Source organism: Carassius auratus, chromosome 5, assembly GCF_003368295.1.
Source record: "Carassius auratus strain Wakin chromosome 5, ASM336829v1, whole genome shotgun sequence".
NCBI lineage: Eukaryota > Metazoa > Chordata > Actinopteri > Cypriniformes > Cyprinidae > Carassius > Carassius auratus.
This window is the reverse complement of record NC_039247.1, coordinates 26,699,637-26,771,725: the sequence shown is the minus strand read 5'-3', so window position 1 is coordinate 26,771,725 and position 72,089 is coordinate 26,699,637. Positions and strand designations below refer to the sequence as shown.

General features: G+C 38.7%; 1 protein-coding gene and 2 long non-coding RNA genes across 3 annotated transcripts; 1 reads left to right on the top strand and 2 right to left on the bottom strand.

Moving 5' to 3' along the window:
- The first annotated feature begins 27,469 nt into the window (after positions 1-27,469).
- LOC113084141 (uncharacterized) lies at positions 27,470-41,699 on the top strand. The gene is made up of 7 exons (XM_026254792.1): positions 27,470-28,134; positions 38,620-39,539; positions 39,684-39,780; positions 39,902-40,003; positions 40,117-40,284; positions 40,566-40,667; positions 40,898-41,699. Exons 1-5 carry the CDS (start codon positions 28,063-28,065, stop codon positions 40,246-40,248), a joined length of 1,323 nt encoding a protein of 440 aa, XP_026110577.1. The 5' UTR covers positions 27,470-28,062; the 3' UTR covers positions 40,249-40,284; positions 40,566-40,667; positions 40,898-41,699.
- Positions 41,700-41,756: 57 nt separating this feature from the next.
- Positions 41,757-43,824, bottom strand: LOC113084257 (uncharacterized). Its single transcript, XR_003283656.1, has 4 exons — positions 43,728-43,824; positions 43,004-43,058; positions 42,093-42,207; positions 41,757-41,943 (listed from the first exon to the last, which is right to left on the bottom strand). It is a non-coding gene; the product is annotated as an uncharacterized LOC113084257 (long non-coding RNA).
- Positions 43,825-46,209: 2,385 nt separating this feature from the next.
- LOC113084289 (uncharacterized) lies at positions 46,210-47,232 on the bottom strand. Its single transcript, XR_003283667.1, has 4 exons — positions 47,204-47,232; positions 46,997-47,086; positions 46,817-46,888; positions 46,210-46,243 (listed from the first exon to the last, which is right to left on the bottom strand). It is a non-coding gene; the product is annotated as an uncharacterized LOC113084289 (long non-coding RNA).
- Positions 47,233-72,089: the final 24,857 nt, after the last annotated feature.

Genomic DNA, 72,089 nt, shown 5'->3' with positions numbered 1-72,089 from the left:
CTTGGCAAAAAAATTGCCTGTCATCCTCTCTGTCAAAATCTTCAGAAATGTTTCCAAAGACTGTTTTATGTACGTGTCTTTGCTTGTAAACAAGGCATAGAGCAGGGCTATTCAATTAATTTAATCTGAGGGCCGGATTATAGAATTTGGGGGGCAAAGGGGTTAGGGGCCATCCCAATCTCTTTATGGGGGGAGGGGGGATCTATACTAATTATTAACTAATTATTCACGCATTTTCTGTTATTAATCATTACTAAATTATTATTCATATATTTTCATAATTTTACACTGCACCTTCAAATGAATGTTGAAACAGCATTAAGATTTTTTTAAATATGCATTTAATTACATCTCTTAAACAAGTCTCTTTATTACTAACACATTTTTGATAATACTGCTGATGATGTCTCTATTAAATGCATCTTCCTCTCAATTTTAGCCATTACAGTATAATTAAAAAAAAAAGTTATTTTTTAAACTTTTATCTAGGCTCTGAAAAATATAACTTAATTTAAGTAAATGTAAAACAATCTTCACATAAACTTTAAATTGTATATACATACACCATATATATTAATCTTTATTCAAGCTACAAAAGTTAATCAGCGACTAGAACAGTCGAGAGATTTCTCTTTTTCATTTCCGTGATTTCACAGACTTCAGCAAGTTTCACTTTAAAAGCAGTGCTGCCTCTTTAAAATCTGATGGGCATATCTGAAAATTATATCCGGTTTTCTCTCAACTCTTTACGATTACTCATTTAACGTCGTGTTTACAAAATCAGTCACCAAAACCATGCATTTTTACATAATTGCATGTGTTTTTGTCGTTTGAAGTGCTACTGGTGCATTTGTCCTAAGCGGATAGCAGGCATATGCATTCAGCCGAACGCACAGACATTTAAACTACCGGTATAACGTTACTGCATTTGATAATCACCTTCATCCAGTCTGTGTTATTTCTCGAAATACGTTATGACCGATATTTTTATATTAGTTTAAACTAGAGTTAACTACCATAACTCTCTTACACATCTGCTTGTCAACGCTGTATCTGCCGTCTGTTGATGTTGCGGTCTGGTAGATGGTTCGTGTTACGTCTCCATCAGGGTTGCCAGGTTTTCACAAGAAAACGTTTAATAAAGTAATTATGTTTTTTGTTTTTGTTTTTTGTGTATGAACCTATGAGACAATGTATTCTCATAGCTTCATAAAATTAAGGTTGAACCACTGATCTCACAAAAACTATTTTAACAGTGTCCTCACTACCTTTCTGGGCCTTGAACTTGGTACTTGCATTGCTGTCTATGGAGGGTCAGAAAGCTCTATGATTTCATCAAAAATGTCTTAATTTGTGTTTGAAGATGATCAAAGGTCATACGGGTGTGGAATGACAACAGAGTGTGTAATTAATTAAGTAATAAGACAGAATTTATTTTTTAGTGTATTAGCCCTTAAATAGTTAGTTTATAGTGAGAATTAAAATAAAGTGTGACCACAATCACATAAAATTTTGGTAAAAAAACATTATTAGTAAATAATTATTCCCTATTTTAAACTAATCTAAGCTATTTTAAGTCATATGAACTACTTTTATGATGCTGATTTGAAGCTCCAAAAAAAGGTTTTTCTTTTTTTTTTTTTAAGAGTAGCATGAACATTGTTTAGAATTTGTACTTTTGTCCAAGATAAAATGTCATACAGATTTAGAGAGACATGATGATGATGACAATTAAAATTTTTGGCTGATTATTTCTTTGAGTTAAAAAATGTCTTGTTAGGTACAATGTAATTTTTTCAGAAAGCCAAAGTTATGTTGAAAAGAGGGAAGCTGAAAAACAATATTTTCTCTCCCCCAGTGGTGATGTACATATTGGAGTTTATCATTCAAAGCTTTCATTTGAAGATAAACAGAATACCACACCTGAACATTTCCATATTTGAAAACCAACGATATGTTAATGTAATTCAATGGATGATAGCAAAATGCATAATTTCTCAATTACATCACAAGTGATCTCTGCAAGTATTGTGATATTTGTTGATTATCTCTACGACAGACAAAAACCTGGCCTAATGAAATGGCCCAGACAAACCCTTTGACTATATATATATTTCCATTGTTCTAATTTCCACTGAATATTCTAGAACTATTTGTGTCTCCAGTTAATTTGTAACCTTCCATTGTGCCTTTTTAAAACCATCCTTTATGAAAAAAGTAAAAAACACAAAAAAACTTTAAAAAAAAAAAAGAAAAAACTCATGTCACTTGTTACATGTATCTTTTTGCATTGTTTGATATGAAGTGGGGCTCAAACATTAACTATAGCTACACACTGTAACCTGTTTCGCTAGTAGTTTATCAGGGTAATTATTTAGACATGGTACAGATGCTCTCTCCTGTAGTACTGTAAACACAATTGATTGTGAATGGATATTGTTGGGCTCGGGGACATAAAAAAAACATTCAGACTTCCTCTCTGACTGTCAATGTACTTCCTGCTGTATAATTGTGACTTGTTTTGGTGACGTCATTCTGTCTATTAAACTTCTCTCTTTACTATTAAAATGAGATTCTCTTCCTCTCCTATTTTGACTGCAATAATGCTAATAGATGTCTTTGTGGTGGTTTTGTTTTTTCTTTTCTGTTGAACATTTTGTTTCTTCACTTAGCTCTAAGCACATCATGGTAACCGAACTAGGGTTACCACCTGTCCTGCATTTTGTGGCACAATCCTTAATTTAGGAGCTTTGTCCCATGCCCTGCAAGAAGTAAACAGTGTCCTGCATTTCAGTTTTGTCTGTATTATTTGTTTTACCACAATAAGAAATATAGTTGAAAAATATATAAATTTTATTTGCAGGAGCTATCATATTCTAGCTATAGCATGAAAATAGACAAACAGCACATTCATAGAGAGGATTTTTTTCTGCTGATGACAACTGCATAAACGTATTGAAGGAATCAATGTGGACCTCATCAAAAGTTGTTAAATAGAGCTACACCAGCCAGGACTTCATCTAGATTGGATAAAAATATCCTGATCAAACTTACCAGATCCAAAAATAAATAAATAAATACACGTTAAAGTTGAATCCAGTAAAATGCATTTAATGTTTGTATAGTTTTATAAAGGAAAATAAACTAGTCACTATTTAAATAAATTTATTTTGGTATAAAATTATATTTTTACCTACTAGCCTGTTACTCCGTTCATTATATTTAGAAGACTGTATAGAGTAAATTACATTACATCAGTTGAACCTGGAATTGAATGTTGGTCACAGAACCACTCACAATTAATAAAGCTTACATGCGATTTAAAACATGTTATTATGTAAAGTAATGGCAAATAGGTTTTCCAACTAATGTAACGAAATATTTCCATATTATAATAGTTGTAAAATTAATTTCTTTCACAAGTCCTGCATTGTCCTTCAAAAGAACAATAATAAGGTGGTCACCATATCATAAGCTGAGTACTTCAATGTTTCTTTATCTTTTGAAGCACAGTATAGAAGGTATCTGCTTATAAGTATCAGAGACCAAAACTTTGTTAGCTAAAAAAATAAAAATAAAACCAAGGAAACAATGCTCCAGAAGGAAACAAGATGCATTAAGAGCACGATGAAGATGGCCAAATTTTTCTTATTTTGTTGAAATATAATTGTTTTCCATTTAGTTCTGCCCTTCGTAAGCAACAGAAGATACTTGTATGTTTCCCGGTATACAAAGTAAGTACAATTGATCTTCAATTTCCAAAAGTTTTCACCCCCCAGCTCTTAATGCATCTTGTTTCCTTCTGGAGCATCAGTGAATGTTTGAATCTTTTTAAATAGTTGTGTTTGAGTCCCTCAAATGTCCTCAGTCTGAAAAGATGTATCTCAAAATCATACAGTCACTGCTTGAAAGGGTTCAAATATGCAAAGATGCTGGAAAACTGAAGAATCTGCAGGACCTTAAAAATTGTTCTGAAGAGCACTGCTCAGTTTAACTGTTCAGAACAAACAAGGGACTCATGCACAACCATCACAAAACAGAAATACAGTCGAGGATCATCAGTTGACCACACACAGTACTAAGAACCAAGGGTTCCCAAACTTTTGAGTGGGGTTATTTTAATAATTTCAGCAATTCTTTTGTCTTGTGGACTAAATGTTAATATATTTTATGTACAATATCTTACTCAGGACAGTAATAAATAAAAAATAACATGCATTTAGTATGATCTCTCTTATTTTTTTAAAATTACTCATATTTTCACAGATTCTGCAAGGGGTGCCCAAACTTTCGATCCCCACTGTACAATCCAATCCAATCCACCTTTATTTATAAAGCACCTTAAAAACAACAGTGTTGACCAAAGTGCTGAAAACTGTCTAAAAATAAACAATAACATACAACAGAAGCACAACAAAAATAATAAAACAATAAATAAACATAACAATAAATGCAACAGTAATACAAAACTAGAAGTCAACCCTCAAACTGAGGTAAAAGCTAAAGAAAATAAATGAGTCTTAAAATGGGATTTAAAAACAGGAAGAGACTCAATCAATCTGATGTGCAAAGGCAGCTCATTCCAGAGTCTCGGAGCTGCCACAGCAAACGCACGGTCACCTCTGGATTTTCTTTTATTCTTGGGGACGACCAGCAGTGCCTGGCCAGCTGACCGGAGCGAACGAAGGGGGGTGTAAGGCATGAGCAGATCTGACAGGTACTGGGGGCCAGGCCATGCAGACATTTAAAAACAAATAAAATAATTTTAAAATCAGTGCGAAAGTGCACAAGGAGCCAGTGGAGGGATTGGAGGATGGGTGAGATATGGTCAAATTTTCAAGTTCCAGTTAAAAGAAGAGCAGCTGCATTTTGGACTAGTTGTAATCATGACATAAGTGATCTGCTAATACCAGTGTAAAGTGCATTACAGTAATCTAAACGAGTGGTGATAAAAGCATGGATTAAAATTTCAAAATCATGTCGAGATAAAACCGGTTTTACTTTGACTATTTGCCTCAGCTGGAAAAAGCTGGTCTTCACCACTGCAATAATCTGGGCATCAAGTTTTAACCGACCATCTAACTTGACTCCCAGGTTTGTAAACACAGGGCTAATTTCTCGGTTTAGACAACCCAAGTCAACAGGAACCACAGCAGCTGAGTTGCTAGGAGCAAATAACACAAACTCAGTTTTGCTCTCATTTAAATACAAAAAAATTCATAGCCATCCATGCTTTCACTTCATTCAGACACTCTAAAAGGATTTTTGACTGACTTAGCGGCACATATATTTGGCAGTCGTCAGCATAAAAATGGAACGAAACATTGTGACTTCTAAGAACTGACCCAAGAGGCAGCAGGTACATTGAAAAAAGTAGCGGCCCAAGGACAGACCCTTGAGGAACACCGCACGATAGAGGAGCCGAAGAGGACACAGCATCACTGACCTGAACTGAAAAACTTCTGCCTTCCAAATAGGACATAATCCAGGCTAACCCCTTAACAGTTCTCCAGTCGCGACAATAAAATTTGGTGGTCGACTGTATCAAACGCAGTCGTAAGGTCCAATAGCAGCAGAGCAACAGTATCACCAGAGTCTGAAGCCAGAAGAATGTCATTGAAAACCCTCAGCAGAGCTGTCTCAGTGCTGTGGGCTGACTTAAACCCAGACTGAAAAATTTCAGTTATACAATTGTCATTCAAAAATGTGCTCAGCTGCAGATAAACAACTTTCTCCATAATTTTGGAAAGCAGAGGGAGCTTAGAAATAGGCCGATAGTTAGAGAGCTCAAGTCTGTCTAGACCAGGTTTCTTTAACAAGCGTTGAACAACTGCATCTTTAAAACTCATAGGTACGACTCCAGTAATTAAACTGACATTAACAATATCAAGTGTGCAGGGCGCCACTGTAGAAAAAAACCTCTTTAAAAAGACGAGGGGGAATCACGTCATTGGGGGAGCCAGTGAACTTCATTTGACCAATAATCTTTTCTAAAAGAGGCAAACTAACAGGCTCAAACTGGTTCAAAACAGCAGAACAGGTTACAGAAATGCCAGGGTCATACAAAGGTGGACCAATAATGGCCCTAATGCTCTCCACCCTGTGGATAAGAAAGTGAAGAAACTCCTCACACACTTTTAATGGGTTCATAAAGCACTGGCGTTGTGGGACATTGATGGTATTAAAAAGAACTCGAGGATTGTGACCATTAGAATAAATAATGTTAGAAACATGCTTGGTCTTTTCAGCTTTTACAATTTTTGGATAAGAACACCAACTCTCTCTGAGTATCTAAAATGAAACTTGGAGTTTATCCCTCTTCCGCTTTCTTTCCGCCCTTCTGCACTCACGCCTGGCAGCGCGGGTGACATCGTTCAGCAAAGGGTCAGATCTCGGTTTAGACACCCTGATTTTTACAGGGGCAACCATGTCTAATGCTGCTAGGCAAGCAGTATTAAAAGCAGCGCACAGATCTTCAACAGTTGTATTAGGACAAAGAGAGACACAATTTAGATTAAAAACAGAGGAAAACTGAGCAGCAGTGGAAGGGTTAACTATTCGACCACGGCGCACAGGGGCACACGGTTTAACTATGACACAGGAGAGGGAAATTTCAAATACAACAGGCATATGATCAGAGAAGAAAGCATCACAGACTTCAAGACTAGAAACAGTTAAACCATGAGTTAAAACCAAGTCAAGAGTGTGCCCACATTCCTGCGTGGGGCCAGATACACACTGTACAAGATTAAAACAGTCAATGACATTTAAAAAGGCTCTTGCCGTTGGCTTTTCAGGACAGCACACGTGAATGTTAAAGTCCCCTACAATAAGGAGGCAGTCATACATTGGTACAAACTCAGCCAAAAATTGAGAAAAGTCAGTGATGAAATCCTTGTTGTATTTGGGTGGCCTATATACGAGTGCGCACAGCACTGGAGATGCACCGCTCAGTTCAAACAAATATATAGCGAGTGCAAGCTGTTTACACTTAAAATTTGTTTTATAGACTGTTGCCAGTCCTCCTCCACGACCTGACGTTCTCGGGGAGTTAAAGTACAAACAGTCAAGTGGTAAAAGTTCACAAAAAGCACTTGACTCACCCACTGGAATCCACTTTTCAGTTACACAGAGAAAATCCAGATCGCGTGACTCGAAGTCCTTCAAGATGAAAGTTTTGTTTGCTAGCGATCTAGCATTCACCAGGGCAAACCTAGCTGGATCCGGGGCTTTTGCAGCCAGTGTAGTTCGAGCAAGCGGCCGGAGATTCTGCTGATTCATGCGAGGAGCCTGAACATGGCAAACAGGGAGCCCCATGTCCAAGCCAGCCACTGGAATCAAATAGGAGTCAATCGGATCCGCAGAACGCCACAGCCCGAGGCGATGAAAATCCGAACGGATTCCAGGCAAAGTCATAGAGGAAGACGCCAGCCTAGTCCTTAATTTCACCAGCCAACCACTGCGTTTTCCCCGGTGTCTACAGCGCAAAAGTGGAGCTGACACACGGTGAAGGTGAGCTGGTATTCCCGTAAGAAACGGAGGACAGAAAGTTTTTTGGCCATCATGCTCAAATGGCACCAAGTTTTTAATCAAGGGTCAAAGGTCTAAAAGTATTTGGCAGTCATAGACCAGTAGAGAGCTGACATTTGCAATAATAATTGACAAAAATAACGTAAATACAAACAAAGTGCGCAGAGACAGACGGCAGGCCATAGACACAGGCGCAATCTTGTTCCACCACCTGATACAGTAACGAACTAGTTCAAGGGTTTAAGCTGAAGATCAATAAAACCACTGCAGTACAATTCTCTAGCCTGTCTAGGTCAATCATTATCATAAAGTTGTTAAACATTTGCTTTTGGACAACTATAAACTTATATACACATTTTATGATGTGTTATTTAAGTAGTGTACCCAAAGACCTATTAATACAAACAGAAAGCCGACAATTTCTCAAGACTGTGTAAAATATTGCATAATTTCATTCAAAACAAGCATGCAAAATTTAAGAGAGATTGGGCAAAAAATAACCATCTAATAGTTATAAAGGTTAAAACACAGTGTTGCATTAGAAAATTAAATTTATAACCACTAGATGGCAGCGGAAGACCACTAATGGGCTAATACAGCTGTTCAAAGGTTTTATGGATTCATGCCAAACTGTTACAGCATTTTAAATATCAATGAGTCAAAGTGTTCCATTTTGTTCATACAAACATATCAGTTTTTACAATTTGGGCAGATTATGATTACTGTGAAACCTGTAAATGACATCTAAACTCTTAAAAAGAGAAGACTTGCAATAAGTTTTGTGGCACCTATTTCTTTTTATCACCTCTTGCCACATGTACAGTTTATCTATCTCTGTCGCTGATGAGGGATTCACATGTGATAAATGTAGGGAAATAGTTAGGCTGAAAGAGAAGATTTCAGAATTAGAGACACACATCCAAACATTAATTGAGGACAGTAAGAATGTTAGGGCTCTAGATACGGCTTTGGATGCGTCTAGCTCAGGGATTCCAGTACATTGTTCGGTTCCGGCAACAGAGCCCCTGCAGCAGGGCAACTGGGTGACAGTGAGGCATCATACTCGTGGGTCAAAACACAGCTCTTCTGTTCTGATTAAAACATTAAACAGGTTCTCCCCACTCAGTGATGCACCCACTGAGAAACATGATGACAGTGCTCTAGTTATTGGCGATTCTAATGTACGGAACATGAATATATAGACACCAGCCACCATAGTCAAATGTTAAATGGGAGCCAGAACACCTGACATTTTGGCAAATTTAAAAGTGCTGGCTAATGCTAAAAGTAAATACAGTAAGATAGTTATTCATGCCGGCGCCAATGATGTTCGAATTCGCCAGTTGGAGATCACTAAAAATAACATTAAAAAGGTGTGTGAACTTGCAAGCATGATGTCAGACACTGTAATAGGCTCTGGTCCCCTCCGGGCTTACCATGGTGACGAGATGCATAGCAGATTCTTAGCACATAGAGACTCTTTCACCTAGATATCACACTACTGGCTGCGTCCAAATCGCATACTTAACGAGTAGGTACTACATTTCAATAAGTACTTACTTAACGAGCGCTAAAAGAGTACGTACTCTACAGCCAAATCTCGTTGAGTATGAATGAATTCCGCCATGTTTACATTATCATGTGACCTATGATGTTATAACAAGTGCAACAACTTCAAATATATGACTGACTGCTACAGGTTTAATATTTACTAGCTAAATATTTTGATGTTGATGCAATTTGCTCCTTTTTGTGGTCTTGTTGAATACACAAATGCCCTTTTATTGTTATTGTAGTTTAACCAATATATTTGTGTTGTTTTTATGTTTTAACTCTATTGAAATGACCCACAGTTTAATCCTTGAAGATTAAACCCTACATAGCATCAGTAACTTCAGAACCCTACCTCGTACGGTTTTCCTCAGCTTTTGCAGTATTTGTAATATCTGCACAAATAAGACGTTGAGCTTGAAGATCTTGCCTTTGGAGAAGAATGTTGATTTTACACTTGAAAACTGTAAGTATTACTACTTAAAAATTAAGATTACCTCAGAAAGCATTTCTAGCCCACCCCAACACTTATCAACAATAATAATGATAAATGGTGAATAATAATGCATAACTTCACATTAGACAAATGCAGCCAAGATGAATACATCTAAATATTCAGTCAAGTAATGAATTAATAATGTATGTGTTAATGAAACAATTAGGCTATATTTTTTTTACTGACAACAACAGGAGACATGAATAAACAAGTCAAAAAATAAATAAAAGTAACCGTCACAATAAATAAAATACAAGTCAACAACACATGAGACAAAACTTTATTCAGATATTGTTCTGTTCTTGAATGTTTACAGCAGTGGTGGACAGTAACGGAGTAGCTTTACTTCGTTACTGTACTTAAGTACATTTTTCAACTATCTGTACTTTACTGGAGTAGTTTTATTTTGAGTAACTTTTACTTTTACTTCACTAGTACATTCCAAAGCATAAAATCTTACTTTTAACTTCACTACATTTCATAAAACATATCGTTACTCCCTATCAGCGCGCGTGCGTCTGATGTTGCTAAAAGTAAGATATTAATGTCGAAATTTTGGATTAATTATTGTAAGTGAAAATCATATTTAGGTCAAAATTGTCAGTTGTTTAGGAACTAAATCCGTTGTAAAGAGTGATCTATTTAAGCCCACTGTTCAAATGTTCGAGTGCAGATGATGCAGACACATCAATTTTAGGTTAAAAAAAAAAAAAAAAACATAAAAAAACACAGATTAAATACAGTAACTCATGCATGTTCAAATTCCCCGCTGCCATAATGTTAACAGTTTTTACTAAAATGCTACCATCCATGTCCTATGTGACGTCTGTTTTTATATTGTTTATCAACAGTAACGTTATACATGTATATTGTTTGGATTAACTAGACGAGTAGACATGAATGTTTATTCATAACCGTACTGAAAATAAGTAAATATTGTTAGCTGATGCTAACTGTCTAGCTAACAAGCTTGCTGGTGCTAACTTGAGGTAATTTGTATAAATAATGTCCAAATATTTTTATTCAACCACCTATCTAGGGACAAAAGTAAGGATGTGATGTTCAGAACATGGTAACAGTAATTATCAAAGTAGGAAGAGATGCACCCCGTTTGGCCAGGGGTGTTTTTAAACCACAGACAAGGTTTGAGAAGGAAGAAATCATTATGAAAATCTAATTATATTTTCTTTAAAATGTCCTTCCTAACTTCAGGCCTTATTATCATGTCATATATAACTGTGATGTTCTGTAAAACAACAAATTTTAAAATACTTTGTTCTTACTGGTGAAAATCAGATGGTCATCTCTGTTTTCTCTCAGGAACATCATAGTGTAAGCTTCACAGTGAACATTACTCTCATCAACGTAGTCCATATCAACAACAAAAATATATCTTGACTCCATATAGTGGTTATTTTGGAAAAAATCCCAGGTATTTTGAGCAGTAGGATTATAAAAAAATATGTGCTAATATAAAATTAAATTAAGTAGCCTATATAAAATTGCAAACATCTATCTTTCAGTACTTTTTTACTTAACTACATAAAAAAAATCGAGTACTTTTGTACTTTCACTTGAGTAAAATTGAAAAAGGAGTACTTTTACTCTTATTGGAGTAATATTTTATTATATGTATCTGTACTTTTACTCAAGTACTTGATTTGTGTACTTCGTCCACCACTGGTTTACAGACGGTGAACTCACATCCGTCCATCACATCCCTCACTGCTGCAGTCAGACTGAATCTGATCATGATGAGATAGGGACATCGAGGCTGTCCTTGTCTGAGTGCACAGAGAGGATGAGAAAGACCATGATGAAGACCCTGAACAACACAACCCTGAACAAGAGCAGGAGAACATGTGCAGGACGATCTGACTGCTGCTGTGTCTGCTCACCATGAGCACCACTACCTGGAAAACATTTACACAGAGTAAAACACTTTATATGATGTTGTCAGCATTCTATTTATTGCTGAATTTAATTTTATATTTTTACAATTGCATGTTAATTTGATATAGCTTCATTATTTCTGTGGTGTAGTGAACTGGACTGGTCAGCAGAAGGTTGCTGGATCAATCTCCAGCGGTGTGTCTTTACTCCCGGTGACTCCAGAGGGATTGAGAGCCTGTAATAAGAGCACTGTAAGTCACTTCAGATAAAAGTGTCTGGCAAATTAATACATGTAAATTTGAATTTTGTGAATGTTTTATTGTGTCTTGGGCAGAAAAATGCTTAATAAAGCTGCTTATTTCTTAAAGCTTTTTTCTTTAACGTTCTACTATAATATTAATGCATGCATACATTTAATACAGTTTCTATTTGGGGTTTTAAAGGGTCAGGTCATCTAAACATATAAATTCAGTCATTAATGACTTGTCTTCATTCTGTTCAATCCTTTGTCCAAACACAAAAGGTGATTTTTGTCAAGTTTCTCATGCTGGTTTGTGTTCATACAGTATCAGTCAATGGAGTCTGACTTTCAGATTCTTCATTAAATTATTTGATGATACTTTAGAAACTTCTGAAACTCAGGTTTTATTGACTGATGTTGTATGAACAGAAACCAGCAGAACATACTTGACCAAAATCACATCCTCAGTGTCTTTTGGTCTTTCTCTAGATGCTCTCGGTGGCTCTGGGGTCACTGAAGATGAAGAGTCCACAGCAACACCTGGTCCTGATGAGAAAACAAGGGGAGATGCAGTGATGGAGCATTTCACCCACTGCACTCCATCTTCTCCATCCTCAGAGCACACAGCCGTCAGCAGACATTTCAGATCCTGCAAAGATGCACAAACACAAAACAAAAGCAGTCATTTTAACAGCACAGTGTCATTTCATTTCTGTATTAGAAGTAACAGAATGATCTAACTTTATATTTTTCTTTCAGGTTTTTTCCACAGATGCTGCTGTCACCTGCTCCACCACAAAAGATCTGCATCAAATGTACAGCAAACCAGAATCAGAAAAGTGCTGTAATAACTGTTTATTAATAAACTACAACTTAAAATGTATAAGATGTTTTATTGAAGACTGTAGTGTCCTCGCTCTGAGAGTCTTTGAGGGCAGGATTTCTTCATCAGTCTCTCTTCAGCAGATAAACACACGTCTCATCTGTCCCTGTAACATCCAGACAAGAGTCCGTCTCTGTGATTTATCTGTGATATACTGCATTTGCATGTTGAGATAGATGCTGATGTGTTCACTCACTTTATCCAACACAAGAGCTCCACAATTTGTCAACAATACTAATGGTCAAATGAAATAGATAACTTATGTTTACTTAATGTAGATTTATTTATTTACATTACTTACATTCATCTAAAGCAATGTAGACAGTTGATTCTAAATAAAAACACACAAATCTCTCACTCAAATGTCTGTTCATGTGATTTGCTCTTTTGCAACTCTCTTAGAACATTTCTCTGTCTCATATTAAACCGACAATTAATCGTCTTTAAGATGTATATGGTTCATGCAAATCCACTTTGGAGATGTACAGGTGCTTACTGGAGATCCGCTGTTCGCTTTACATAATAAAACATGCTTTGATGTTGTTTTTTTATTACAAATATACTACGATGTTACTGGCTAGCGTCTTTACACCTTAACAAATCAACAGTTTACTCAGTAGCTCAACAAATATGATTTTACCACATGAGAACTGTGTTTTGTTTTCACCTTTTTATAAAAACCCTCTATGCTGCTCTCCTTCACGTTCGATGACGATTTATCCCTTTCTCGTGGCATTCTGGGATTGAAAAGCATCCATCGATGAACCCTTCAGAATCTTGGCTGAAGCAGTAGGACATCCGGGGATTTCTCGCCTACTGTTTTATGGTTCAAGGTTTCGAACGTACTTCTTTCTTCACATACTCTTTTTCCCTACTATATAGTAGGTGAGTAGGCATATTAGAAAGCAAATTAAGTATACGTACAACTGGATCTCGCGAGAGTTATTGCAATTCTCGCCTACTCTTTTATGAACGCAAAAGATTCAAACATACTAATTTGTCGCATACTGCTTTTTCCATACTATATAGTAGAGAAATATTCTATTTCGGACGCAGACTAAAGAGACTGTGTCTGTTCCCCGAACTAGAAAATACAAAAAAAAACAAAAAACGTCCAAACCAAGTTAAGATTAACAATTTAATTGAGGTTCAATAAATAAAAAAACAGATGCAATACGGATAAACAAATGATAAAGCTTGGCTTATTGAATATCAGATCCCTTTCTACGAAAACACTTTTTGTAAATAATATGATCACTGATCATAATCTAGATGTGCTCTATTTGACAGAAACCTGGCTAAAACCTGATGAATATATTCTTTTAAATGAGTTCAACCCCCAAGATTACTGTTATAAACATGAGCCACATCTAAAAGGCAAAGGGGGAGGTGTTGCTTCAATTTATGAAAACGTTTTCAGGATTTCTCAGAGGGCAGTCTTCAAGTATAACTCATTTAAAGTAATGGTGCTTCATATAACATTATCCAGAGAAACAAATGTTAATAATAAATCCCCTGTGATGTTTGTACTGGCTAATGTATACAGGCCACCAGGGCATCATACAGACTTTATTAAAGAGTTTGGTGATTTTACATTAGAGTTAGTTCTGGCTGCAGATCAAGTTTAGTTGGTGATTTTAATATCCATGTTGATAATGAAAAAGATGCATTCGGATCAGCATTAATAGACATTCTGAAATTCCTTAGCATACCCAAAACCTCAGAACAACTTGATGATGTAACAGAAACTACGGACTCTCTCTTTTCTAGCATTTTAAATACAGTTGCTCCTTTACGCTTAAGGAAGGTTAAGGAAACCAGTATGACACCATGGTATAATGAGCATACTCGCACCCTAAAGAGAGCAGCCCGAAAAATGGAGTGCAGCTGGAGGAAAACAAAACTAGAGGTATTTCATATTGCTTGGTGGGAAAGTAACCGATCCTACAGAAAAGCATTAAAAACGGCTAGATCCGATTACTTTTCTTCTCTTTAGAATAAAACAAACATAACCCCAGGTATTTATTCAATACAGTGTCTCATGATCCTGGCTCTCTTTTTCTTTCCCCCTCCCTTTTTCACTTAAACTCTCTCCCTCCCGTGGCTGGAATGAGCCGGCGCTGCTCGCTCGCTTTCTGGAGGGCCTCAACGGCGATGTAAAGGATGAGATTTTGTCCAGGGAGGTTCCTACTCGTCTGGATTCACTGATTGACTTATCATTACGTATCAAGAATCATTTCAACCAGCACCACCGCGCTCGAGATCTGGAGTCTGCTCTACTGGCTTTGCTACCCGCCGATCCCCTTCCACTCTCCTCCTCCGACCCTGAGGCCATGCAACTGGGCGGCATCCGCATATCCTCTACGGAGCGAGAGCGAAGAGTTATCAATCGCCTCTGCATGTATTGTGCTTCACCTGCGCATTTTGTCACCGTGTGTCTGTTAAAAGCCAGAGCTCATCAGTAAGGGGAGGGCTACTGGCGAGCGCAACCACTCTGGTCTCTCCTCCTAACTCCTGCACAACCTTCACAATCCATCTTCATTGGCCTGGTTCCTCTACCTCCTGCAGGGCCCTGATTGACTCCGAGGGCAATTTCATGGATGAGTCATGGGCTCGCGCACAAGGTATTCCCCTGAAGGAGTTAGATGCACCCTCTCCCCTATTTGCTCTAGACGGAAGATCTCTCCCGAGGGTTAACCATGAAACTCCACCCTTAACACTCACTATATCCGGTAACCACTGTGAGACCATTTCCTTTTTAACTTTTCATTCCCCATATTTCACGGTAGTTTTAGGACATCCCCGGCTTATACAGCACAATCCCCAGATTAACTGGATAAAGTGTACCATTCTCTCTTGGAATGTTTCTTGTCTCTGTTTTTCAGGAGGACCCAGGTGATTTGTCTGGGGTGCCGGAGGAGTATCACGATCTGCGGATGGTTTTCAGCTGTTCTTGGGCCGCTTCTCTCCCCTCTCACCGTCCCTATGACTGTAGCATCGACCTTCTCCCGGGCACTACGCCACCTCATGGTAGATTGTATTCCCTGTCGAGCCCCGAACGCGAAGCTCTTGAGAAATATCTGTCGGAGTCCCTGGACGCAGGTACCATAGTTCCCTCATCCTCTCCCGCGGGCGCTGGGTTGTTCTTCGTGAAGAAGAAGGATGGTTCTTTGCGCCCCTGCATAGACTATCGGGGCATTAATGAAATAACTATTAAAAACCGTTATCCATTACCCCTCATGTCATCGGCCTTTGAGGTCTTGCAGGGCACCAAATTCTTCACGAAGTTGGACCTTCGCAACACCTATCATTTGATTCGCATAAGGGAGGGGGATGAATGGAAGACCGCGTTTAACACGCCCCTTGGGCACTTTGAATATCGCGTTCTCCCGTTCGGTCTTGTAAATGCGCCCGCTGTCTTTCAGGCGTTGGTCAATGACGTCCTTAGAGACATGCTCAATATTTTTGTTTTAGTTTATCTCAATGATATTCTTATTTTCTCGCCCTTCCTCCAGGTGCACGTCCAGCAGGTTCGCCGCGTTCTTCAAAGGCTTCTCGAGAATAGACTGTTCGTCAAGGCTGAGAAATGCTGCTTCCACGCGCGCTCGGTCACCTTTTTGGGGTCAGTCATTTCAGGGGAGGGCATTAGCATGAATCCCGCTAAGGATAAGGCGGTTATTAATTGGCCAGTCCCTGATTCTTGTGTCGCCTTGCAGCGTTTCTTGGGGTTCGCTAATTTTTACCGACGCTTTATTTGCAACATCAGTCAGGTCGTCACGCCTCTAACCGCCCTTACTTCTGTCAAGTCCAGTTTTGAATGGACCGAGTCCGCCCAGAGTGCTTTTGACCGTCTTAAAACCCTTTTCACGTCCGCTTCCATCCTTATGACCCCCGACCCCTCCAAGACAGTTCATTGTCAAGGTTGACGCATCCGAGGTAAGCGTTGGAGCCATACTCTCCCAGCGATCCGCCTCCGATGGTCAGATCCACCCCTGTGCTTATTTCTCACATCGGTTATCTCCCTCTGAGTGTAATTATGACGTGGGCAATCGTAAATTACTCGCCATCCGCCTGGCGCTAGGTGAATGGTGTCAGTGGCTGGAGGGTTCCTGTGTTCCTTTCATAGTATGGACGGATCACAGGAACCTCAAATATATTCGTTCCGCCAGGAGGATGAGTGCCCGCCAGGCTCGTAGGGCGTTGTTTTTTACCCATTTCATCTTTTCCAATTCCTACCGACCCAGCTCGAAGAACGTCAAGCCTGATGCTTTGTCCCGCCTCTTTGATTCCTCAGAGGGCTCTGAGTCACACGTTCCCATTATCCCTAAGGGGCGCGTGATTGGTGCGGCCATCTGGGGAATCGAGAGATTAGTCAATCGGGCTCTTTCTCACTCCGCCACTCCCCGATGTCCCACCGATCTTCTTTTTTTCGTCCCCGCATCCGCCCCCCCGGCAGTCCTCCAGTGGGCTCACTCGTCTAAATTAGCTGCCCATCCCGGCGTTAGGGACACCCTGGCTTCCATAGGCCAACGGTTCTGGTGGCCCTCCCACGAACGGGATACTCGTCGTTTTGTGGCCACCTGCACCGTGTGCCCACAGACTAAGTCTGGGGACTCCCCTCCGGCCGGCCTCCTCAGACCCCTCCCCATTCCCTCATGCCCTTGGTCCCATATCGCTCTAGATTTCATTTCGGGTCTCCCCCCGTCGGCCGGTAACACCGTTATCCTCACTGTCATCGACCGTTTCTCTAAGGCAGCCCATTTTATTCCATTATCCAAACTCCCCTCCGCCAAAGAGACCGCCCAGATTGTCGTTGAAAATGTTTTTAAGCTACATGGTCTTCCTTCTGATGTTGTCTCTGATAGAGGTCCCCAATTCGCGTTGCAGTTTTGGAAGGAATTCTGCCATTTAGTCGGAGCGTTCGCTAGTCTCTCGTCCGGTTTCCATCCTCAGACTAATGGTCAGGCCGAACGAGCCAATCAAACCATCGGCCGCATGTTACGTAGCCTTGCGTTTCGCCACCCGGCATTGTGGTCTGAACAACTCCCCTGGGCTGAATATGCTCATAATTCGCTCCCGTCCTCTGCCACCGGGCTATCTCCTTTTCAAGCGAGTCTCGGTTATCAGTCACCCTTGTTCTCGTGCAAGGACTCTGAGTCCAACGTTCCGTCGGCTCAGGCGTTCGTTCAGCGCTGTAAGCGTACCTGGAGGAGAGTCAGATCCTTGTTTGACGTTCTAGAGACCGGACCCTACGAGTCGCTAATCGCCACCGAGTCAAGAGCCCTAGATATATTTGCGGTCAGAGGGTTTGGCTTTCTACTCTTAACCTGCCCCTCCAGTCGGTCTCACGCAAGTTGGCCCCCCGTTTCGTTGGTCCGTTTTGAATTTCTAAAATTATCAGTCCTGTTGGGGTCCGCCTCCAACTCCCTCCCAATCTCTGTGTCCATCCTGTTTTTCATGTGTCTTGCATTAAGCCGGTTATCCGCGCCCCACCCCGGTCTTCCTCCCCCCGTGCAGATTGAGGGATCCCCTGTCTATAGGGTTCATAGGTTATTGGACGTCCGCCGCCGGGGTCGGGGTCAGCAGTACTTAGTGGACTGGGAGGGTTATGGTCCCGAGGAGAGAAGTTGGATCCCCTCCCGGGACATTCTGGACCGTTCGCTTATTGATGATTTCCTCCACTCCCGCCAGGCTTCGCCCTCGGGAGTGCCAGGAGGCGCTCGTTGAGGCGGGGGCACTGTCATGATCCTGGCTCACTTTTTCTTTCCCCCTCCCTTTTTCACTTAGACTCTTTCCCTCCTCCTCTCCTATTTTGCACTCACCTTTCCTCTGCTGTTAATTTCCTTCAGCTGCTCCTCATTGTGCTACTCTTTGCGCTTGGCTTCCCGCACCTGTTTCCCCTTCTCCTTTGATTAACACTCTTACTTCTTCTCCTCTCCTCTCTACCTGCCTCGCCAGATTATTCCTCTAAAACTTGCTAACGCTGTATGTCTTGTCCCCTGTCGTTGTCTTAGTTCTAGCCCTGTCTGTTTGGGGTTGCCGAGAGTGTGAGCCTAGAACTATTGCTGCTGCTCATCTCCTGACCTGCCGATCTCTCCCTACTGTGCTGTTGCGGAGCTGTTCACCGTACTGATTCTGCCTGGGCGGCCGGTGGTTTTTGCTTTCTCCTTTTTGATCGAGACAAGTTTTTGGTTCCAGTTTTGTTCCCTTTGGGACTCTTTTTGTTTTTTTACAAGTATTTTCAAGCTCCTGTGTTTCCTTCATTAAAGACTATATCTGCTCCACAAATTGCTCTCTCTGGTCCTCTTTCCTCATAACACAGTGGCTAAATTAACTAAATTAAGTGTTGACATGTCCCAACATCACAGCAGTAATGACTTTATGAACTACTTTACTTCTAAAATCGATACTATTAGAGATAAAATTGTAACCATTCAGCCGTCAGCTACATTTTCACATCATACAGTGCACTATAGACCCCCTGAGGAACAGTTCCACTCATTTTCTACTATAGGAGAGGAAGAATTGTATAAACTTGTTAAATCATCTAAACCAATAACATGTATGTTAGACCCTATACCATCTAAGCTCCTAAAAGAGGTGCTTCCAGAAGTCATAGATCCTCTTCTGACTATTATTAATTACTCATTGTCATTAGGGTTTATGTCCCCATAACCTTCACACTGGCTGTTATTAAGCCTCTCATCAAAAAACCACAACTTGACCCCAAAGAACTAGTTAATTATATTCCAATCTCAATTCTCCCTTTTCTGTCCAAGATACTAGAAAAGGCAGTATCCTCACAATTATATTCCCTCTTAGAGAAAAAATGCTATATGTGAGGATTTCCAGTCAGGTTTTAGACCATATCATAGTACTGAGACTGCTCTCCTTGAGTTACAAATGACCTGCTCTTATCATCTAAACGTGGTTGTATTTCTCTATTAGTTCTATTGGATCTTAGTGCTGCATTTGACACAATTGACCACAACATTCTTTTGCATAGACTTGAACACGTTGTTGGCATTAATGGAAGTGCATTACCATGGCTTAAATAATACTTATATGACCGCCATCAATTCATAATAGTGAATGAAGAGGTATCATATCCATCACAAATGCAGTATGGAGTACCTCAAGGCTCAGTACTAGGGCTGCTACTCTTCACGCTCTATATGTTACCCTTGGGAAATATCATCAGGATAGCTTTCACTGTTTTGCTGATGATACTCAGCTCTATATTTCTTCGTGGTCCGGTGAAACACACCAATTTGAAAAATTAATGGAATGCATAGTTGATATAAAAAAACTGGATGAGGAGTAATTTCTTACTGCTAAATTCTGAAAAAAACAGAGGTGTTAATTATAGGACCTAAAAACTCTGCTTGTAATAACCTAGAACACTGTCTAAGACTTGATGGCTGCTCTGTCAATTCTTCGTCATCAGTTTGGAACCTAGGTGTGCTATTTGGTCGCAATCTTTCCTTAGAAAGCCACATTTCGAGCATATGTAAAACTGCATTTTTCCATCTCAAAAATATATCTAAATTACGGCCTATGCTCTCAATGTGAAATGCAGAAATGTTAATCCATGCATTTATGACCTCAAGGTTAGATTAATGTAATGCTTTATTGGGTGGTTGTTCTGCATGCTTGGTAAACAAACTACAGCTAGTACAAAATGCAGCAGCAAGAGTTCTTACTAGAACCAGGAAGTATGACCATATTAGCCCGGTCCTGTCAACACTGCACTGGCTCCCTATCAAACATCATATAGATTTTAAAATATTGCTTATTACTTATAAAGTATTTGAGTGAGCTCCTTTTACATTATAATCCTCTATGACACTACGTTCTCAAAACGTAATTTGATAATACCTAGAATATCAAAATCAACTGCGGGCGGCAGATCCTTTTCCTATTTGGCCCCTAAACTCTGGAATAACCTACCTAACATTGTCGGGAGGCAGACACACACTTGCAGTTTAAATCTAGATTAAAGACCCATCTCTTTAACCTTGCTTATACATAACATACTAATATGCTTTTAATATCCAAATCCGTTTTTAGGTTTTTAGATTTTTAGGCTGCAGTAATTAGGTAAACCGGAACCGAGAACACTTCCCATAACACCCAATGTACTTGCTACATCTTTAGAAGAATGGTATCTACGCTAATATTAGTCTGTTTCTCTCTTATTCCAAGGTCACCGTAGCCACCAGATCCAGTCTGTATCCAGATCAGAGGGTCACTGCAGTCACCCGGATCCAGTACGTATCCAGACCAGATGGTGGATTGGCACCTAGAAAGGATCGCTACATCCCTGAAAGACAGCTGAGACCCGGACAACTAGAGACCCAGATCCCCTGTAAAGACCTTGTCTCAGATGACCACCAGGACAAGACCACAGGAAACAGATGATTCTTCTGCACACTCTGACTTTGCTGCAGCCTGGAATTGAACTGCTGGTTTTCACCTGGTCAGAGGAGAACTGACCCCCCAACTGAGCCTGGTTTCTCCCAAGGTTTTTTTTCTCCATTCTGTCACCGATGGAGTTTCGGTTCCCTGCCGCTGTCGCCTCTGGCTTGCTTAGTTGGGGTCACTTCATCTACAGCGATATCATTGATTTGATTGCAAATAAATGCACAGACACTATTTAAACTGAACAGAGATGACATCACTGAATTCAATGATGAACTGTCTTTAACTGTCATTTGCATTATTGACACACTGTTTTCCTAATGAATGTTGTTCAGTTGCTTTGACGCAATGTATTTTGTTTAAAGCGCTATATAAATAAAGGTGACTTGACTTGTCTTATTTCAAATATTTATTTTTATCTGTAACAAAATATGTGTGCATGTGTGTCTCTGTGTGAATATGCTTAGAGCAGTGGTCTCAAACTCAATTCCTGGAGGGCCACTCCAAAATCACACCTGCTTGGAAGTTTCTAGTAATCCTGAAGACCTTGATTAGCTGGATCAGGTATATTTGATTAGGGTTGGGGCAAAACTGTGCAGAGCTGTGACCCTCCAGGAATTGAGTTTGAGACCAATGGCTTAGAGAGTATTAATATACTAGTTTAATCATATAATTTCAGTGTGTATGTGACTTGTGTCTGTGAGCCTATTCTCCATTTTGGATGTGTTTATACTACAATTGTATACTAAATATAGGTCGTAATAAGGTGCTTGCACAAACAACCTATATGGTCGTTTTTTTCTTGGAGGACAGGCTCCTATTAGCCTGACTACGTCAGACTTCCTACTTCCGCTCAATTTTATTTCGCTTCTGTACTCAGTCTGATACAGCGTCAGAGCTTTCTGTTTGCCACCGGTCTGGAAACAGCTGGGCCAATCAACGAACAGAGGGCGGGATGAGAGCCGTGACGTAACCGAAACGACCGCGGAAATGGGAAACGAGACACGGGATGCAATTCGCTCTGTTATGGAGAACATTCAACTCTTTTTCAAACTGAAGCCAGAACAAGAAGAGTGTTTGATAAACATTTTAAATGGAGGTGATGTTGTGGCCCTACTCCCGACTGGTTTTGGGAAAAGTTTAATTTATCAATTGTTACCGTTAGTTAGCGAGAAACTGGGGATTAACTTCACATAATCTGCAAAAGTCGTTTACAACCATGTTCACTCCGGTATTTCGCTCGCATCATCATATGTTTACAACAGGTTTACAGTGGAAGTTCAATCATAGAATTGAGTTTGATGCATGATGTCTGTGCTTCGATGCGGCTGTACAGGCGCATAACATACGTCATAACTAAACGTATCTGATTGGCTTACGGATAAGCAATGATTTTAAACTTCAGACAAGCGCCCCCTAGCGAGAGAGAAAACACTTCTCTATTATGCCATTCCAGACTCTGTCTACAAAGCAAAGTGAAGTAGCAGAGTCTGGTATTACTAGGCTAGGCTCTTATAATTCCAAGGGGACAAACGGTCTATGTCAGTGATGCACGGGTCAATGTATAAACAACCCGGACCCGACCGATGTTTTCAACTAAACCGCCCGCAACTTGGACCGCAAAAAAAGAAAAATAAAGTATTGTACCCAACCCGCTTCCTGACCCGCATTTTTCAAAAGCAGTAAATGCTCATCGTAGCGTCATTGGGCCATAGACATAGGAACTAGGCAAATAAATAAATAAATAAAATATTATAATTTTGTCAAGAAAAAATAAGAGAAGAAAAAGTGCCAATAAGCTCAAAATTTGTACTAAAATAGTCTAGTCTGGCTATGTCTATTATGATGTTTCTGCAAGTTCAGCAGACAGTGAGGTTCGGATTTGTTCCGATCAGAGTTCGTGAGTGGAGAGCTCATTTCTGAATATTCCACTCTGGTCAACTCAGCCTGCTGAATTGAAAATATGTGGAATAAGTGCGGCCGCAGTCGACAAGTCGATCTTGGAAGCATTTTAAGTCGATCGCAAAGATTTTTCAAAATCTGAGAAAAAAAAAAACAATATTTTTATTCATTATTATTTATCCAATCAAATAGCCTATAGTTTACATGTAATGTCCGTAAAACAACCGCTTTCTTTATACTTGACGCAACTGTTTTAGACTGAAAACCAGACCATACAACTGATTTAGACGCAGGTGCCGGTGTGATGAGATGTACTTATAACCGTCTGCTCGGGCATGATTGTTTTAGGCCTGTAATTGATTGATTGATTATTGAGGTAAAAGGGGTGGCACGGTTCGTAAAAAAAAACGAACCGTTCGGTTCACCACACACGGTTCGGCACACGCTTCAACTTAAATCTGACAAAGCATCTGTAATATGGCTTGCTATAAATGGCATGTAAAAAACAGGGCTCAGCTAATAAATGTTTCTGTTGATGCATGCACATTCTGGCTTCCCAGACATTAAAAAACATGAGAGAAAAAAAAAACCCTGGACAAATCATTCACTCTTGTTCAACGCGAATGCTGTATATGAGCAGTAATTTATTTCATCATCACCTGGTTGCTGATATCTGTGTTTAAACTAAACTCATTTAAGCTTTGTCAGTTTAAACCTTTAAGAGCCAGAGGACACGAGCTCACGCATGCAGTGTGTAGATTTGTGCATGCGCTCATCTGAAGCGCGCAAACCCGCACCTCGGCACGCGCAGAAATATAAGCTCTCTCTGAAGTAATGAATTTAAAGAGACAAATTCACACAAAATCATGTCAAAATGCCTGTTTTGGTAAGTATCCTACAACAGACATAAACCCAGCTGAACGTAGGCCACTGTATCAGTACATTCTCTTAAACAGTCTTTGTGACAGTCTGACAGTGACAGTCTTTATATTAATCGAACAGCAACTACAAAGAAATCACTCACCGCTCCTTATTAAAAAGCTTTTGTAACTTTAATAAAGAACAATATTTATATTGTATATACAGTAAAATATGCGATACTGTTTTATATTTGATTAAATTATTCAATTTCTGTAGCTACAAATGATTGTAGGTCTGTAATTTGTGTGAAAATATTTTTGAAGAATTGAAGGGTGACTGTTGTCATAATATTTTGTATGCTAGTTGCAATAACCTGAGTATTTCCATTTTGAAGTGTTTGAAATATGTTTTAAAAGGGAAAGTGAAACAGTACATAATTGGCTTAGGCCTGTAATTGACTGATTATTGTGTTTATATATGATATATATATAGCTTTCTGTAATATATAGTCTATGTAGCACAAGCTGAGTTTCTGCACCCTCCAGTTCACATGCAATGTAAGTGATTGTGTCCTTGATTTTCTCTAGTCTTGAGGCAGGATCATGACAGGCCCTTGTTTTGTGTGCAAGCACATGGCCTTGTCTTTGGGTCATGTGCTTGTGTTGTCTCGTTTCCTTGCCCCGCCCTCTTGTTATCCTCGTTTTGTCATTATTGCTTTTCCTGTGTCACCTGTTATGTTATCATTAGTCTCCCTATTTCAATCTCCTTGGGTTCGCTCTCTAGTGCTGTTCATTGTTACATTTTGTCAAAACTTTGTGAGACCTGTTGATTGTATTTCTGTCATGTACCAGAGAGTATTTTGTTTTATTGTTTGTTTCTAGTCTAAGTCTTGTTAAGTTATATGTCTATGCCCTAGTTGTTGTTTCCCCCTCATGGGTTTTGTTTTCCCCTTTTTGTCATTAATAAACCTTGTGTGTAGTGGATTCTGTCTACGCTTGAGTTCATCCCCGCACCCACCTGACCGGTGCCTTATTACATTGTCTGCTACATATTTGCTTTCTATTTATTAAATACAGGAAATTTATTGATTAAAACATTGATCAAAATTAAGATACAATTTATACAAAACAAATTAAAAAAAAAAAAGTTTTCTATAAAACAAAATTAAGTTGTCAAAATCCTGTTTTACCAAAAAAGGTGCCGTTGCTCCCCAATCTTCACCTATTCTCTTGCCGCCTCCATCTGTACCTGCAGACTGAGCTTGTGCACTAGTTATTCAGGGAATAAAGTGTAGGACTATGTATTTAAAAACTGTGTCTAGTACTATATCAATTACAAGGGTTTTATTGGCATCTTTATTTCAAACGACCCGACCGTGACCCGAATATCAATACAAATATTTTTGGATGACTCGTAATGTTTAAGTACAAGCTTGGAGAGTTCTGAGCTCTTGCCAAAACATTATATAGCATTTGTGAGAGTACAAAAATCATGATATAATGGTTAGATTGTTGCAACTGCACGGCTACAATAATGCAAATTTATTTAACTATAATGCTGCAATCAACACTTATCACAGTTATTTAATGTTGACAGCTATAATAGCAAAACTTTAGTAATATTTCCAGTAATATTAGGGAACACTATTCACTATTACCTAGTTGATTACTAGCCTTTATGTGTATTACTTGCATTCTGACAGTTTATTAGTACTAATAAAGCACACTAATGCCTTATTCTGCATCACCATATTCTAGAACCCTTATCTCTACCCCACACCTAAACATAACTACTACAGCAACTACCTTATTTGCTATCAAAAAGCAGTATATTAGAGGTTTACTGAGGGAAATTCATCTTTGCAAGATCACCGCCTACTGGCCAAAAGCCTGCAGTGAAGTTGAGAGATTCATAAGTACCCTCAAGAAGGCAACACTGACTGCCACTCTTAAGGAAAATAATGGAAACAAGAACTCCAGTAATTTCTCAAAACAATTAGAGAAATCCCTCATCAAGCTAATGGCACAACCCCTGCTACTAACAACACAATTTGATGCATGGAGTCCTGCACGTGTTCGGGTAACGTTACCCGACGGGTGACCCGCAAATTTGTCTGAAACGAGTGAAAAATATCCAACTGTGTCGAATAGGGGGTGCGGGTCGGGTCGGACACAGGGAAACACGGGTTCAAAACAGTCAGTGCAAACGTAAAAATAGGCCTACGTTCCACTTCAAAAAAAAAAAAAAAATCACCATGGCGCGAACGGCTGCATGAGTCATAGTTAACAGACGTTAAGATCAGCCAACCGGTTTTTTTCCCGTTGTTTTTGTTTTCAGTTCATATATATATATATATATACATACAGAATCTGAATTAAAATGTGTTTGATTTAAGCCTATTTTAAAATTTGTGTCATAAAATTATATTGCGCATAACGCGATCGTTATAAAGGTGTTTAAACAACAATACACTTCCACTTGCATGTATTTGACAATCGGAATATCAGATATTTCATTCCATAGCTAACACATTTGTGAATATGGGCCTAATCCAGGCTATCCAGGGTTGTTGTTTTTTTTGACTTTGTGCAGCTCATTTACATGCGCGCTCTGGCGCAGATCCGCCTCTCGCGATGCTCAGCTGTGAAGGATTAATAAATGGGTGCGTTCGACTTGAAGCACAACCTCAGACGGTGGTATGATTCGCTCTTTTGTTGTTCTGTTTTCTGTCAGGATCAAAAATACAACAAATCAAAGCGTTTATCTGTATTTGAGAACTATCAGTCAATTTTGTATTTTATTATGAGATATTTTAGTCTAATGTGATCAGTGACTGATGGACCAAAGAGCACGTATTTCGACATTTGCAGTAAAAAAGTGAAATATAAATTCTCATAAAATGCATTTAATACCAGCATATTGAAACGTCTGTTTATATAGCCTACTCCATTAATAAAGGAGTCCAGACATTGGTAAATATCAGTCCACATGCGTTTTATATTTAATATGAGGGAAATAGACATGCATGCATGCGTGATACAAAAACAATATTTACATTTTAGGTAGCAAAATATTTTTTAGTAATTCTGTCAATTACACTAAGGTTATTTCATTGTCTGCTATATATTTGCTTCTTATTTATTAAAATATGGGCAATTGATAGGCCTAGATAAAACATTGATCAAAATTAAGATACAATGTATAAAAACGAATATCTTTTAAAAAGAGTTTTCCATTAATAACTTCTGTATGGCAATAAAATTCGAAAAAAGTGTGTCTAATGTGATTTGCTTAACTGATTTGATTTCGGGTGCGGGTTAATGTAGGTTCTATTTTAAGCGGCTCGGGTCGGGTGCGGATTTTAATTAGTGCTGCTGTCGGAAAACGGGTCGGATGGGGTTTTAAACACTGCGGGTACGGGCGGGTGCGGATTCACAATCGGACCCGTGCAGCTCTCTGGCATGGATAGCTCTATGAACAATAAAGATAAAACATGATTCTGACAACAGGGAGAATGTATTACATTCAGAGCCCAGTGTGGGTGATATTGTACTTTTTTTTTGTGAAAGGAAAATGAATTAAACCAAACATTCATTGAAAAAAGGAACAATGATCAAATTTCATCTTTCTTCTGAAATAACACACATCAGTTTCACTTACCATCTCCAGCACTGACGATGAGACAGATGATCCTCGTGATATACAGTAAGTTGACATCAGCATCACAGGCTTTAACCTAATTCTTCTCAATGTAAAATGGAGAGGAAATATCCAAAAAAAGGAGAAAAAAGTCCTCAAGACTAAATGATTACTGTACTTTGACTTAGAAACCACTTCAAAGAAACTATCATTTGAGTTTAGTAAATGGCTATTGTGCTTAAGGTCCAAGTGTCTTAGTTTTTTTTTTTTTTTTTGACATTTTCACCATGAAGATTTTATTTTAGTTTCTATTAGGGATGCACCTATAACACTTTTACCTGAGATCGTAGACAAAGGCAGGGGAAGTGCAGAGATATAAGCACTAAGCTAAAGCTAACACCGCTGGCTCTCTTTAGCCAACATTTTCCTCGCTAATGTACGGTGAACAAATGGATGAGAACGACTTTGCATATCCCACAGTAAGAGACTTTTGGATTGCAATATCATGGTTTCACAGAAACATGGCTACACAGCAACGTCCTCAATAGCAGCTTAGACTTTTAGTTATTGAAATATGTTCTCAGGGCAGCATTGCATCTTATTGGTTCTCTCAGTCATCCAATCAGCGACAGCAGGAGGCGGGACATGGATTATTTGAATTTTTTTTCTCAGGACGCGGGAGACAGACATCACACTAAGGAGATCGTTGCAGTTAAGGTAATGTTATGTTTTCTGTTTAACTATATTTGATTATTACATTAAAATGTCAAAATATTGAATTATTTGGATTTTACGTTAAGGTAATGTTGTGCTTTATATTATATTATATTATATTATATTATAATATATTATATTATATTATAATCTATATTATTTAAATTATTACATTAATATGTCTAGATAATGAAGTATATATAACAAGTAAGGTTAAGTATATATAACAAGTAAGGTTAAAGGTTATTATTTAGATTATTAAATTAAAATGTCTAGATAATGAAGTATATATAACAAGTAAGGTTAAGTATATATAACAAGTAAGGTTAAAGCTTAATTTTTCTATCAAGCTGTTATTTAACTAGCTAGCTAACTAATGAAAGTAAGCTAACTCAGAACATTAGCTAGCTAGCTCTGAGAAAGGATAATAGCTAATGTTAGCTTATATTCTAATATAACTTTTACTGGCTATAATAGCAAGTTACGCTGCTGTGGTATTGTTGCTGTTCCCAGAGCATTTTGTCATATAGCTACATACAACAAAATGCTTGGCTGCATTTTTTATGCATATATTCTAATACTGGTTTTAGAGCACATTGTCGTATTTAAGTGCAACATTAATTTGCTGCTCTAAGGGTATTTTTGCAGCATAGATTCTAATACTGCCCTCAGGGTACCTTACCGTATCTCCATGCAACATTCATTTGCAGAGGTGGGTAGTAACGAGTTACATTTACTTCGTTACATTTACTTGAGTAATTTTTCGGGGGTAACGAATACTTTTCGGAGTATATTTAAAGATGGGTACTTTATACTCTTACTTGAGTACATTTTTTGGGAAAAATCTGTACTTTTACTTCGTTACTGTGGGCGACGCCCCTCTCGTTACTTTATCTTAATGCAATAAATGCTTCAGTTTATTCCAAACGCGCCGTCTACTTTTCTCTCGACAATGAGCGATGCCCATTCGCGAATGATTCATTCTTTTGAGTCAACTTTGTTCAAAGGCTTGATCAAACCAATTGGCAAACGAGTGAATTGGTTCATGAATCAGTTTGATTGAGTCGTTCAGTTCCATGCTGCACGCGCTGAGCTCTGAAGCGGTTCACTCAGAGTTGTAATGTTTAAGAATATTAGCCGCGTTGAAAACGGGGCTATGGAACTGCACTGAATAGAGGTCGGGATCGTTGCGTCACGTCGCAATGCATTGTGGGAATCGCGGTACAGAAGTAGATGTACTGTATAGTAGGCATTAGGTAACGTTGGTCATTTGGTCATTAATTTTGATTATTTTTTGGAAAATGGTTCAGTATTGCTGTATTGTGAACTGCTGTAATCGGTTTCATGATCGACAGGGCAAACGCCTCGTGAATCATATTAGTTTTCAACATTTTCCTACTTGGAAAAAAAACACAAGGTGTCTGAAATCACCAAGAGGCGTCAGATGGCTTGGGTCGCCACTGTACGGAGGGAAACCATCACCTTCGATAATATTATAATACATAGTTATGGTGAGACATGTTGTGTATGGTCTCTCTCTTTCTCTCACATACACACACACAAACTCAGACACAAACACATTACGTTTTCTCTAGTTTTTGGCCAGTAAGGGAGTCAGTTTAGTGTCTGTATTTTTTGTTTAAACATTTTCTTTTGACCCAATCCTGAACTTAATTTGCTTTTTGATATTTTTGTGCTGACTGTATTTAACAAATTTGAACAACTTGTTTAAAAAAAAAAAAAACTGGAACGAACTTCAAAATAGGAAGTTAAGCGTCTTGTTTTGGTGAATGGTGGGTTGTGTCTGAGGTGAATGTTCGTCAATATTATACCGGATTACAGAACTACCGGAGGAAAACAGTGGATTTTTGCAAGTATGATAGGTGAGTAATTACTCCGGAAGTGTAACAAACCCGCATAGACAAGCTTCATAGCTCGCAGAATCTGATAAGTGTGTGTGTGTGTGTCACCACTGATGCTTGGTTAATGTTAACATTTCCTTAGTGAAAAAGATTGTTTTCTCCACGTTTAATTTGCAGATCCATTTATGATCTGCAGGTGAGCCTCCAGTGACTTTTTAAAAAGTGAAAGTGACATTTTTAAATTGATCGGAGGTGTAAGCGCTCACTCCACAGACCCGGTAGGATAAATTATCAGGGAAACTGAGGCTTGGTAAACTTTCATGTGTTCATAGGGATCGATTCCGCCTACAACCTCTTTTTTTTTTAATTAGCGTTGTTTGGCTTCATTATTAAGTTTGTCCGTATAGGTATAGGCAACTTTTTTTGTCACGTTCTTTAACTTTTTCTGGAGACTGGCTATTATCTTACTACAAACCTGCTTTGCGATGCCTCTAAAATGGCCGCCGTTACCCACAATGCACCATTCCATGACGTCTACGCCCGAGCTCTAATAGAGCTAATCTGCAAAGGCTATTCTTTGCTTGCGATGGAGATCCTTATTAGATGAACGCGTGTGCTGTCTACTGTTTAACAGGTAATAACTTGGGCTACATTCGATTACAGTACACGATACCACTGTGACATTAGTTTGTTGTACGTGTGTGGCTTATAACAGGTTGAAAGCAGCTTCCAAAAGACAAAGAATAGCCGATTAAGATTTTATTAATTTTAATACAATCACACCTGAATACATTCAGCAAGTCATATCATCAGCTGCTAAATTCAGATCTGTGATCGCTTGCTGGCGCTGAGCCAGAGACAGATGCGTTTTTACAGCGCTGCGCATTAACCAATCACACACGGTTCTGTTGAGCTTTTGAATGCAATGGCCAATCAGAGGCGTTCCGATGAGTCATCGCTGAAATGCCGGTGCTTCCTTCACTCGCTCACTTACTGAATACCTCTTTCTGCCGAATTCTCTCGTCAGAAACAACAAAGTGCAGATGTGTGTACGAATCTATAATTAAGATATTGATTTCACAGTATTAACAGTTTCAGTGATTTTAATGGTAGTTTCTGAGAGTGAATGAAATCTAGACTGTCAGTGAAAATTATGTTTAATAATGTAAATGTTATTTGCTCTCTTTCTGAACAATGAAAGATTAGTAGCAATATTTATATCACATTAACTTTCAATGTTAAATTCACATTTAAAATAAAGTCAGTCGTATTAAAAATATGTTATGGCATGACACCTATATTTGTTACTTAAATAAACAGACAGGGTTTTATAATAAATTACATAAATTGGATTAAAGGCTGATGAAATATATACATTTATACACACACACATACATTACATACATTTTTTGTCTATATATCTATATAAAAAAAGGCTCCGTATATATGACCCAAAGTAACTAGTAACTAACTACTTGAGTAGATTTTTTATCCGATACTCTTTTACTCTTACTCAAGTAACTATTCAAGACTAGTACTTTTACTTTTACTTGAGTAAATATTTCTAGAATTACTTTTACTTTTACTTGAGTAAAGTTTTTGGGTACTCTACCCACCTCTGTTCATTTGCTGCTCTTAGCTCATTTTTGTTGCAGATATTCTAATGCCACCCTCAGGGCACCTTACTATATCTCCGTGCAATAATTTGCTGCTCTCAGCGCATTTTTGTTGCAGATATTATAGTGCTGCTCTCAGGGCACCTTACCGTAACTCCATGCAATCATTTGCTGCTCTTAGCGTGTTTTTGTTGAAGATATTCTAATGCCACCCTCAGGGCACCTTACTGTATCTCCGTTAGGGATGCACCGAAATTTCGGCCACCGAAAATTTTCGGCCGAAAATGGCCTTTTCGGTTTTCGGCCGATAGACTTTTATCACCGAAACAACACGGCCGAAATGTTGTGATGACGCAAACAGAAACCGCGACCTGCACGTGCACCTGCAAAGCGCAGACCACGAGCTCCACGCGACATTCACTTAACACCAGTGAGAACATTCTCTCTCTTCGTATTCCTTTATTCGCAGCACTAAAACGTCTCCTAACAAAGAGATTAAGACGGACCACGAAGTTAAAACAAAGAAAAGTACAGTCTTAAAGAGTCTGTTAGCACACGTCTCACTGAGATCTTGTCGGATCCTCTGCACTTCATCGCGAATGTGCTTGATCCGCGTTATAAAGACCATTACTTGTATGCGGAAATAAGGCAGCGCGCACGAGAAATGATCCAGGCGCCGCTGGATGCGGAGAACCAGCGTGGAGACGGAGAAACGCCAAGCGCAGGAGACAGATCAGAGCGCAGAAAAAAGACTGGTCTCTGCACCAGACGAGTGGCATGCACCATCGTTGTCTGATATGTTCATTGGAATTCTGCAAGAAAGTGCCTCAAATAATAATAATACGTTGGCTATTTTGTTCTTAGGCTACTACTACACACACACACAAACATATATACATACATAATATCAGATTGTAGCCATATTTATGCTAGATTTTCTGCTAGATTTCTGCTTTAATTTGATAAAAATGTTTATTTATGCCCTGGCCCTATTTAAACACACTCTCTCAAATATTTCTTAAATGTCAGGCAGATGACAAGCTCAACTGCTCAACAGCTAGATGGTTAACTGTCTGAAGTCCCCATCCCCAGAAGTGATAACAGTCTTGCCAACTGGAGAAGTAATGCACTTTCTAGTCCTACATAGAAAAATTTCAAATGCACTTCACCTAAATGCACTTTGTTTTTATGAGAGAACTGTTCATTTTAAAACCTTTCTGCAGGCCAGTAGGCCTGTACATTATTATTAAATATACACATGAGTGGGATACATTTTTTGTTTGAATTTTATTTTATACTGTGCATTGTTACAATGTGCTTAATAAATATTTGCATCATTTGTAATTAAGTTTTTTTTATGTTTTTTTTTTTTTATAAGTTATGTAATTGTAATTATCTTTGAAACTTTAATATTAATTTATGCAATTGCAATGTCTTAATTTTAGTAAAGTTAGTACACTGTCATAGCAATAAATGCAATGGTACTAATAATTGGCATAATTTCTTTCGGTGTTTTCGGTTTCGGTTTTCGGCCTTGGTTTTCTCTTTTTCGGTTTTTCGGTTTCGGCCAAGAATTTTCATTTCGGTGCATCCCTAATCTCCGTGCAATCATTTGCTGCTCTCAGCGCATTTTTGTTGCAGATATTCTAATGCTGCTCTCAGGGCACCTTACCGTAACTCCATGCAATCATTTGATGCTCTAAGCGCATTTTTGTTGCAGATATTCTAATGCTGCTCTGATGGCACCTTACCGTAACTCCATGCAATCATTTGCTGCTCTTAGCGCATTTTTGTTGCAAATATTCTATTGCTGCTCTCAGGGCACCTTACCGTATCTCCATGCAACGTTCATTTGCTGCTCTTAGTGCGTTTATGTTGCAGAAATTCTAATGGTGCTCTCAGGACACCTTTCTGTAACTCCATGCAATCATTAACTGCTCTTAGCGCATTTTTGTTGCAAATATTCTATTGCCGCTCTCAGGCCACCTTACCGTATCTCCATGCAACATTCATTTGTTGCTCTCAGCATGTTTTTGTTGCAGATATTCTAATACTGCTCTCAGAGCACCTTACCGTATCTCCATGTAATCATTTGCTGCTCTTAGTGCATTTTTGTTGCAGATATTCTAATGCCACCCTCAGGGCACCATACCATATCTCCATGCAATTATTTGATGCTCTTAGTGCTTTTATGTTGCAGATATTCTAATGCTGCTCTGAGGGCACCTTATGATATTAGATCTATAATTGGCAGCTCTAAGGGTATTTTTGCAGCATAAATTCTAATACTGCACTCAGGGCACCTTACTATATCTCCTAGCAATCATTTGTTGCGCTTTTATGTTGCAGATAATCTAATGCTGCTCTGAGGGCACCTTACCATAACTCCATGCAATCATTTGCTGCTCTAAGTGCATTTTTGTTGCAGATATTCTAATGCAACCCTCCGGGCACCATACCATATCTCCATGCAATCATTTGCTGCTCTCAGCTAGTCTTTGTTGCAGATATTTTGATGCTGCTCTCGGGGCACCTTACCGTATCTCCATGCAGTCATTTGCTGATCTTAGCGCATTTTTGTTGCAGATATTCTAATGCTGCTCTGAGGGCACCTTATAATATTAGATCTACTATTGGCAGCTCTAACGGTATTTTTGCAGCATAAATTCTAATACTGCACTCAGGGCACCTTACCGTATCTCCGTGCAATCATTTGCTGCTCTTAGCGCGTTTTTGTTGCAGATATTCTAATGCCACCCTCAGAGCACCTTACTGTAACTCCATGCAATTATTTGCTGCTCTAAGCGCGTTTTTGTTGCAGATATTCTAATGCTGCTCTCAGGGCACCTTACCGTAACTCCATACAATCATTTGCTGCTCTTAGCGCGTTTTTGTTGCAGATATTCTAATGGTGCTTTCAGGGCACCTTTCCGTATCTCCGTGCAATCATTTGTTGCTCTTAGCACGTTTATTTTGCAGATATTTTAATGCTGCTCTCAGGGCACCTTACCGTATCTCCATGCAGTCATTTGCTGCTCTTAGCGCATTTTTGTTGCAGATATTCTAATGATGCTCTGAGGGCACCTTATGATATTAGATCTATAATTGGCAGCTGTAAGGGTATTTTTGCAGCATAAATTCTAATACTGCACTCAGGGCACCTTACTATATCTCCTAGCAATCATTTGTTGCTCTTAGCGCTTTTATGTTGCAGATATTCTAATGCTGCTCTGAAAGCACCTTACCGTAACTCCATGCAATCATTTGCTGCTCTAAATGCATTTTTGTTGCAGATATTCTAATGCTGCTCTCAGGGCACCATACCGTATCTCCATGCAACCTTCATTTGCTGCTCTTAGCGTGTTTTTGTTGCAGATATTCTAATGGTGCTCTGAAAGCACCTTACCGTAACTCTATGCAATCATTTGCTGCTCTAAGTGCATTTTTGTTGCAGATATTCTAATGCTGCTCTCAGGGCACCATACCGTATCTCCATGCAACCTTCATTTGCTGTTCTTAGCGTGTTTTTGTTGCAGATATTCTAATGGTTCTCTGATGGCACCTTACCGTAACTCCATGCAATCATTTGCTGCTCTTAGCGCATTTTTGTTGCAAATATTCTATTGCTGCTCTCAGGGCACCTTACCGTATCTCCATGCAACGTTCATTTGCTGCTCTTCGTGCGTTTATGTTGCAGAAATTCTAATGCTGCTCTCAGGACACCTTTCTGTAACTCCATGCAATCATTAACTGCTCTTAGCGCATTTTTGTTGCAAATATTCTATTGCCGCTCTCAGGCCACCTTACCGTATCTCCATGCAACATTCATTTATTGCTCTCAGCGTGTTTTTGTTGCAGATATTCTAATGCTGCTCTCAGAGCACCTTACCGTATCTCCATGTAATCATTTGCTGCTCTTAGTGCATTTTTGTTGCAGATATTCTAATGCCACCCTCAGGGCACCATACCATATCTCCATGCAATTATTTGATGCTCTTAGCGCTTTTATGTTGCAGATATTCTAATGCTGCTCTGAGGGCACCTTACAGTATCTCCATGCAGTCATTTGCTGCTCTTAGCGCATTTTTGTTGCAGATATTCTAATGATGCTCTGAGGGCACCTTATGATATTAGATCTATAATTGGCAGCTGTAAGGGTATTTTTGCAGCATAAATTCTAATACTGCACTCAGGGCACCTTACTATATCTCCTAGCAATCATTTGTTGCTCTTAGCGCTTTTATGTTGCAGATAATCTAATGCTGCTCTGAGGGCACCTTACCATAACTCCATGCAATAATTTGCTGCTCTAAGTGCATTTTTGTTGCAGATATTCTAATGCAACCCTCAGGGCACCATACCATATCTCCATGCAATCATTTGCTGCTCTCAGCTAGTCTTTGTTGCAGATATTTTGATGCTGCTCTCGGGGCACCTTACCGTATCTCCATGCAGTCATTTGCTGCTCTTAGCGCATTTTTGTTGCAGATATTCTAATGCTGCTCTGAGGGCACCTTATAATATTAGATCTACTATTGGCAGCTCTAACGGTATTTTTGCAGCATAAATTCTAATACTGCACTCAGGGCACCTTACCGTATCTCCGTGCAATCATTTGCTGCTCTTAGCGCGTTTTTGTTGCAGATATTCTAATGCCACCCTCAGGGCACCTTACTGTAACTCCATGCAATTATTTGCTGCTCTAAGCGCGTTTTTGTTGCAGATATTCTAATGCTGCTCTCAGGGCACCTTACCGTAACTCCATACAATCATTTGCTGCTCTTAGCGCGTTTTTGTTGCAGATATTCTAATGGTGCTTTCAGGGCACCTTTCCGTATCTCCGTGCAATCATTTGTTGCTCTTAGCACGTTTATTTTGCAGATATTTTAATGCTGCTCTCAGGGCACCTTACCGTATATCTCCATGCAGTCATTTGCTGCTCTTAGCGCATTTTTGTTGCAGATATTCTAATGATGCTCTGAGGGCACCTTATGATATTAGATCTATAATTGGCAGCTCTAAGGGTATTTTTGCAGCATAAATTCTAATACTGCACTCAGGGCACCTTACTATATCTCCTAGCAATCATTTGTTGCTCTTAGCGCTTTTATGTTGCAGATATTCTAATGCTGCTCTGAAAGCACCTTACCGTAACTCCATGCAATCATTTGCTGCTCTAAGTGCATTTTTGTTGCAGATATTCTAATGCCGCCCTCAGGGCACCTTACTGTATCTCCGTGCAATCATTTGCTGCTCTCAGCGCGTTTTTGTTGCAGATATTCTAATGCTGCTCTCAGGGCACCTTACCGTAACTCCATACAATCATTTGCTGCTCTTAGCGCGTTTTTGTTGCAGATATTCTAATGGTGCTCTCAGGGCACCTTACCGTATCTCCGTGCAATCATTTGTTGCTCTTAGCGTGTTTATTTTGCAGATATTCTAATGATGCTCTCAGGGCACCTTACCGTATCTCCATGTTATCATTTGCTGCTCTTAGCGCATTTTTGTTGCAGATATTCTAATGCTACCCTCAGGGCACCTTACCATATCTCCATGCAATCATTTGCTGCTCTCAGCGCGTCTTTGTTGCAGATATTTTAATGCTGCTCTCAGGGCACCTTACTGTATCTCCATGCAGTCTTTGCTGCTCTTAGCGCGTTTTTGTTGCAGATATTCTAATGCTACCCTCAGGGCACCTTACCATATCTCCATGCAATCATTTGCTGCTCTCAGCGCGTCTTTGTTGCAGATATTTTAATGCTGCTCTCAGGGCACCTTACTGTATCTCCATGCAGTCTTTGCTGCTCTCAGCGCGTCTTTGTTGCAGATATTCTAATGCCACCCTCAGGGCACCTTACTGTATCTCCATGCAATCATTTGCTGCTCTCAGCGCGTCTTTGTTGCAGATATTCTAATGCTGCTCTCTGGGCACCATACCGTATCTCCATGCAGTCATTTGCTGCTCTTAGCGCATTTTTTTTGCAGATATTCTAATGCTGCTCTGAGGGCACCTTATGATATTAGATCTACAATTGGCAGCTCTAAGGGTATTTTTGCAGCATAAATTCTAATACTGCACTCAGGGCACCTTACTGTATCTCCATGCAACATTCATTTGCTGCTCTTAGTGCATTTTTGTTGCAGATATTCTAATGCTGCTCTCAGGGCACCTTACTGTATCTCCATGCAACATTCATTTGCTGCTCTTAGTGCATTTTTGTTGCAGATATTCTAATGCTGCTCTCAGGGCACCATACCATATCTCCATGCAACCTTCATTTGTTGCCCTCAGTACATTTTTTTTTTTTTTGCAGATATTCTAATGCTGCTCTGAGGGCACCTTACTGTATCTCCGTGCAATCATTTGCTAATCTTAGCGCATTTTTGATGCAAATATTCTATTGCTGCTCTCAAGGCACCTTACCGTATCTCCATGCAACATTCACTTGCTGCTCTTAGCGCATTAATGTTGCAAATATTCTATTGCTGCTCTCAGGGCACCTTACCGTATCTCCATGCAATAATTTGCACCGTATGACATTCGATCTGCAATTGGCTGCTCTAAGGACATTTTTCTGCATCCTTACATTTTAATACTGTTCTCAGGACACTTTGTAGTATCTGCATGAAACATGAATTGGCTGCTCTAAGGACATTTTCGCTCAAAGCATTCTAGTACTGCTCTCAGGGCACCAAATTAGATTTACATCCAACATTAATTGGCTGCTCTATGGGCATTAGTTGCACACTTTCTTATACTACTGCATCCCTACTCGTATACATTCTAATACTGCTCTTAGAGCACCTTATCTAAATGTAGTATCCAAATGTAATAACACAAATCTCAGGACACTTCTTATGCTACTTTCTGTGTAGTACTGAAATGTGCAAACATACAACTAGTTTTCTTCTAATCTAGTAACATTCAGGTATGCTGTGTCTATTTCTGAAGTGTTTTGTAAAATTATTGTTTTCTTAAAGCTGTTTTTTTTTTTTTATATCAACTGCAGATTATGGAGCAGCTATGGATCGAGGGCATCCGAAGGAAACTGAGAATAGAAAAAGATTCACGTGTTTCCACAGATATCAAAATTGTTTGTGGGGAAAAGAAAACGGAGTTTATGGTAAACTATATAGAAGAACTACAGAAGAAAACAAAGACCTTTTTCTTGGCAGCAAAACAGAGCAGCAAAAATTATTATTTCCATGCCTGTGAAAGTGGCAACAAACCAACAGGAAAAAGCATGGGCAAGGCATGTGAAACAAGGGCCAATTCCTGTGAAGCCTATGTGTCGTTTAAATTTATAGAGGAGACCGGTTTCACAGCAGTAGTAGTTCGGCAGCAATTAACACACACAGGACATGATTTGTCAAACCCTGAAGAGAGGAAGAAAAATGCAATTAATCCAGAATTGTTAGGATTTGTCGAAATATGGCTCACACAAGGTCTATCCATATCACAGATTGTCATAAAAAGTTGTGATTGGGCATGTAGTCGGGGTTACACCGATAAGCATGAAAGACGTTTCTTCCTAACTCCAGAAGATGTAAGGTTGGTAAAACGCCATCTCCGAATCTTCACTTTGCCGGACATTAATGATGCTGTTAGTGTGAAAAAGCTGGTGACAGGTGAACTGAAAGAAAATATTTGCTTTTTTCAACCTTTGACAAAAGACCAGCCACTGGTTATTGTTGTCCAGACACCACAACAGAAGGCTCTACTCCAAGAGAACCCCCACCCCATGTTTTTTATGGACGCATCCTACAAAGGTTTGACATCATATGGGTATGCACTGTATGACCTTGTACTTGTCAATCAAACTGGAAGAGGAGTGCCATTTGCGTACCTAATAATGAGCCAGGAATCCTCAGCAATAGTTGCGCTTTGCTTGAACATGCTTTGTTCAAGAAATCCAAAATTTTACCCAAGGTGAGAACAGTTCTTTTCAAAAGTCCAATACCCATACAAGCACAAAAGAGTTGTAATACTGAGAGATAACTGAATACCTTTTGTAACTTAAACAATGTTCTTACAATGTTCTTGCAATATTATTATTGGACTTATTTTTCCTAGGTCAGTTATGATCGACAGAGACTTAAAAGAGCTCAATGCCATAAGAGAAGTTTTCCCCAAAACCAAAGTTCTCCTCTGTTGGTTTCATGTTCTCCAGGTACTGATTGCATTTAAGAAATGCACAAGAAGGTCCTTTGAACATTCTCTTTGGTTGTAAATAAACAATGAAGAAAAAACAATGGAACCTCATTTGAAGTGCCATATATTGTCTATTAAAGGCTGTACATCGCTGGGTTACATCAAGAGATGGTGGGAACCTGTCACCTGACCAAAGACATGTCGTCATTCATGCCATGACCTTAATGAAAGCTTGCATAACGGTAACTACAATAGATATATAAAATTGTATCTCAATATCTGCTATTACCCTTGTTTCTTCTTTGTTGGGTACTCTAAACTGGCAACCATAATATATGGTATGGTTTGATTTCAGGAGGAAGATTTTGTGACAGTTTCCACTAGCGTGTGCAATGACCTTGGCAGCAATCGAGTGACAACATACCTGAAGGTGCTCTGGCTTCCACTGGCTTCCCGCACTATGGGCCAATTTTGGACGACTATTTGAGCACAACAACAGCGACACCAACAACAAGGCAGAGAGGTAGTCAAAGATTAATAATCATGTTTTTTTCAAACATTACAATGCATGATATAAAACTAAAAGTAACTCATGATCGGGAACATTTGGTTCCCTAGATGGCATATTTCTCTTCTAGTCTGCCACTGAACACAATTTTTCTGGTCACATTTTCATATTTACATATTAAGTTATCATTTCCAAAGTTTCCAATATCAGAATCTTAGCTCCCCAAGACTGAGTGAGTATTGTTTTCTCAATCTGTGAATTACTCATAACAGTATATTATTGTTTTCCCCTTTTAGGTTTTTTCTTGCGCTTAAATACCAGTTCCTAAGGGGAGAGGCAAACAGAAGAGTTGATCAACTTCTTCACTTGCTATGTGGTGATATTCAAAAATATTATTGGTAAGGCCATTACCAAATATTATTTGGTAATGTTATCTTTCAGATACTTGAAACGACTAATTCTATGCTCACAATACTGTCCTCTGTTACATGTCCTGCATGAATGGAATTAAATGAGAATTGAATTAAAAATTATCAATTTCTGTGATTTAAAAATGTCAATACTATATTTAATTTTATACACAATAATGCCTGTTATCCTCAGACTAAATGCTCTTTTGTTAATGTAGCTACCTGGACGACTTGGCAGACGCAGGAAGACTGAGTATCTCCTCGTCAGCATCAACATCTTCAGCAGCCAAGAACACAGTGGGACAGCAGATCCTGACAAATGAGCAAGGAATGTGCTCTGTGCAAACAAGGGCAGGGCCCAACTCAGATTCAACTTGGAATACTGTGGATCTAGTCAAGATGCAGTGTGACTGTGGATTGTATGATAAGGGAAATGTATGCACACATATTGTCTCCGCATACACTGAAGCACAGAAATGTATTGATATTGCACAGCTACGTGCTGACATGGCTAGAGATATTGTTGCCAAAAACCAGTACCACATTGATGGTGATTTCATTACTGTTCACCCCACTGATGTAAGTGCCACATTTGTATTTACTGGTGATCCTGCCTTTTGTACCTGTACTGTCAACAGTTACGGTCAAAAGTGTGTGTGCTTACATGTTGCTGACTGCCTGCAAACTACCAACAATTCACATGTCCCACTGATGGAAACGAAAATCTGTTTGTGCCAACAAATGTAACTGCAGAAGTTCAACTTCAGTCTATGTTGACAGATGTACTGGAGTGGAGCAAATCAGAAAATTACATGTATAGTAGTGACCTGTACACTACAGTGAAGAGGGCACACACAGTGGCCTTCAATCGTTTTGGCATTGTGTCAAGAAAACGAAAAATACATGCACTTCATGCTTATCGCCAGCGGATAGAGCAAGCCAAACGAGAGCTTTTCAAAAAGCGCAAAACAAGAAGATACAAGCGCTAAATAATAATAATAAACAGATTTAACCAAAAAATATTGTTTAATTGCATTTTTGCATTGATTTAACAATGTACAGTACAGTGAACAGTTTCCTGCAGTGTAATTGTGTCAGAAATAGTGTCATTATTCAATTTTCTAGAGCCCTTGCTTTTGCAACAAGGCACTCTCTGATGATCTGAAACACAACCTGGCATACTTGGGGTCCAAGTGTGTGTGTGACCTTTGAATTCATGTCCATGTTGTCACTCAACACTTTTTCGATTATATCGAGTTCAGCACTGTAAACAAAATAAATCTGAGACAAGTTACATTATAAACAGTACAATTACAAATTGAATGAAAGCACTGGCATAACAATATTATGCCAATTCAGAAGGAGAACGACTTAAAAAGTGGAAGGAAAAAGATATATGTATGCATATTTTACCTCAAGTCATGATCCTCTCTTCTGCAGCCTCGCTCGGCCAGCTGCTTGCCTATGATTTTGAAGGGTATTTCCTTGGTCAAATATCCTAGGTCTTTAGCAAGACCTTGGCACTCCTCTGTGACATAAAAGGAGCAAATGAGTAAATGAGACATTAACATGTTACTAACATAGTTTATATTTTGGTGACTAAACAGTTTACATTTTGTATTGTATTACATTTAAACTGTATGGTCATTGGAATTTGTTTGCCTATGCCTCATTCATTCACCTAGGCTACATATGCCTCCATCATGGCTGACATTCTAAAACTTGCAGTTCTACAACCTTTAGTGGGAACACCTAGTTCAATAATAAGGGGATCTGTTTGAATGTACACCTTTAAGAAATCGCCTAATTCTGACTGCATATCCTTTACCTTCAACTAGTTTGTTGCACATTGTAGTGTTTGAGCCATACGGACTCAGATGCACCCCTGCCTCTTTCAATTCCCTCACAAGCTCCGACCCCCCCCCCCCCCCCCCTTTGCTTTCCTCAAATAAGTCACCATGAGGTGACCAGAGAATTTCTCTGGTGCAGAGCATCTCCTCTGCAGCTCCTCTACTGAAACAAAGTGCCTGTGCAATCATAACACATCATTTTTTGTGAACATCAAAAACCAACATATCTGTAGACAAAGATCATCTATAAAACCATGAGTCTTAAGTGAACAACATCATATTGTTTGACAAATAAGCCATTACTCATTACTCTACTCTACATAGTTTGTAGTTTTACCTGTTTTTTGCATTAGTTGCATTAGGCACATAACACACGTTTTACTGATTTTATCTGCACTTTTGCCTCTATCAAGTCAATTTGTCATATAAAAAGGAACACCCACCCAACCCAACTCTAGTTGTAGCATTACCAACCTTTTAGCTTTCTTTGAAGACGCCACCTTCAACAGGCTATCCACATAGAATCCATCTTCAATAAAGAATACATACACATGTTGTTAAATGTTATTTCAGCTCAGTGTCATTCCAATGTTAATAATGAAATATTTATTGGCACCCCTATTCAAATTAGAGAGTAGAGTGGTGTGCAACATCCAAAAAAAATAAATGGTATCAAATATAGTAGAAGAGGTATTCTGCCCCCTGTTTATGCTCCTAAAGGATATTTATTTACTTGAAAACAATGCAAGGATTCAATCCCATCGGATCTTCCTTAGGCATTGAAAACAGAAACGGCCTGTATTACATGACTGCACACTCTCGTTCAAGTAGTCTTTGTACATCTGTATGTGTGCATGAGAAGAGGTGCACAGCTGCTTTGTGTGTACACAAGCTTTGTACATAAGTCCCATGCTCTTTTTAAATCCAGATACTAGAGATGTTTAATACTACAGGAATGAGATGTGGAATCGTGCATTTACATAATAATAAAGCTTCATTGCAGACACAGGTCCATATAACACCACATAAAGTATAAATAGTATAGTGTGTTCTACTCCTTCTATACTCACTCGGATTACAAAATATCTTATTTGAGCCAAACATTGTATATGTGTGCCAGCAAGTTAACAATCAGTCCATCCTATCCACCTTACATGTATAGATAGAATATAAAGTACAGTATCATAATATTATATACCCTTTTTTTCCGATGCCTCCTCCTTCTCCTCTTCCTCTGCACCTGATGTATCTGCATCATTTGCACATAGCAGACATTTGAATTTACATTCAAATTTTATAAATAAAAAGGATGATCCTGAATAACTAAACAAAACTAATTAATTGTTTACCTGCAACAACCTCCACCTTCGTTTTTGCTACTATTGTGACGTGAAAAAAAATGTTACTCTGAGGAAACAAAGGGTGTGTGAGTAACTGAATAAAATCTCAGAAATACATGTTTTACCTTCAGCTGCCTCTGCAGTCTCCATCTCAGCTGTATCTGCCTCTGTTAATACATGAAAATAATCTACATTGGAAATATATGACATTCTCAAATTGTGATTTTCAATAAGTTTTTCAGTCACCTTCAACATGGGTGCCTACAAATTTGTTGGGGGCTAAATGGAACATTACATTTCTTGTGTAATGTAACGTGCATGAAAAGAATATAAAATACTGTATGTAAAGTACAGTATTTAATATAAAGTACAGTATCATAATATTATATACCGGTACCCATTTTCTCCGATGCTGTCTCCTCCTCTTTATCTGCATCTGATGTATCTGCATCATTTGCACATAGCAGACAGGAAGTCAAATTGACATTCACATTTTATAAATAAAAATGATGATCCTGTATAACTCAAAAAACTAATTAATTGTTTACCTGCAACAACCTCAACCTTCGTTTTTGCTACTATTGAGAGGTGAAAAAAAAATGTTACTCCGAGGAAAAAAAGGGTGTGTGAGTAACCGAATAAAATCTCTGAAACACATGTTTTACCTTCAACTGCCTCTGCAGTCTCCGTCTCAGCTGTTTCTGCCTCTGTTAAAACATGAAAAGAATCTATATTGGAAATTGCGATTTTCAATAAGTTTTTCACTCACCTTCAACAGGGGTGCCTACAAATTTGTTGGGCACTGTATGAATCGTTACATTGCTTGTTTAATGTAACGTGCATAAATAGAATATGAAATACAGTATGTCTAGCCACTGCAATCCAACTAACATCAGTAACAACACTGGGGCCAACTAAGAGTAGCCTTCGTAAACAAACCTGTCTGTTTGTGTGTGTGTCGTCCTACCTGGTTTTGGACTCTTTTCTTTAGAGCAGAATGAGCATGTCTCTTGCAAAAGATTTAGCATGATAAATAGTTATGCCAAGTACATATCAAATTATTCTTTTGTCACAGACCAGTCATGGGAGTCATTCAAATTAAGTCCCAGTCCCTGATGAGGTGGAGTTTGGCTTATCAACACATCATGACACTTCACATGTGACCCCTAGTTATCACAGATTTAACTGCCAATTCACTCTTCACCCACGGATTACATTTTACTTACATTTTTACTTACATTTTTACTTACATTTATTCATTTAGCAGACGCTTTTATCCAAAGCGACTTACAATTGCTAATTATGTCAGAGGTCGCACACCTCTGGAGCAACTAGGGGTTAAGTGTCTTGCTCAGGGACACATTGGTGTCTCACAGTGGATTCGAACCCGGGTCTCTCACACCAAAGGCATGTGTCTTATCCACTGTGCAAACTTCACCCCATTATGTTATGTTAATGACTCCCTGGATCTGTGACAAAAGAATCGTCTGATGTGTACTTGTCTTTAATCTGACAGCGGAATGTTGCTTTAGATAAAATATCATTAGAACTTGCCTTTTTCTTCCCTGACATCTTCTTGTAGCAGACTGTACAAATGCCTGAACTATCTGAAAAAAAAAAAAAATGCTTTGGATAACACAAACACATTAAAAGCAACCATAACCTTCACATATTTCAATAGCCATAACTAGTCCAAAGTATGACATCCTCCGAATTTACTAGTTAAAGCTATCACTCCAAATCATCAGTGACTTGAACTTAATGCAGGGAGCGACAGTTAGCCAGCAGAGCTCAATAAGTACAAATGTATACTACTTACCAAGGGATTTCTCTCCCGCTCTTGGGAGATGGGGAAGCATTGGAGGTGACCTTGTTGTCCCTGGAGGATCATTTCTGCAAACTAAAAGTGCAACAGAAAGTCTATTTTAATTAAATAACATCACTTATAATAACTGAACATTATAGAGCAGGCAAGATCCATTAATATTTGATCTGCAACTTCCATTCAAAATTGCTCTAGTTAAAGTGAAAACTAAAAATATCTATATTTTCAAAAGACAACAGAAACATTATGCAGAAAATGATCAAATTGTACCATTATTGAGAACACTCCACATGACACAGAGTCATTTTGCAAGTCATGTTCCCTGTTTATGAACTTCCAGGGCCCTTGGCAGCCTCTGCTAGCAGCAAATAAGCTGAAAGATTAGAGAATATAATTATGAAGGAGATCTCTACTGAGTTTTCATTACCTCATTTTATAGTGCAATACAAAAACCGTGTACCTCCAATTTTCGATGATTTGGGAGCAACGCTGAGGATGCTCCCCCAATGAGTCAATGTATGTAATAGTTCCCTCTTTCAAGTTGCAATGCTATATAGAAGATGGGAAAGCATATGAGAAAGGTCTGAAGGGCAGTTTCAACCAATCTTGAAATTACTGTATTGAAAATCATTGAAATTTTAAAATGTCAACCACAAACAGCTCAAACAACACAAATGAGAATGGCACGATAGCATCAATAATGATAACTAATGTGTGATGCTATTTTGCGCATAAGACCCATTTCACACCGGGAACATGGCATGAACGACGCGTGTCTGTTGCTTGGCAGCTGCATGCCGTTTTCTATGTCTTTGCTTACCAGAAGTGTCTCTGATGCAGCGTTTCGGCGGCCTCGTTTTTTTTTTTCTCACTTAATTTTTTTCTTCACTGTTTTGTATGGAAACACTTCCAACATGCTTGCGTGTGGCGTGAAAAATAGTAGTGAGTCCTATTCCTAGCATGCGTTTGAGATGTGCTTGTCACGCAGGCGGTGTGCAAGTTCTAACCTGTTAAGCTGGGAGTTTAAATAAAAACGGTCACACCACGTAGTTGACACGCTTACACCACACACCCGGTGTGAAATGGGCCTAACAGTCTCTACATAACTTAACAGCAACCTACAAAGAGGGTCCAGTGGCACTCTCCCACCAAGTAGGGCCCAAAGATGGCACTGGCTCCTTTAAGAATGTTTTTCTGACAGGGAATGAAGAAAACATTAATGAACAAACAAATACACAAACTTGACACCCAATATATTCTGTACCACTGAACAATAACCTTAAACAGGCACATAACTCTTACTTTTAGAAAATTAGTGCTCCTGGCCCTGGAGCTGCCTTCCAAAATCAGGCGCATAGCCTGGCTATTTATGGGCTCTGTCCCAGGCTGGCTCTAAGCGAGGGAGAGAAATGGTTTAAGTCATTAAATTATGATATATCTATATTTGATGTATGTATATGTGTGTGTGTGTGTGTGAGAGAGAGAGAGTATTATAAAGGTATGGGTTACCCTGCTGATTATGTAAAATAGGGCATCCATTACCTGAGGAAGTAATACATAAACAAATATATAAACTACAATAAGTCACAATAGAGTCAAGTTGAAGTGAAAAGTTGATACAGATATACAACCTATAATTTTTTAAAAGAAATAGAAAATTACCTCATCCTGAAGTTCAGATGGGCCTACAAGGGCCTCCAAACTGCCCAGAAAGATTTTAAAAGGCCCAACTGTCCCAAGGACATCTTTGGGACTTCAGTGTTTCTAAGACTGCATGGATAAAGAAATTAAGTCCCAAAATAGGTAATCTTACTTAGGCTAATGGCACAAATTTAATTCAGTCAACTAGTACACGTAGCATACAAAACTACTGTAAAGTATTGTTGGCAATACTTTCTTTTCTTTTTTTCCTCTGGTGACTAGAATTCACATTTTATAGACTAGCAATTTTTTTGCACAGTTTTTTATGTTTTTTTTGTTGAGGAACATCAAAATATGTAGTCTAACTTCCCTACAGTTCTCTGTCTGTGAGTTAGTGATGTCACACAAGCCTTTAATGGGCAGCTAGAGAATATGGGCAACCATTTTAGCCAAATGTACTATGATGAAGCAAGTCAGGGGCCACATATTGTGCAATTTATACATAGCCTATTTGTGTTGAGTTGAATGCCATGCCAATGATGTTTCAAGTTACATTATTTCACAGATTTTTGGTAGACTACAGCCTCATCATGGGCCTATTACATAAATGTAATTGAAACACTGCAAGGGCTGCATCTGGCCCAGGACCTTATGTTGTCCATGAATATGATCATACTAAAAACACCAACTAAAAAAAGTACCGGTATGTGCTGTACCTGGTCAGATGTAAATATGCAAATTACGCAAACAATATCATTATGTATGCAGATGATGCAAATATGACTAAAATGTATTAGGAAAAAAAATAGTATAAGAATAACTTACTGTTCATTTTGGTTGGTCAAGTTTTCCAAACTAGACAAAAGACAAAAAATAAAAACATGTATTTCTCCTGAAGCAGTAAATGGGATACTTATGACTACCCTTACCAAAAAAAAAAAAAAAAGTAATTTCAAGTTAATTTTATTAAATAAACTTCAGTAAAGTTCAAATACAATTCCCAAGTATATTTTACATAGTAAGTATACTAATACCAATGCACTAGTGGTATAAAGTGTACTACTTTAATATTTCTTGGGACTAAATTAGCCCACTTTTTAGTATATAAAAGTATACTTTATGTATACTTTAAGTGTAAAAGTAGTAAAGTTTGAGTACATAAATAGTTTAGATTTAAGTTTTATTTTATACTGCAAATATACTATAAGTTAACTTATAGATATACTAAAGGAATCCCTACAACATAAAGCCCAAATGATCATACATTATCCTAAAGAGATGCTTCATTAACATCATACTTATAGTTTACTATTTATATATTTTTTGCCACTTCAAAGTAGTGTAGAATTGTAGAATTGTAGATCTAATGTCATAATTTGCTCTGAGGGCGGCAATAGAATATCTGCAACAAAAATGCGCTAAGAGCAACAAATTAATGTTGCATGGAAATACGGTAAGGTACCCTGAGTGCAGTATTGGAATATCTGCAACAAAAATGCGTTAAGATCAGCAAATGATTGCATGGAAATATGGTAAGGTGCCCTCAGAGCAGCATTAGAATATCTGCAACAAAAATGCGCTGAGAGCAACAAATTAAGGATGCATGGAGATACAGTAAGGTGCCCTGAGTGCAGTATTAGAATTTATGCTGCAAAATACCCTTAGAGCTGCCAATTGTAGATCTAATATCATAAGGTGCCCTCAGAGCAGCATTAGAATATCTGCAACAAAAATGCGGTAAGAGCAGCAAATGACTGCATGGAGATACGGTAAGGTGCCCCGAGAGCAGCATTAAAATATCTGCAACAAAAATGCGCTTATAGCAGCAAATGATTGCATGGAGTTACGGTAAGATGCCCTCAGAGCAGCATTAGAATATCTGCAACAAAAATGAACTTAGAGCAGCAAATGATTGCTTGGAGACATGGTAAGGTGACCTCAGAGCAGCATTAGAATATCTGCACTAAGAGCAACAAATTAATGTTGCATGGGGATACGGTAAGGTACCCTGAGGGCAGTTTTAGAATATCTGCAACAAAAATGCGTTAAGAGCAGCAAATGATTGCATGGAGTTACGGTAAGGTGCCCTCAGAGCAGCATTAGAATATCTGCAACATAAAAGTGCTAAGAGCACCAAATGATTGCATGGAGATACGGTAAGGTGCCCTCAGAGCAGCATTAGAATATCTGCAACAAAAATGCGCTAAGAGCAGCAAATGACTGCACGGAGATACGGTAAGGTGCCCTCAGAGCAGCATTAGAATATCTGCAACAAAAATGCGCTAAGAGCAGCAAATGATTGCATGGAGTTATATAAAAGCGCTAAGAGCAGCAAATGATTGCATGGAGATACGGTAAGGTGCCCTGAGAGCAGCATTAGAATATCTGCAACAAAAATGCACTGAGAGCAGCAAATGATTGCACGGAGATACGGTAAGGTGCCCTGAGGATGGCATTAGAATATCTGCAACAAAAATGCACTAAGAGCAACAAATGAATGTTGCATGGGGATACGGTAAGGTACCCTGAGGGCAGTATTAGAATATCTGCAACAAAAATGCGCTAAGAGCAGCAAATTATTGCATGGAGTTATGATAAGGTGCTCTGAAAGCAGCATTAGAATATTTGCAACAAAAATGCACTGAGAGCATCAAATGACTGCACGGAGATACGGTAAGGTGCCCTCAGAGCAGCATTAGAATATCTGCAACAAAAATGCGCTGAGAGCAGCAAATGATTGCACGGAGATACGGTAAGGTGCCCTGAGGGTGGCATTAGAATATCTGCAACAAAAATGCGCTAAGAGCATCAAATGAATGATGCATGGATATATGGTAAGGTACCCTGAGGGCAGTATTAGAATATCTGCAACAAAAATGCGTTAAGAGCAGCAAATGATTGCATGGTTATGGTAAGGTGCCCTCAGAGCAGCATTAGAATATCTGCAACAAAAATGTGTTAAGAGCAGCAAATGATTGCATGGAGTTACGGTAAGGTGCCCTAGGAGCAGCATTAGAATATCTGCAACATAAAAGCGCTAAGAGCAGCAAATGATTGCATGGAGATACGGTAAGGTGCCCTCAGAGCAGCATTAGAATACCTGCAACAAAAATGCGCTAAGAGCAGCAAATGATTGCATGGAGTTATGGTAAGGTGCCCTCAGAGCGGCATTAGAATATCTGCAACAAAAATGCGCTGAGAGCAGCAAATGATTGCACGGAGATACGGTAAGGTGCCCTGAGGGTGGCATTAGAATATCTGCAACAAAAATGCGCTAACAGCAACAAATGAATGTTGCATGGATATTTGGTAAGGTACCCTGAGGGCAGTATTAGAATTTATGCTGCAAAAATACTCGCACTCATGATTCTTTAGCTCCGCCCACACGTCACGCCTCCAGCAGCTCGTGTTTTTCCGGGAAAAAACGGTACAGACTATCTTTCTCTTATAAATATAATAAAACTAAAGACTTTTTGGAGTTATGAAGGATGCAGTACTACTCTATAGGTACTCAAGATTAACAGGATATTGAGTGAAAACGAGCATTTCACCCCCCTTTAAGCTTTTACATGAGCTTGTCCTTCGGACAAGTAAATCAATCATTCACTTGTCCGAGTAAAAAAGTATACTTTTATTCTGAAACAGTCTCATCAGTGCTCTATCAGGTATTACTTTAATCAGTATATTTTTTATATTTGCCTTAAATTGATTGCTGTTACACTTTAACTTTATAAAGGAAAATATTTTCCTAAACTGATTAAATGTAGATGTCTACATATACGTTGAATTCTCACATGTGATCAATACATTACGTTAGAATAATAAGACATTAAGGTTGTTATTATTATTAAAATGAAATCAGTATCAACAAACTCCATCTGTCCAAATGTATAAATTATGTTATTAGATTAATGTTTTACTTTTTTGACATACAAAATATCAAATGTTGGAAAAATGCAATGATACTTTTAAATATGATATTAAACCACCAGTAGGGGGTGACAAGTCATTATCTTAATGAGTGAATCATTGATTCAACCGTTCATTCAAATGGCTGATTCATTCAATAAGGAGGTAACATAGAGGGAGGCAGGCGGCAAGGAAGTCGACCGGAAGTTGAAGTCGGCTGGGTGCCGCCATCTTGTAGCAGAACTTCACTTGCGTTAGCATCCCATTGACCTCCCATTCATTTTGGCGTCACTTTGACAGCGAATAACTTTACATCTGAGGCGTTTAAAGACTCCAGTTGTCCATTATTTATTTCTAAAGATACACAACAATGTATAAAGGGCTCCATTACCTTCTATGTTACATTATGGCCCTGTAGAAACAGTTTTTGTAAAAATAGGCTAACGATTGCATCATGACCACTCGATTCTCTGTCGCATTACCGTACAGACAGGAGGAGAAGCTCGCAGGCAATTAACTTAATATGGCGTACTGGCGTTACATTTTAAAATACTATACAAAATAATTAATCAGAATACGTACTCCTGCTCACTCACGCCAAAGAACTCCCCGCTCAAGCTCGCCGTCTCTGCAAGATTAACGATGGCAGTTTGCACGCACAGCTACTAGAAGATTTACATCCGTCAGACAGGTTGCTGATGTCGTCAAGCTTCGTTTGAGTCTGCGCGTCAGAAACGGAAGTGCTAAAAATAGCTAAAAACGGGCTTCACTTGTCTCAATTGAGTTCCAATGGGGTCGCTGTGTCTATTTCTTTTACTGTCTATGGAGGGAGGTAACCATTTTATAAATGGCTCACTGAATCATTGACTCATTTAAAAATGTAACAAAAGACTGTTGCTCGGAGATGCACGACTGTTCTGCTTTGGCTTTGCTTAGAATTATTTTTGTTTGAAGTGAAGTAAAAATCCACAATGTCTTTTAAATTTAAGTCAGTTAATATTACTTGTTTATTTAACTGATGTATAAAATCAATATCACATTTGCAATCGAGCTGAAAGTCGGAAAAACATCACTCCTGGTCGTGTGATGTTGCACATATTATACAGAATATTTATATTTTTTGTATTGCAATGTTTGTTTCTTTTTGTGTGATGTTCTTATAGTTTTTATTTCTCCGCAAGTCAGACTGCACGAGCCTCAACTGACTCGATCTTGGCCATTTCCAGGTCAAATATTCCATCTCAAAACACTTGAAGTGCATAAGCTAGTAACAATGAAGAAATTAAATTTTAATGATGTCTGAACATCCAGTGATTAAAGGCTGCGTTCCCCTCCATATTCCAATATCTTGCTGATTTCTTCTGAGCGCGATTCTGACACCCCTCCCCCTCTCCGCCGGAAAAACTAGAAGAATCACTGAACGTATATAAGCGGCAGGTTTATTAGGAAAAATATAAACATAAAAAAAAGAAACTTAGGAGAATCTATGGTTTGTGAACGACTTATTACCATTGTGTAAATAATATGTAATCATGTAATCCATAAAAAAGTAACTGTAGTCTGATTACGAGTATTTTAAAAAGTAGTTTACTCTAATTACAAGTACTTGAGTTTTGGAATCTGATTACGTAATCCAGATTACATGTAATCCGTTACTACCCAGCTCTGAATTACAGTTAGCTATAAAAATGATTACAATTACAAAGGGGTTACATTTTAACACATCCACATACAGATTTAACTTCTGTGAAGTTCTTTCACAAATTGCAATGACTATTCTGAGACACAAGGCCCTATAATTTCCGCGATGCAGAAAACACAATGTGGTTCATTGAATCCAGTCATAAAAACAGAATTCCTATATCCTAATGCGGACAGAATATGCTAAATTTTGGATGAATAAATCAAAAGTAGGTCAGTACACTTGAGTCTGTGGATATTAAGCCGCAAAAAGACAATATATGAAAATTGCACATTCTGCGTATCTGTGGACTGGATACAAGTAAGACTTAATTAACTACATAAACACTTAAGCTAGTCTAACACACACAAACACACATAGGAAAAAGGGTTAAAGCTTTAAAGTAAAGAGATGAGAAATAAAAACATGAAGCTATCATAAAATTTGATATTCAGCAGATCTACAGCCTTAATGAAACATCAGTTTCTTAGTTCAAACACACCTTTGTAAAAGGGGCATATGATCCTTGAGACAAAAAAATGAAAAATAGTCCAGATGTATTTTGGGACTCCAGCTGGTCTCTGAGTTGATAAGAAAGACCAGTTCGAATCAGAGGATCTTGATGAATGGAAAGTCAAGGCCGAAGGCCTGGCACAAGCTTAGGGTGGTTAATAAAGGCTCTTAGCTCAGCATCTTCTCCTGGAATTCCTGAATCTAAAAGAAAACTGCCCTGATCTGGTTCAGTGATCTATATAGGGTGATGATGTCACACCCTCAGGATATGAGGGAGCCAATGAGGAATGGTGCCTTTTGGAGTGAAGTTTTACAACTCTGTCTCTAGTATGGTTTCTTGCATATGAAATTAGACTGGGGGGTTCAAGAGAAGATTCTTTAAGATTCTTATAAAATGAATGTGTTGCATAGGTATCAACATATAATATACACTATAATTTAGATCATGAAGATACAAACTCATAGATACCAAACATCATATACATGACTAGTGATCCATCATAAGTATGCATAAAACATATACAATGAACAAAAGACAATATACAAGAACAGCAACAGCATACACAATACCCTAAAGTATATGTTAATTCAAATAAAGTTTTTTCTATGAATTCATTAGAGAAGAGTCCCTTTTTATGAGCATTATGTGTCTGTTTTTGAGAGACTTGAGTTACCTAGTGTTATCAGAAAATTTGCCTTTTGTTGCTATGGAACCAGATGCCTGTTCTGCCTTTCTTGAGGTGATGGTTGCATTTTGGGGGAAAGTCCATAAATCCTTTGGTTAGACAAGGGGGCATTAAATATTATTTGTTAAATATAACAAATAGTTGTGTGTCTGATTGGTCCAAATGCTACATAATTCCCCCCTTTCGATCGCTGTTGTCCATCCAATAGACAACAGAAAGTGACGTCAAAGGGGCAGAGCGATAGGACATACACCTGCCACTCACGGCTGGGAGACAGTGGTGGCTCTCTGGCTGTCGGTGCATCCAGGAATGGTGCTGTGGTGGATGGTGTGCTGTGGTTATGTAGGCTGCAACATTTTGGTCCTTGAGCCTATGCAGGTCAAGGCTGTGTCACCTGTCATCCTGAAGTGAGTTGGTGTGGGTAGGATGGTTGTTTGTCTATGTTTTTAGCTAGTAGGCTATCCATGGTACCCACGATGTGGAACAGTCAGGTTATACTCTCACTGGTGAGAGTGCAGGTGGGTCCAGGGATTGCAGGGAATTGCTATTTAGATTATGTAGTGTGCAGAGAATTTCAGACTGACCTAATGTTGATGGCAAAAGAGCAGCAGTTGGTTGTTAGCTCTCTGTTTTCCTCGAACATCACTGGAAATTTGATGTTTGCGGTGTTGCTTGGCTCTTTTGGCGGCACCGACTTGAGCTTGCCTGAGTTGTGTTGGTAGAGATTTCACTGTTGGGCATGTTGGCCCGTTGATTCATCCAACGTTGTCTGGCTGCTTCTGGGGTGCCGACTGGTTTTAAGGGATGCTCCTCCCTTGGAGGGGTCTGATGAAGTGAAAGTGACGTGACATTCAGCCAAGTATGGTGACCCATACTCAGAATTTGTGCTCTGCATTTAACCCATCCGAAGTGCACACACACAGAGCAGTGAAAACACACACACAAACACACTGTGAACACACACCGAGCAGTGGGCAGCCATTTATGCTGCGGCGCCCGGGGAGCAGTTGGGGGTTCGGTGCCTTGCTCAAGGGCACCTAAGTCATGGTATTGAAGTTGGAGAGAGAACTGTACATGCACTCCCCCATCCACAATTCCTGCCGGCCCGAGACTCGAACTCACAACCCTTCAATTGGGAGTCTGACTCTCTAACCATTAGGCCACGACTTCCCCTTATGCTGTGTTGCGTTGGGCAAGGAGTCCGAAGTTTGTCCTCCCCAGTCCTCTTCAGTTGAGTTTTATTAAAATATCTATTTTTCTAGTGTTAGTAGCTCCTTTAAGTAGGCATGTCCAAATTTCCTTGTGTAGCCTTTGTTCGGCACCTGTGTGAAGGGTGTGTAGGAGGATGTTGTGGACTGCTGTTGAACATACCATGGTGTCTGCAGGATGAGGATGCTCTTTTCCATGGCTTCTCCCAGTGGTTGGTCTGGAACCTGGGTCTGTTGCCATGGAGATGGCCCAGTCATGCACTCATGGCTAGTGGCTTTATGCAGAAGGGCCTTGCATTATGGCAATCCTGAGTGCCTTCTGCTGCCTGCTTTGGATTCTGTGATGTGTAGTTCAGTGGGGTCTTACAAACACCTTTAGTGGAGGCCTTGTGTTTGTCAAAGGCATTCTGTGTCAGCTCACGCAGTTGTTGATTAAGCATTGTGCGGCAGGCCGTGATGCCTAAATGGTGACTTACAATAGGATGGAGGTTTCAGAGGAAAGTCTCTTGAAGCTGGTGTCCTCCTCCATGCCAGGGTAATTGTGAGATCTGAAGTAAGTTCATCGAAGTCTTTGGTAATTAACAATGGGATTTTTTCATGCCTGCCCTGTGTGGTGTCTAGTTGGCAGCTATCAGTCCATGTTCAGACTCTGGGTCTGAGAATTCTTTTATGATGGCTTGTTTAAGTTGCTGGTGAGGCCACTCTCAGGATCAGTTCCTTTGATGTCCTCAGGGTCTCTGTTGCTGAGCAAGGACTTGGATTTCAGCTCGGGGTGCAGGTGACATTCACAGGCATTGTTTCTGTTTTCCAGAATAAAAAAAAAAAATATATATATATATATATATATATATATATATATATATATATATATATATATATATTCTGCAGCTGCAGAGGTCTTCAGGGAGCTAACTTGAAGTGTCCGGCAGAAGGCTTCGGTTCCCCCCTTCACAGCTGGTGGTGTGATGTTCAGCATGCTATCTTTTACATGAGATCATGCACAGTTGGTAGGACTGTTTCAGTTCTCTCTCTCTCATTAAGTTACACATATGCTGTTTTTATCAATGACTGTGTGAAACAGTTCTCTTTCCAAGTCCTGTCTGATGACTTTTTCCATCTGCGCTTGGTCTCCAGCAGCTGTTAGAGTCTCTTGAAGACTGGTGATTTCCTTCTGTTGCACCATTCTGTAAGGTTCTTTGCATTCATTCTGTGATTCCTTTATTTGAGCAGCTTTCAGTTCTCTATAGAACGCTTTGACTTCTCTTAAGGGTGTTGGCCATGGAGATGATGGTGCTGGTCAGCTCCTGGTTGTTTAGGCTGGGTGTCAGGTGTCCACTTGTGTCACAGTATGACTGTTCCTTTCTCTGCCATTGCAGGTTGTTGGCTGCTTTGGGCTAAAGGATGTCCATCACAGTTCTCTGCTGGGTTTCCAGGTGGTACTGTTGAGCTGGCAGGGCTGGATATCTGTGGAATGTTTGCGACATACTGGCAAACTTGTGGGAACACCATAGAGAGAGAGAGAGAGAGAGAGAGAGAGAGAAGACAAATGCAAGTACATACAGAGGTGTAAAGCTATCTGTATGGGGAACGGCTGCATAGGCCGTGTAAGGTGTGAATAACTGGTAAGGACAGTTAGTGAGATAGGGTTCTAAGAACACAAGGAGATGATTTGAGTAACTTTGTTGATAGGGCTGTAAGCAGGGGTCAGCTAATAACCAGGACATACATGTGGTGAAACTATTACTCAAAGCACTGATGGTTCACAGGTTTGGTCACTATGAAGGTATCGAATAAACAAAACTGACATAAAATCAGGAAGAGACAGAAGGAGAAGGAGTAGCTTTTCGTAATTAGTTTAAGCTAGGTGATATGACTAAGCAGTTATCACTTGTTCAAAGGAATGCAGCAGTGTCATAAAACCTAGGAAGACTGTTAGCTACACTAGCAGGGACACAACAAATAAAATAATATTTAAAATATAGCTGCAAGCAGCGATGGCAGCCTCAAGCCATCAGTGCGAACGCCACCCCGGTGGCATCAGGTAAACTGTGCCCAGCGGGCACATGCAGTTAAAATAACCCTCTGGCACTCAGGTTTTAAGGGATATGGCAGATAAAGGGTTAATCTGAATCATCTAGACTTTGAAATCACAGTCACAGAACAATGTGTGATTTTTTTTTCCAAGCACATTTTACCAATTCCAAACAATATCAATCTTAATAACTACCATTATTTTTTATTTAATCATTTATGAGTGTCCATGAAAGCTGGAAGAGAAAAACTCTTTATATTCCGGTGTGTATAATTATAAGGCATGTTTTCTTTTACACATGAAATGAGACCAAAAAAAAAGAGATATCTATCTCAGACTCAAACTCAAACCCTAACCCTAACCTAATACAAAAATTGCCAAGTTAAGACATGACCATTGAAAAAAAAAATGACTGGGTCAGCGGTGTCAAAAAACAAAAACAAAACACAGTTGGAGAGGATATGAGAAAAAAGAATTGCACAAGAATTAAGAACTAATGTGAAGATAAATTCTTAATCAATGGATAGGAGGTGGAATAAAAATGAGCTCCTAAATCTTTATGCCAGATTCTGGAAGATATATTCCTCAAAGCTTCGTATAAGAGGAGGTGGTGCTGGTCCTTCAAGAGTCACTCAAAACCCATCTGCTATTAAAGCCTACATATAAAGTCTTAATATATAGTATTTCACAATACTTCATGCTATTCTAATTAATTCATTTTTGGGATTTTTTTTCCCAAGCAAAGTCTCTTAGAACCTGACAACTTGTAATTCTGGAGACACCATGAAAGTTGCAGTTCTGGAAAATGGTGGCACTGTAGACTTAATACTCCATGATAGTTTCCCAGTAAGCATTTTCCTGTCTGCAATTAATGTAGTGATCTAATTTTTAAGATTTCTTGTGGAGATTTAATAATTTTGGATTTCTCAGTCTGAGTTATAGGGAAAAAATGAGCCTATGCAGGTCAAGGCTGTGTCACCTGTCATCCTGAAGTGAGTTGGTGTGGGTAGGATGGTTGTTTGTCTATGTTTTTAGCTAGTAGGCTATCCATGGTACCCACGATGTGGAACAGTCAGGTTATACTCTCACTGGTGAGAGTGCAGGTGGGTCCAGGGATTGCAGGGAATTGCTATTTAGATTATGTAGTGTGCAGAGAATTTCAGACTGACCTAATGTTGATGGCAAAAGAGCAGCAGTTGGTTGTTAGCTCTCTGTTTTCCTCGAACATCACTGGAAATTTGATGTTTGCGGTGTTGCTTGGCTCTTTTGGCGGCACCGACTTGAGCTTGCCTGAGTTGTGTTGGTAGAGATTTCACTGTTGGGCATACTCAGAATTTGTGCTCTGCATTTAACCCATCCGAAGTGCACACACACAGAGCAGTGAAAACACACACACAAACACACTGTGAACACACACCGAGCAGTGGGCAGCCATTTATGCTGCGGCGCCCGGGGAGCAGTTGGGGGTTCGGTGCCTTGCTCAAGGGCACCTAAGTCATGGTATTGAAGTTGGAGAGAGAACTGTACATGCACTCCCCCATCCACAATTCCTGCCGGCCCGAGACTCGAACTCACAACCCTTCAATTGGGAGTCTGACTCTCTAACCATTAGGCCACGACTTCCCCTTATGCTGTGTTGCGTTGGGCAAGGAGTCCGAAGTTTGTCCTCCCCAGTCCTCTTCAGTTGAGTTTTATTAAAATATCTATTTTTCTAGTGTTAGTAGCTCCTTTAAGTAGGCATGTCCAAATTTCCTTGTGTAGCTTTTGTTCGGCACCTGTGTGAAGGGTGTGTAGGAGGATGTTGTGGACTGCTGTTGAACATACCATGGTGTCTGCAGGATGAGGATGCTCTTTTCCATGGCTTCTCCCAGTGGTTGGTCTGGAACCTGGGTCTGTTGCCATGGAGATGGCTCAGTCATGCACTCATGGCTAGTGGCTTTACGCAGAAGGGCCTTGCATTATGGCAATCCTGAGTGCCTTCTGCTGCCTGCTTTTGATTCTGTGATGTGTAGTTCAGTGGGGTCTTACAAACACCTTTAGTGGAGGCCTTGTGTTTGTCAAAGGCCTTCTGTGTCAGCTCACGCAGTTGTTGATTAAGCATTGTGCGGCAGGCCGTGATGCCTAAATGGTGACTTACAATAGGATGGAGGTTTCAGAGGAAAGTCTCTTGAAGCTGGTGTCCTCCTCCATGCCAGGGTAATTGTGAGATCTGAAGTAAGTTCATCGAAGTCTGTGGTAGTAAGCATGGGGATTTTTCATGCCTGCCCTGTGTGGTGTCTAGTTGGCAGCTATCAGTCCATGTTCAGACTCTGGGTCTGAGAATTCTTTTATGATGGCTTGTTTAAGTTGCTGGTGAGGCCACTCTCAGGATCAGTTCCTTTGATGTCCTCAGGGTCTCTGTTGCTGAGCAAGGACTTGGATTTCAGCTCGGGGTGCAGGTGACATTCACAGGCATTGTTTCTGTTTTCCAGAATAATAAAAAAAAAAAAAAAAATATATATATATATATATATATATATATATATATATATATATATATATATATATATATATATATATATATTCTGCAGCTGCAGAGGTCTTCAGGGAGCTAACTTGAAGTGTCCGGCAGAAGGCTTCGGTTCCCCCCTTCACAGCTGGTGGTGTGATGTTCAGCATGCTATCTTTTACATGAGATCATGCACAGTTGGTAGGACTGTTTCAGTTCTCTCTCTCTCATTAAGTTACACATATGCTGTTTTTATCAATGACTGTGTGAAACAGTTCTCTTTCCAAGTCCTGTCTGATGACTTTTTCCATCTGCGCTTGGTCTCCAGCAGCTGTTAGAGTCTCTTGAAGACTGGTGATTTCCTTCTGTTGCACCATTCTGTAAGGTTCTTTGCATTCATTCTGTGATTCCTTTATTTGAGCAGCTTTCAGTTCTCTATAGAACGCTTTGACTTCTCTTAAGGGTGTTGGCCATGGAGATGATGGTGCTGGTCAGCTCCTGGTTGTTTAGGCTGGGTGTCAGGTGTCCACTTGTGTCACAGTATGACTGTTCCTTTCTCTGCCATTGCAGGTTGTTGGCTGCTTTGGGCTAAAGGATGTCCATCACAGTTCTCTGCTGGGTTTCCAGGTGGTACTGTTGAGCTGGCAGGGCTGGATATCTGTGGAATGTTTGCGACATACTGGCACACTTGTGGGAACACCATAGAGAGAGAGAGAGAGAGAGAGAGAGAGAAGACAAATGCAAGTACATACAGAGGTGTAAAGCTATCTGTATGGGGAATGGCTGCATAGGCCGTGTAAGGTGTGAATAACTGGTAAGGACAGTTAGTGAGATAGGGTTCTAAGAACACAAGGAGATGATTTGAGTAACTTTGTTGATAGGGCTGTAAGCAGGGGTCAGCTAATAACCAGGACATACATGTGGTGAAACTATTACTCAAAGCACTGATGGTTCACAGGTTTGGTCACTATGAAGGTATCGAATAAACAAAACTGACATAAAATCAGGAAGAGACAGAAGGAGAAGGAGTAGCTTTTCGTAATTAGTTTAAGCTAGGTGATATGACTAAGCAGTTATCACTTGTTCAAAGGAATGCAGCAGTGTCATAAAACCTAGGAAGACTGTTAGCTACACTAGCAGGGACACAACAAATAAAATAATATTTAAAATATAGCTGCAAGCAGCGATGGCAGCCTCAAGCCATCAGTGTGAACGCCACCCCGGTGGCATCAGGTAAACTGTGCCCAGCGGGCACATGCAGTTAAAATAACCCTCTGGCACTCAGGTTTTAAGGGATACGGCAGATAAAGGGTTAATCTGAATCATCTAGACTTTGAAATCACAGTCACAGAACAATGTGTGATTTTTTTTTCCAAGCACATTTTACCAATTCCAAACAATATCAATCTTAATAACTACCATTATTTTTTATTTAATCATTTATGAGTGTCCATGAAAGCTGGAAGAGAAAAACTCTTTATATTCCGGTGTGTATAATTATAAGGCATGTTTTCTTTTACACATGAAATGAGACCAAAAAAAAAGAGATATCTATCTCAGACTCAAACTCAAACCCTAACCCTAACCTAATACAAAAATTGCCAAGTTAAGACATGACCATTGAAAAAAAAAATGACTGGGTCAGCGGTGTCAAAAAACAAAAACAAAACACAGTTGGAGAGGATATGAGAAAAAAGAATTGCACAAGAATTAAGAACTAATGTGAAGATAAATTCTTAATCAATGGATAGGAGGTGGAATAAAAATGAGCTCCTAAATCTTTATGCCAGATTCTGGAAGATATATTCCTCAAAGCTTCGTATAAGAGGAGGTGGTGCTGGTCCTTCAAGAGTCACTCAAAACCCATCTGCTATTAAAGCCTACATATAAAGTCTTAATATATAGTATTTCACAATACTTCATGCTATTCTAATTAATTCATTTTTGGGATTTTTTTTCCCAAGCAAAGTCTCTTAGAACCTGACAACTTGTAATTCTGGAGACACCATGAAAGTTGCAGTTCTGGAAAATGGTGGCACTGTAGACTTAATACTCCATGATAGTTTCCCAGTAAGCATTTTCCTGTCTGCAATTAATGTACTGATCTAATTTTTAAGATTTCTTGTGGAGATTTAATAATTTTGGATTTCTCAGTCTGAGTTATAGGGAAAAAATGCCTAATTATTCTGCACACCTGAATATTAGGATATTTTTTTTTTATCTCTTCCAGCCTTCATGGTCAACTACGTACAGTATATATCACACTCGTTGCCTTCTCTAGTGCAACTCAACCAAAGTCTCATCCCATTTGTTGATATTTGTGATATCACAAATTCCAGGAAATATTTGTTGTAGTCCAAACAAGTTGTTCGTTGTAGTTTTTAAAATGTGATTTTTGTTAAATTAAATTTCTCTTTTTGAATTGGACTTTGAGCTTTGTAACTTTGCAGAACTTTTTTATGCTGAAACAGCAACACTACAGACTAACTAAAGTTGACAAAGTGAAAAAGCATAAAAGCACTCATTTAATAGACATTATTAAGCAGTTCATAAATACAGCTATAAATATTTTGTTATTGACCATATATATAAAGTTCAATCATTGTATTTTCACACTTTAAGGATCAATTTATCATTTATAAATTATTGCATTATTTACAAACCAGTTATTAAGGAGTTGTCAGTGGTTTATGAGATCATTAAGAAAGTGAAATTAATTAATTAACTATTTTAGTGTAAATATATAAATCTTATTATTTAGACAAATGAAAATAGTTGGTCAGTTTGTTAATAACCTCTTTATTACCATGTATTCCAGCTGTAATTCATTCAGAGTTTTCTTTATTTTCATGACTATGAAAATTGTAGATTCACACTGAAGGCATCAAAACTATGAATTAACACATGTGGAATTATATACATAACAAAAAAGTGTGAAACAACTGAAAATATGTCATATTCTATGTTCTTCAAAGTAGCCAACTTTTGCTTTGATTACTGCTTTGCACACTCTTGGCATTCTCTTGATGACCTTCAAGAGGTAGTCACCTGAAATGGTCTTGAAGGAGTTCCCCGAGAGATGCTTAGCACTTGTTGGCCCTTTTGCCTTCAGTCTGCGGTCCAGCTCACCCCTAAACCATCTCGATTGGGTTCAGGTCCGGTGACTGTGGAGGTCAGGTCATCTGGCGCAGCACCCCATCACTCTCCTTCTTGGTCAAATAGCCCTTGATGCCTTCAGTGTGACTCTAAAAATAAAGAAAACTATTTGAATGAGAAGGTGTGTCCAAACTTTTGGTCTGTACTGTATATATATATCAGGTGCTCTAATTAAACATAGCCACAGCACCAAACAAAACCTGCCCCCCCCCCCCCCAAAAAAAAAGAATATATATATTTAAATATATATATATATATATATATATATATATACAGTACCGACCAAAAGTTTGGAAAGATTACTATTTTTAATGTTTTTGAAAGAAGTTTCTTCTGATCATCAAGCCTGCATTTATTTGATCAAAAATACAGAAAAAAATTAATATTGTGATATATTATTACAATTTAAAATAATTGTTTTTAAATGTATTATACTTTAAATTCTAATTTATTTCTGAAAAAATTTGCCATGTGACACTGAAGGCTGGAGTAATGATGCTGAAAATTCATCTTTGCATCACAGGAATAAATATATATATATATTTTTTAAGTATATTCAAATAGAGAACTATTATTTTAAGTTGTAATAATATTTCACAATATTAATGTTTTTTCCTGTATTTTTGATCAAATAAATGCAGGCATGATGAGCAGAAGAAACTTCTTTCAAAAACATTAAAAAAAGTAATGTTTCCAAAGTTTTGGTCTGAACTGTATACAGGGGCGGAGTGGGACCAAAAAATCTACCGGGAAATTTCGTTAACCACCGGCCCTCGGTGGTCAAAAAAAAAAAAAAAAATGCTAAAAAAATATATACTACTAACGTCATAACCCTTTCAAAAATATTTTAAATATATTAAGAAAGCCACCGCTACTGGTCACTATGGTTAGACTGATTTGTTTAGATCCAGTGAAATTGCTACCTTGACAACACCACGTGAGAGGCGTTCACACCGCCGCTGACTTGAGCTTCCAAAGTGACCGGAAGTCATTCATTTTCAATGGAAGCTGGCTTCTCTCAGCTGCAAGAGCGTCAAATTCCTTGACGTTGCGTTTTGAGTGACAAGAGCGTCAATCCGAGAGTTGAAAGTGGCTCAACTTTATGGTAATAATGAGCTATGATGCGGTTCAGCGACAAAACACCAGCAACCAATCGGAATATAGACGTCCTTCGCGCTGGCTGATTCCGCAGAAACATACGATGTAAACTTTCGTTACTACCAAAACATTAGTTCCAAGAAAATGGAGGTTATTGCACTATTATATATTTTCATCTGTTAGATCTTACTGGGAATGTCGTCAGTGGTGCTTGCATCACTATTTACTCTTTTCACTAACCTTAATTATTAAACTCCGGTTGTTTGGGCTATTAATATGAATTTTACCATGAATTGTGTGACTGGTAGAAAAGAGTTATTTTCTAAGTGCTCTAATTAAAGATTTTTGCCTGGTAGATAATAAAATCAATGTTATTAAATGTTATACAATCACGCTAATCCTTCCTGACTGTCAATTTGTTTTTTTTTTGTTTTGTTTTTTGTTTTAGAATTTGCGAGCTTTCTCTCTCTCTCTAGTCTGGCGTGTGCCATTTTTGGGTCATGCCATTAGACGAGGGGGCAGGGGGCTCTCATTATGTCCCTACATTTCTGTAAACAGACTTGACCTGCAATCGGTTAATTGGATAAACGAATTCCCCATTCCCAGGAGGTTTTACTCCATTGTATGTTAATTTAAGAACAAACAAATGAATTAAATACTCTTTTTTTTTTTTTTTTTTTTTTTTTTGTGACCATGAAAGTTCTGTATGAAGAATATGACGGGGTGAGATGAGTGTGCAGGGGGGTAACTATGACTGAGAAATACAGTGCCGGCCGCCGCGCTCCCGCTCCGGCCACTCTCAAGGCCGTTATGAATAATTTATAATGGGCCATCATGAAAAGTCCCGATCGTCCCGATTGGAAAAATGTATTTAAATACAAATACAAAATACTGTTTGGAAAAATTTATTTAAATACAAATACAGTATTTTGTATTTTGAAAATAAATTCAGTGCAGGTATCCCTATTAGGCTGAAATCTATCTGAGCCTATTTTGAATGCCAAAAAGCATTTAGATGTGTGCAACTGTTTAGAAACTTTAGTTTTTATAAAAAACTACAAAAACTACAAAAAACTACAAAAACTAACTTTTATTATGTTTTATCACCATCATTAAAAGCCAATGTGAAAGACTGCCGTTCCAATGTGGCCCAGTTCTGTTTGTTTCACAATCTTAAAGTATCTGCCATCCAATATTGCTGACCTAACCCTCCCAGTTGAACTAGTTTTCGATAGAATTTCGATGGGTGATATGACCAAAATCTTAATTTTACTTTACAGTAACAATATATGGCATGGTTTCACAATTATCAATATCAGTTTTGATACCACAGCAAAAACTGAATTTCAAACTCTTTTGATGCTTTTTTTTACGCAAGTAGTATAGTAACTTTTATATTTGTTTAATGTAAAGTTTATTTGTTTCTATATACATAATTAGAAAATATAAAGTTTATCTAAAATATATATTTTTTTAATTAGAAATCATTTGGCACAATTTTTTTGGTGAACAATAAAACTAAAAGTGTGGTGTATCTTTCATCATTGTCCTCACAAATGCACACAATCACTACACTAAACTGATGTAGACAGACAATGATTAACCTAATTATTTCATCTCTACATAAACAAACATTTGCATAGATGGGTAAACACATCACAATTTGGAAGTGTCAAGTTACATTTTCATAAAGCACCATGTTTGTCAAATTTAAAATGATTACATTTACAAAATTAGCCTGCATAGCAGAAATAGTGAATAAAGCAATGGTAGGTGTTTAATACAATCGTTAATTGAAATAAAATAATTAATGAATTAAAAAACATATATAACACAGTGTTGTTCAATTTAGTGTTATACATATGTTATCATATTAATATGTTTTGTTCTAATGTCACAAGTCACAATTTCAAGTTTACTGGTTTTAACTTGATTATTTGGTTAGGGTTTAAGAAGTGTAGTAAAAAACTTTTTCACATGTGTCGTCAAAATGACCCACAACCTAATCAGTTTACATGTGAAGATATCCATTTATTCACAAACTTCTCACAAGACGAGTGTTTGACATAGTGTAAGAGATGTTTGACAAATTATTCGGCAAACTACTTCCTCTCATCGCTGCTTTTTGGTGGTTTGGAGAACAATTACTCAGAGTTGCCTTCTGTCGTTTCACAGAATTATACAACGGAGAGCACGTCAAGCATAAAAGCCTTGTAGGTTTACTGAGGAGCGCACGCAGTAAGCAGGTTAATGGCGTAGAGCCATGCGAATTGCGAAAGTATAAACAAGGCTTCAAACAGGGGGCAAGGAAGTCGACCGGAAGTTGAAGTCGGCCAGGTGCCGCCATCTTGTAGCAGAACTTCACTTGCGTTAGCATCCCATTGACTCCCATTCATTTTGGCGCCACTTTGAGAGCGAATAACTTTACATCTGAGGCGTTTAAAGACTCCGTTTGTCCATTATTTATTTCTAAAAATACACGACAATGTATAAAGGGCTCCATTACCTTCTATGTTACATTATGGCCCTGTAGAAACAGTTTTTGTAAAAATAGGCTAACGATTGCATCATAACCACGTGACTCTCTGTCGCATTACCGTACAGACAGGAGGAGAAGCTCGCAGGCAATTAACTTAATATGGCGTACTGGCGTTACGTTTTAAAATACTATACAAAATAATTAATCAGAATACTTACTCCTGCTCCCTCACGCCAAAGAACTCCCCGCTCAAGCTCGCCGTCTCTGCAAGCTTAACGATGGCAGTTTGCACGCACAGCTACTAGAAGATTTACATCTGTCAGACAGGTTGCTGACGTCATCAAGCTTAGTTTGAGTCTGCGTGTCAGAAACGGAAGTGCTAAAAAACGCTAAAAATGGGCTTCACTTGTCTCGATTGAGTTCCAATGGGGTCATTGTGTCCATTTCTTTTACTGTCTATGGCTTCAACTGCACAAAGCTAAAGAGAAAGCGGAAAGTCCTATGTAAAAGATTTAGAAAAAGTTCCATCGATTCACAATTAATACCATCGCTACGAATCTACGATATTGTCATATGATATCACCCATCCCTAACATGCAGTAAAGTTAATAATTCAAACACATTTGACAAGCTACTTTAATCAACAAGTAGCACATCCTCACTTTATTCCAGAAAAGTTGCCGATCCAAGGCTGGGTTGTACAGCTGCGGCACATGTGGATGAATGTTGGGGTTGGGGGGGAGGTTCGTGTCTGGTCTGAACGAGTTGACTCATGAAAACAGCACCCTGATAAAGAGGTTGACTGGCTCAAAGTATTTTGAGTATTTTGAAAATACAAAAATACTTGTCTTAAATGTATTAAATACAAATTACATTTGATTTTTTCCAAAGGCTTTAAAATACAAAATGCTAAATAGTATTTTGTATTTCAAATACGTATTTTAAATACAGTACATGTATCTGAAATACTGCCCATCCCTGCTTCCACATCGTCTTGTTGCAGGCCTTTGGCCACTTGACTAATCGCCTTCTCTGCTTTTGGACGTGATGGGTTGGGTTCAGGTTGCCCTCTTGTGCCATGTTGTTCCTCATCTAGGGCAGGGGCGTTGATCTCCTGCATACTGTGGTGTGTGTCCTGCTGCTGAACTTCTGTAGACTGACTCGGCCTGCTTCTCAGAAAGTAGCTGTCGATGCGACTTCCCTGTTGACCCTTCTTTAGGCACCCTTTTGTGCCCTGGTGTATTTTTGTGCCTTGGGTGGAAGTAACCTTTGTCCAACCACAAATGCAGTTCTGGAGATTATGCCCTGCTCTAGCTGTCGGAGCCTCAGGTAATCATCAATCTTGTAATCTGTTCCATTCCTGTGTTCATTACCGGGTTATCCGCCGATGAGCCATCTTCCGCCCCCGCTCTCACTGGCTCAGGGGGTATTTTCTTCGTAGGACTTTTTTATAGCTATGTGTGCAATAGCACTAATAGAAAGATACATTTAATAATGAAGGGAATTTATTTTTGTTTGCAGACTTTATTTCAAGATACAAAATACCTATTACATTAAAAGAATTCAAGGTGCTTACTAAGGCCATACCTGCAGGTATACTTATGGTGTTCAAAAGCAGTGTATATACATCCACACTATCTGTCTGTCCTCCTAGACCTGAACATACCTCTGCAGGCACTATCTGTTTCTCTGGGTTAAAGCCTAACAATTATAAAATTAGATCCTTATTTTTAAGAGAGATTATCTCTACGACTTATGTTACTTTTTACTGGAACAGTTTCTTTAATAATGTAAATTTGACTAAGGTTTGGTCATTATCTCAAAAATCCCTCCTTACAAATAAGGTTAAAGAAATCTCATAAAAATTAACTCATAGAGTTTATCTCACAAAGGTATTCTTACAAAAATGTAAAATTAATATTGATTTAAAATGTTCTTTTTGTTAATGCTCCACTGAAACAATTTCACATTTGTTTTGGTATTGCCAATTTACTCAGTATTTTTGGAATAATGTGGAGGGTTTCATTGCTAATAATATTTTAAGAACATTTTCTTTATCTTATAAACATGTGATTATGGGTTTTTATATAAAGGATCGCTCTTTAAAGGACACTGGTTTTATTATAAATTTTATGTTATTTGTATGTAAATTTCACATTCATAAATGCAAGTTTACAAAAGGCAAACCTCTTTTTATGGTGCTTGAAAAGGAGATTAAAATGTACATAGATGCAATGTCTAAATCTAAAAATTGTAATATAATATAAAAACTATAAATAGTTTTCACTTAATATAAAATATAAAATGTAATGAATGGGGCTGACCTGAAAAGTATATTTTCTGTCCTTAAATTACATTGTAATATCCTATGGAACTGTTATATATATATAATGTAGATCTGTTTGTAAAATGCTTATCTCATCCTTTTTTGTGTGTGTGTGTGTGTGTGTGTGTGTGTTCTAGTTTGTTCTTTTTTGTTGAGGTATGGAAAATATTTTCGTTATACAAGATATGGCACTGTACATGCTACCTGTTGTTGTCAATAAAGCATTATAAAAAAAAAAAAAAACTAATAGAAAGATACAACCACAAGCAGATGATAAGAGCAGGACATTTGTAACTCTAAGGAGAGCAGTCTCAGTACTATGATATGGTCTAAATCCTGACTGAAAATCTTCACAGATACCATTTTTCTCTAAGAAGGAATATAATTATGAGGATATTACCTTTTCTAGAAAAGGGAGAATCGAGATCGGTTTATAATTAACTAGTTCTTTGTGGTCAAATTGTGTTTTTTTTTTTATTAGAGGCTTAATAACAGCCAGTTTGAAGGTTTTGGGGACATATCCTAATGACAATGAGGAATTAATAATAGTCAGAAGATGATCTATGACTTCTGGAAGCACCTCTTTTAGGAGCTTAGATGGAATAGGGTCTAACATACATGTTGTTTGTTTAGATGATTTAGAGAATGAGTGGAACTGTTGCTCAGGGGGTCTTTAGTGCACTGTCTGATGCAATACTGTAGCCAACGGCTGAATGGTTACAATTTTATTTCTTATAGTATCGATTTTAGAAGTAAAGTAGTTCATAAAGTCATTACTGCTGTGATGTTGACAAATGTCAACACTTGTTGATGCTTTATTTTTCATTAATTTAGCTACAGTATTGAATAAATACCTAGGGTTATGTTTGTTTTCTTCGAAAAGAGACAAAAAGTAATCAGATCTAACAGGTTTTAATGCTTTTCTGTAGGATAGGTTACTTTCCCGCCAAGCAATACGATATACCTTTAGTTTTGTTTTCCTCCAGCTGAGCTCCATTTTCCTGGCTGCTCTCTTTAGGGTGCAAGTGTGCTCATTATGCCATGGTGATGGACTGTTTTCCTTAACCTTCCTTAAGCATAAAGAAGCAACTGTATTTAAAATGCTAGAAAAGAGAGAGTCCATTGTTTCTGTTACATCATCAAGTTGTTCTGAGGTTTTGGATATGCTAAGGAATTGGGATACATCAGGAAGATAACTTACAAAGCAGTCTTTTGTGGTAGAAGTGATGATTCTACCATACTTGTAACAAGAAGAAGAATTTACAGTTTTAGCTATATACTGTAAAGTTTGCGCAAAACTAAGTAATGATCTGAGATATCATCACTTGGCTGCATAATTTAAACACCATCAACTTGTGACAGTATTAAAACTAGAGTATGACTTATTAAACAGCAAACTGTTTAACAAAGTCTGTGTGGTGCCCTGGTGGCCTGTATACAGTAGCCAGTAGAAACATCACAGGGGATTTATCTAGGGCCGGGACTTTAACGTGTTAATTGAGATTAATTAATTACACAAAAAATAACGCGTTAACTAAGATTAATTAATTACAGAAAAAAAATTCCCCCATTTTTAATCACTTATATTTTGCACCGCGGAACGTTTCTCACTGAATAAGTTTCGGCGGACCGATTATACTGGAGCACCAACTAGCGTTCGTATATCACCGCATCACATCTACGAGCCTCAAGTATCACCTCAACGCAAAACATATAGCAGCTAGCGTGGACTTTACACTTTATGTTGAACTATGTATTATTTTGTTGGTGCAACAGTTTGTGTTGAACTCTTTATTGTTTTGGCCAAGGTTATTGAGAGTTGGACTTATTATGTTATGGCCTCTGAAGCAACAGAGAGATGTTTTCTAATAGTCAGTGTTTCCAATGTTAAAATTACTTCTCACTGTTCTCAGGTCAAATATTTATATGCGATTAAAATGTGATTAATTTCGATTAATTAATTACAAAGCCTCTAATTAATTAGATTAATTTTTTTAATCGAAGATTAATTTTTTTAATCGAGTCCCGGCCCTAGATTTATCATTAACATTTTTTTTCACTTGATAGTGTTATAAGCACCATTACTTCAAAGGAGTTATACTTGAAGCCTGCCTTCTGAGAAATCCTGAAAACATTGTTATAAATTGAAACAACACCTTCCCCTTTACCTTTTGGATGTGGCTCATGATTATAACAGTAATCTTGGGGGGGGGGGGTAGACTCATTTAAAATAATGTAATCACCCGGTTTTAGCCAGGTTTCTGTCAAACAGAGTACATCTAGATTATGATCAGTGATCATATTATTTATAAAAAGTGCTTTCGTAGATAGGGACCTGATATTTAATAAGCCAAGCTTTATCCTTTGTTTATCCGTATTGCATCTGTTTTTTTTTTTATTTGTTGGACCTCAATTAAATTATTACTCTTCAATTGGTTTGGACGTTTTTTTGTATTTTCTAGTTCGGGAACAGACACAGTCTCTATAGTGTGATATCTAGGTGAATGAGTCTCAATGTGCTGAGAATTAACAGACTTCTGTGATGTGAGGTGGCTAGCAGACAGTCAGTTTAGCCAGTCTGTCTGCTTCCTGACCTGGGCCCCAGTTAGTCAAGTACAAACACGGTGAGTAATGGCTTCTCCTGCTATTGTTATCTGCACCTCTTGCCACATATATAGTTTATCTCTCTTTGTTGGCGACGAGGGATTCATATGTGATAAATGCAGGAAAATAGTTAGGCTGACAGAGAAGATTTCAGAATTAGAGACACGCATCCAAACTTGAATTAAGGGCAGTAAGAATGTGAGGGATCTAGACAAGGCTTTGGAATGTGACTAGCTCGCCGATCTAAATATTAAACAGGTTCTCCCAACTCAGTGATGCACCCACTGAGAAACCTGATGAAAGTGCTCTAGTTATTGGCGATTCTATTGTACGGAATGTGAATATACAGACACCAGCCACCGTAGTCCAATGTTTACCGGGAGCCAGAGCACCTGATATCTTGGCATATTTAAAAGTGCTAGCTAATGCTAAACATAAATGAAGTAAGATTGTTACTCATGCTGGCGCTACTGATGTTCAACTTTGCCAGTCGGAGATTACAGAAAATAACATTAAAGAGGTGTGTGAACTTGCAAGCACGATGTCAGACACTGTAATATGCTCTGATCCCCTC

Bases quoted from the DNA above. Each gene is read 5' to 3' on its own strand.
- LOC113084141 (XM_026254792.1), top strand. From the start codon at position 28,063: ATGGATTATTTGAATTTTTTTTCTCAGGACGCGGGAGACAGACATCAC. The intron at 39,540-39,683 runs GTGAGAACAGTT...TATTTTTCCTAG, and splicing joins AATCCAAAATTTTACCCAAG to GTCAGTTATGATCGACAGAG. The intron at 40,004-40,116 runs GTAACTACAATA...GTTTGATTTCAG, and splicing joins TAATGAAAGCTTGCATAACG to GAGGAAGATTTTGTGACAGT.